At 43.6% G+C, this 64,052-nt stretch overlaps 2 protein-coding genes across 4 annotated transcripts in view; both read left to right on the forward strand.

The window, feature by feature from the left end:
* The window catches only part of myo15b (myosin XVB), a 42,857-nt gene extending 26,016 nt beyond the window's left edge, over nucleotides 1–16,841 (forward strand). Inside the window, exons 20-37 of the mRNA XM_046368547.1 lie at nucleotides 3,535–3,653; nucleotides 3,898–4,016; nucleotides 4,157–4,298; nucleotides 5,042–5,153; nucleotides 5,237–5,528; nucleotides 6,343–6,479; nucleotides 6,601–6,677; nucleotides 6,796–6,872; nucleotides 7,072–7,202; nucleotides 7,479–7,573; nucleotides 7,652–7,729; nucleotides 7,817–7,913; nucleotides 10,230–10,378; nucleotides 10,499–10,623; nucleotides 14,438–14,571; nucleotides 15,195–15,328; nucleotides 15,546–15,686; nucleotides 16,053–16,841. Coding sequence (XP_046224503.1) covers nucleotides 3,535–3,653; nucleotides 3,898–4,016; nucleotides 4,157–4,298; nucleotides 5,042–5,153; nucleotides 5,237–5,528; nucleotides 6,343–6,479; nucleotides 6,601–6,677; nucleotides 6,796–6,872; nucleotides 7,072–7,202; nucleotides 7,479–7,573; nucleotides 7,652–7,729; nucleotides 7,817–7,913; nucleotides 10,230–10,378; nucleotides 10,499–10,623; nucleotides 14,438–14,571; nucleotides 15,195–15,328; nucleotides 15,546–15,686; nucleotides 16,053–16,145 — 2,252 coding nt within the window. The 3' untranslated portion in view covers nucleotides 16,146–16,841. The remainder of the gene's footprint in view (nucleotides 1–3,534; nucleotides 3,654–3,897; nucleotides 4,017–4,156; nucleotides 4,299–5,041; nucleotides 5,154–5,236; nucleotides 5,529–6,342; nucleotides 6,480–6,600; nucleotides 6,678–6,795; nucleotides 6,873–7,071; nucleotides 7,203–7,478; nucleotides 7,574–7,651; nucleotides 7,730–7,816; nucleotides 7,914–10,229; nucleotides 10,379–10,498; nucleotides 10,624–14,437; nucleotides 14,572–15,194; nucleotides 15,329–15,545; nucleotides 15,687–16,052) is intronic.
* Nucleotides 16,842–29,135: 12,294 nt separating this feature from the next.
* LOC124048114 (transmembrane protein 94-like) lies at nucleotides 29,136–60,668 on the forward strand. Of its 3 annotated transcripts, none has more exons than XM_046368548.1 (31): nucleotides 29,136–29,244; nucleotides 29,662–29,723; nucleotides 30,059–30,344; nucleotides 42,620–42,745; nucleotides 42,852–42,979; nucleotides 43,413–43,549; nucleotides 43,729–43,943; nucleotides 44,110–44,261; nucleotides 44,637–44,739; nucleotides 44,825–44,911; nucleotides 45,038–45,154; nucleotides 45,238–45,294; nucleotides 47,634–47,738; nucleotides 47,815–47,970; nucleotides 50,356–50,535; nucleotides 50,651–50,960; nucleotides 51,051–51,224; nucleotides 51,414–51,516; nucleotides 52,410–52,618; nucleotides 52,753–52,931; nucleotides 53,021–53,233; nucleotides 53,313–53,412; nucleotides 53,665–53,773; nucleotides 53,961–54,150; nucleotides 55,374–55,451; nucleotides 55,554–55,639; nucleotides 55,738–55,819; nucleotides 57,181–57,439; nucleotides 57,614–57,707; nucleotides 57,824–57,994; nucleotides 58,171–60,668. In XM_046368548.1, the coding sequence occupies exons 3-31, from the start codon at nucleotides 30,321–30,323 to the stop codon at nucleotides 58,241–58,243; spliced, it is 4,017 nt and encodes a 1,338-aa protein (XP_046224504.1). In that variant the 5' UTR covers nucleotides 29,136–29,244; nucleotides 29,662–29,723; nucleotides 30,059–30,320; the 3' UTR covers nucleotides 58,244–60,668. The 3 variants fall into 3 exon arrangements, with proteins under 3 accessions (XP_046224504.1, XP_046224507.1, XP_046224506.1); XM_046368550.1 differs by having other exon boundaries at nucleotides 29,158–29,244; nucleotides 29,665–29,723; XM_046368551.1 differs by lacking the exon at nucleotides 45,238–45,294.
* The last annotated feature ends 3,384 nt before the right edge of the window (nucleotides 60,669–64,052 follow it).

The raw sequence follows: 64,052 nt of genomic DNA on the forward strand, positions 1-64,052 counted from the left end.
GGAGTCTCGTTGTTTATTTTACCAGTGGAGTCTTGTTGTTTATTTTATCAGGTGAGTCTCGTTGTTTATTTTACCAGTGGAGTCTCGTTGTTTATTTTACCAGTGGAGTCTCGTTGTTTATTTTACCAGTGGAGTCTCGTTATTTATTTTACCAGTGGAGTCTCGTTGTTTATTTTACCAGTGGAGTCTCGTTGTTTATTTTACCAGTGGAGTCTCGTTGTTTATTTTACCAGTGGAGTCTCGTTGTTTATTTTACCAGTGGAGTCTCGTTGTTTATTTTACCAGTGGAGTCTCGTTGTTTATTTTACCAGTGGAGTCTAGTTGTTTATTTTACCAGTGGAGTCTAGTTGTTTATTTTACCAGTGGAGTCTAGTTGTTTATTTTACCAGTGGAGGCTAGTTGTTTATTTTACCAGTGGAGTCTCGTTGTTTATTTTTGGAGTCAGTTGTTTATTTTACCTGTGGAGTCTAGTTGTTTATTTTACCAGTGGAGTCTCGTTGTTTATTTTACCAGTGGAGTCTAGTTGTTTATTTTACCAGTGGAGTCTCGTTGTTTATTTTACCAGTGGAGTCTCGTTGTTTATTTTACCAGTGGAGTCTCGTTGTTTATTTTACCAGTGGAGTCTAGTTGTTTATTTTACCAGTGGAGTCTCGTTGTTTATTTTACCAGTGGAGTCTAGTTGTTTATTTTACCAGTGGAGTCTAGTTGTTTATTTTACCAGTGGAGTCTCGTTGTTTATTTTACCAGTGGAGTCTAGTTGTTTATTTTACCAGTGGAGTCTCGTTGTTTATTTTACCAGTGGAGTCTCGTTGTTTATTTTACCAGTGGAGTCTCGTTGTTTATTTTACCAGTGGAGTCTAGTTGTTTATTTTACCAGTGGAGTCTAGTTGTTTATTTTACCAGGTGAGTCTCGTTGTTTATTTTACCAGTGGAGTCTCGTTGTTTATTTTACCAGTGGAGTCTCGTTGTTTATTTTACCAGTGGAGTCTCGTTGTTTATTTTACCAGTGGAGTCTCATTGTTTATTTTACCAGTGGAGTCTCGTTGTTTATTTTACCAGTGGAGTCTCGTTGTTTATTTTACCAGTGGAGTCTAGTTGTTTATTTTACCAGTGGAGTCTAGTTGTTTATTTTACCAGTGGAGTCTAGTTGTTTATTTTACCAGTGGAGTCTCGTTGTTTATTTTACCAGTGGAGTCTCGTTGTTTATTTTACCAGTGGAGTCTCGTTGTTTATTTTACCAGTGGAGTCTCGTTGTTTATTTTACCAGTGGAGTCTCGTTGTTTATTTTACCAGTGGAGTCTCGTTGTTTATTTTACCAGTGGAGTCTCGTTGTTTATTTTACCAGTGGAGTCTCGTTGTTTATTTTACCAGTGGAGTCTCGTTGTTTATTTTACCAGTGGAGTCTCGTTGTTTATTTTACCAGTGGAGTCTCGTTGTTTATTTTACCAGTGGAGTCTCGTTGTTTATTTTACCAGTGGAGTCTCGTTGTTTATTTTACCATTTTATTTTACCAGTGGAGTCTCGTTGTTTATTTTACCAGTGGAGTCTCGTTGTTTATTTTACCAGTGGAGTCTCGTTGTTTATTTTACCAGTGGAGTCTAGTTGTTTATTTTACCAGTGGAGTCTCGTTGTTTATTTTACCAGTGGAGTCTAGTTGTTTATTTTACCAGTGGAGTCTAGTTGTTTATTTTACCAGTGGAGTCTAGTTGTTTATTTTACCAGTGGAGTCTCGTTGTTTATTTTACCAGTGGAGTCTAGTTGTTTATTTTACCAGTGGAGTCTCGTTGTTTATTTTACCAGTGGAGTCTCGTTGTTTATTTTACCAGTTTATTTTGGAGTCTCAGTGGAGTCTCGTTGTTTATTTTACCAGTGGAGTCTCGTTGTTTATTTTACCAGTGGAGTCTCGTTGTTTATTTTACCAGTGGAGTCTAGTTGTTTATTTTACCAGTGGAGTCTAGTTGTTTATTTTACCAGTGGAGTCTCGTTGTTTATTTTACCAGTGGAGTCTCGTTGTTTATTTTACCAGTGGAGTGGAGTTGTTTATTTTACCAGTGGAGTCTCGTTGTTTATTTTACCAGTGGAGTCTAGTTGTTTATTTTACCAGTGGAGTCTAGTTGTTTATTTTACCAGTGGAGTCTAGTTGTTTATTTTACCAGTGGAGTCTCGTTGTTTATTTTACCAGTGGAGTCTCGTTGTTTATTTTACCAATGGAGTCTCATTGTTTATTTTACCAATGGAGTCTTGTTGTTTATTTTACCAGTGGAGTCTCGTTGTTTATTTTACCAGTGGAGTCTCGTTGTTTATTTTACCAATGGAGTCTCGTTGTTTTTTTTACCAATGGAGTCTTGTTGTTTATTTTACCAGTGGAGTCTCGTTGTTTATTTCAACAGTGGAGTCTAGTTGTTTATTTTACCAGTGGAGTCTAGTTGTTTATTTTACCAGTCGAGTCTCGTTGTTTATTTTACCTGTGGAGTCTAGTTGTTTATTTTACCAGTGGAGTCTCGTTGTTTATTTTACCAGTGGAGTCTAGTTGTTTATTTTACCAGTGGAGTCTAGTTGTTTATTTTACCAGTTTATTTTGGAGTCTCGTTGTTTATTTTACCAGTGGAGTCTAGTTGTTTATTTTACCAGTGGAGTCTAGTTGTTTATTTTACCAGTCGAGTCTCGTTGTTTATTTTACCTGTGGAGTCTAGTTGTTTATTTTACCAGTGGAGTCTCGTTGTTTATTTTACCAGTGGAGTCTAGTTGTTTATTTTACCAGTGGAGTCTCGTTGTTTATTTTACCAGTGGAGTCTCGTTGTTTATTTTACCAGTGGAGTCTCGTTGTTTATTTTACCAGTGGAGTCTAGTTGTTTATTTTACCAGTGGAGTCTAGTTGTTTATTTTACCAGTGGAGTCTAGTTGTTTATTTTACCAGTGGAGTCTCGTTGTTTATTTTACCAGTCTCGTTGTTTATTTTGGAGTCTCGTTGTTTATTTTACCAGTGGAGTCTCGTTGTTTATTTTACCAGTGGAGTCTCGTTGAGTCTCGTTGTTTATTTTACCAGTGGAGTCTCGTTGTTTATTTTACCAATGGAGTCTCGTTGTTTATTTTACCAATGGAGTCTCGTTGTTTATTTTACCAATGGAGTCTCGTTGTTTATTTTACCAATGGAGTCTCGTTGTTTATTTTACCAGTGGAGTCTCGTTGTTTATTTTACCAGTGGAGTCTCGTTGGTGTTTTTTTTTCTTCTCTCTTCTCTCTCTATTCTTCCTCCTTCTCTCTCTTTTCTTCCTCCTTCTCTCTCTATTCTCCCTCCTTCTCTCTCTTTTCTTCCTCCTTCTCTCTATTCTCCCTCCTTCTCTCTCTATCCTCCCTCCTTCTCTCTCTTTTCTTCCTCCTTCTCTCTCTATTCTCCTTCCTTCTCTCTCTATTCTTCCTCCTTCTCTCTCTATTCTCCCTCCTTCTCTCTCTATTCTCCCTCCTTCTCTCTCTATTCTCCCTCCTTCTCTCTCCATTCTTTGTCATTTTCTCTCTTTTCTCCCTCTATTCCAGCCAGTTTCAATGTGGGTACAAGTGTCCGTTTGCTCCAGGATGACACCATGAAGAAGAGGATAGTGATGGCTGCCAGAGACAACTGGGAAAACTACTTCACAAGACTGTTCCCTGTCAGAGTGAGTTAGTTCCCCCCCCACTCTCTCTCTCCTGTGTGTGAGAGACTGGAGTGTGTATAAACCTGTGTGTGTGTGTGTGTGTGTGTGTGTGTGTGTGTGTGTGTGTGTGTGTGTGTGTGTGTGTGTGTGTGTGTGTGTGTGTGTGTGTGTGTGTGTGTGTGTGTGTGTGTGTGTGTGTGTGTGTGTGTGTGTGTGTGTGTGTGTGTGTGTGTGTGTGTGCGTGCGTGCGTGCGTGCGTGTGTAGGGTGATACCAGCGGGGACACCCAGGTATTGGGTGTGTCTCATCGTGGGCTTCGTCTGCTGAAGGTGGCCAGAGCATCAGGCATCAACCCCAAACACCTGATCCTGCTACGCAGCTACAGGTACTCCCATCCTTCAATCACAACCAAATGGAAAAGACGTATGAACTATGAATGTATGTGAGAGTATACATCTACTATGTGATGTCGGTGTATGTTCTCCCTGTATGTGTACAGTAAGTGCTGTGGTTTTCTCTGTGTAGCTACGCGGAGCTGCTGTCGGTGAAGCTGCGGTCTGCAGACATGGTAGAATTCAGTCTGAAAGAAGAACAGCTGCAGCTGCAGAGCAACAGAGCTGCTCAGATCACTGCCGTGGTCAGGCTGTTCCACCAAGAACTCGTCGAGGTAACCACCCTCCTCTTCCACATCTCATATCATTCAAATAGTTGTTTATATACACGTTACATGGCCAAAAGGATGTGGACACCTGCTCATCGAACATCTCATTTAAAAAATCATGGACATTAATATGGAGTTGGTCCCCCCTTTGCTGCTATAACAGCCTCCAATCTTCTGGATGTTGGAACATTGCTGCAGGGACTTGCTTCCATTCAGCCACAAGAACATTAGTGAGGTCGGGCACTGATGTTGGGCGAATTGGCCTGGCTCGTAGTCGGCGTTCCAATGTAAATCAAAAGTGTTCGAAAAAAAGTGTTCGACAGACAATATTTATTGTTTCAGCCCTCGGCAGTCCTACTCTGTGAGCTTGTGTGGCCTACTACTCTGTGGCTGAGCTGTTGTTGCTCCTAGACGTTTCCACTTCACAATAACAGCCCTTACAGTTAACTGTGGCAGCTCTAGCAGAGCAGAGATTTGAAGAACTGACTTGTTGTTAAGGTGGCATGTTATGATGGTGGGACGTTGAAAGTCACTGAGCTCTTTAGTTCTACTGCCAATGTTTGTCTATGGCGATTGCATGTCTGTGTGTTCGATTTTATACACCTGTCAGCAACAGTTGTGGCTGAAATAGCCGAATCCACAAATTTGAAGGGGTGTCCACATACTTGTGTATATATAGTGTACATTTCCTGGTACATCTTACTGTATAGAATCTTTGTTGTGTGTAACCTCCTACCAAAACTTCTCAGGGCTCGGATCATGTGATCGCCCTGAAGAGCTTTGAGACGGTCGACAAGAGCCTGCTCAACTTCCGCAAGGGTGACATCATCAAACTGCTGCCCATAGATGGCCTCAAACCAGGTGAGGTCATCACAGTGACCTTTAACCTCTGTCTCTCTCTCTCTCTGTGATAGTCCTAACCCTGCTCTCTCCCTCTCTCTCAGGTTGGTGTTTCGGTTCCATTGGGGGGCGCTCGGGTCTCTTCCCCACGGACATCACTCAGCCGTCTGCCCCTCCTGACTACCACCATGTCCACCTTGACCGCCGCGACGAGAGGAGGAAGAGCATGAGAGCTCCAACCCCCAGACCCACCTCCCACAACGGCTCAGCACAGCCCAGCCGAGATGGTTCCGTCCTGGGGTCGGCTCGGTCGGTTCAGGGTAGTGAGATGAATGACGTACAGACGTTCCTGATGACAGAGTTTGCCATGAAATACTTCAGAGATGCTGACACGAGGTAAGAGGGGTCATTTAAATTGAACCTTTATTTAACTAGGTAAGTCAGTTAATAACCTATTCTTATTTACAATGACGGCCTACACCAGCCAAACCCAGACTACACTGGGCCAGTTGTGCGCTGCCCTATGGGACACACAATCACGGCCGGTTGTGATACTGCCTGAAATCGAACCAGGGTCTCTAGCACTGAGATGCAGTGCCTTAGACCGCTGCCCCACTCGGGAGCCCAATTACAACCCTGGTAATAGGGTTGTACAATGTACAGTGTGTAATCCTATGTTTAGTGTTACAACTGTCTGCACAATAACCTATTTTTTTCTCTCTTTAATCATCACCCCTCCTTCCTCTTTCTCCTCCTCTTCCTCCTCCTCTTTCTCTTCCTCTTTCTCCTCCTCTTCCTCCTCCTCTTTCTCCTCCTCTTTCTCTTCCTCTTTCTCCTCCTCTTTCTCATCCTCTTTCTCTTCCTCTTTCTCCTCCTCTTTCTCATCCTCTTTCTCTTCCTCTTTCACCTCCTCTTTCTCCTCCTCTTTCTCACCCTCTTTATCCTCCTCTTTCTCATCCTCTTTCTCCTCCTCTTTCTCATCCTCTTTCTCCTCCTCTTTCTCCTCCTCTTTCTCAACCTCTCTATCCTCCTCTTTCTCATCCTCTTTATCCTCCTCTTTCTCATCCTCTTTCTCCTCCTCTTTCTCCTCCTCTTTCTCTGCCTCTTTCTCCTCCTCTTTCTCTGCCTCTTTCTCCTCCTCTTACTCTTCCTCCTCCTTCCTCCTCTTTCTCTTCCTCTTAATCCTCCTCCCTTTGTCTCTCTATCACAGCATGGAGGGTAGAGGTCTTCTTGATGGAGGTCGAAACTTCTCAGAGATGGTTCAGTACACAGAGGTTCCCGTTCGGGAATCTCTCATCCTGTACTCTGATCCTGATCTTAATAACCTGGCTGTCCAGGCCTTCATGAGTGAGTCCACACACACGCACACATACACACACACACACATAAGCACACACACACACACACACACACACACCTGCACTACATTGCGTATCAATTTTCCGCGTTGATAATACTCTCTCTGAAGGTGTGATGCAGTTCATGGGAGACCAGCCTCTGGGGAATCACAGGTCTGAGGAAGACTGTGTCAGCCATGTCTTGATGGTGAGACATACATATAACTCACACACACATTATCGCTCACCATACACTCCTAATGAGGATACGACTGCTTGAATGAAAACATGGGAGTAATATCTGTCCATCTTGTTTGTGTGTTCAGCTGGGGAAGGAGAAGGAGTTCCTGAGAGATGAGATCTACTGCCAGGTCATCAAACAGACGACTAACAACACTCACAGGTGAGAGGCTGGCAGTCTGTGTTTAAAACTTTACCTGTGAATAGTGTACAGAGGGTCAATTCCTTACGTATGTGCGTGTGTGTGTGTGTGTGTGTGTGTGTGTGTGTGTGTGTGTGTGTGTGTGTGTGTGTGTGTGTGTGTGTGTGTGTGTGTGTGTGTGTGTGTGTGTGTGTGTGTGTTTTGTGTGTGTGGTATACAGGCAGAGCTGTACCCGAGGTTGGCGTTTATTGAACCTGGTAACAGGGTTCTTCCCCTGTTCTGGCACTCTCAATCCCTACGTCACACAACTCTTACAAAACATCAGCCAAGACCCCTCACACCCTTACCAAGGTACACACACACAGCCCTGCTCCCCCCTCACACACTGGCGATGCCCCCAAAGATATCCCTTTAAAAGTCTGCTACCCCAGCGTTCTTCTGTAGCCAATGCAGATGTGTGTGTGTGTGTGTGTGTGTGTGTGTGTGTGTGTGTGTGTGTGTGTGTGTGTGTGTGTGTGTGTGTGTGTGTGTGTGTGTGTGTGTGTGTGTGTGTGTGTGTATATATATATATATATATATATATATATGTGTGTGTGTGTGTGTGTGTGTGTTTCCTCTCCATCTCAGAGCTGTCTCAATACTGTAAGGAGAACCTGTTCCGGTCTCTGATCCACGGAGGTCGCAGACACGTCCCCTCTCAAGTAGAGATGGAAGCCATACTGGTGAGACATGAGTGTGGATATTATTTTATTTTGTGACGATCAGTTCCGTCATCGCTTGGTGTGTGTTGTTCTCTGTAGGCTGGCAGAAGCTCTCGCCGGTTCCCCATCAAGCTGCCGGGTGGAGTAGACTTCCCCTGTAAGATACGCAGCTTTAGCGTAAGTCAACACTCCTTCTCTCCTTTCCCCTGCCTCCCTTTCATTATCATCATGAAGAAAAATAAAGATTGACTCTGTTGTACCCAGGTGGCTCAGGAGGTGGTGGAAGAGCTGTGTACAGAGATGGGCATCCAGGACCTGTCAGAAGTCAACGAGTTCTCTATCCATGCCAGCCGGGACCAGGGTAGGAGGACAAACAGACATCATATAGCTAACATGCTATAGATTATATACTGTATGTCACGATCGTCTAATGAATTAACGGACCAAGAAATTGTAGAAATTGTAACGGCTTTCTTTAGGTGAAGTAGAGGCGGACCAAAATGCAGCATGGTGGTTATTCATGTTCTTTAATTTATAAAGAAACTACACATGAGATAACTAACAAAAACAACAAACGTGAGAAAACCTAAAACAGTCCCATCTGGTGCAAACACAAAGACAGGAACAATCACCCACCAACACACAGTGAAACCCAGGCTACCTAAGTATGATTCTCAATCAGAGACAACTAATGACACCTGTCTCTGATTGAGAACCATACTAGGCTGAAACATAGAAATACCCAAAACCTAGAAAAACAAACATAGACTGCCCACCCAACTCACGCCCTGACCATACTAACTACAGACAAAACACAGGAAATAAAGGTCAGAATGTGACAGAAATACAAAAACTAGAGTACCAACCCTAGTCACACCTTGACCTAACCAAATGAGAGAATAAAAGGCTCTCTAAGGTCAGGGCGTAACAATATAACCCAAATTACTCCCCCAAACTGTTCACCTGCAACTTGACTAAATATTGTTGAGACATTCATTTTGTGACCACAAAAGCCTTCCCTTACAGTAACAAAACCCCACATGATTCCAATGTGATCACATAACCTATCACATTCTAATTCATTGTGATTCTAATTGTCACATGATGCCCCCCCCCAAACAGAGATGAGTCCTTAGGATGTCACGAATTACATTGTGTGTTTATTTATGCAGTAATTATTATTCAACATGTCCTCACCTGGGATTTGAACCCACAACCTCTTGGTTCACAGCATTCCGATCTTCCTGTTACGCCTCCATGACTCTGTCAATAACTGATTTAACCTGTATTCTTACACTTTGAACTGCAAAGTAAATCTCAGCTTTGTTAAAAATAAAATAAAACAATAAAAATGATTATATTTATCATAGTGATTCAGTAGTAACATTAAAACAGAATAAATCCTCCAACATTAGTCAGATTAACAGCACTCAGATGGTATTATTTTGCTAAGTGCAGAGATGTTTTATAGATAATGAATGTGTAGGGATGTTTTATAGGTAATGACTGTGTAGAGATGTTTTATAGGTCATGACTGTGTAGAGATGTTTTATAGGTCATGACTGTGTAGAGATGTTTTATAGGTCATGACTGTGTAGAGATGTTTTATAGATAATGAATGTGTAGTGATGTTTTATAGGTCATGACTGTGTAGGGATGTTTTATAGGTCATGACTATGTAGAGATGTTTTATAGGTCATGACTGTGTAGAGATGTTTTATAGATAATGAATGTGTAGAGATGTTTTATAGGTAATGACTGTGTAGTGATGTTTTATAGGTCATGACTGTGTAGAGATGTTTTATAGGTCATGACTGTGTAGAGATGTTTTATAGGTAATGACTGTGTAGGGATGTTTTATAGGTAATGACTGTGTAGAGATTTTGTGGTGCAGCAGAAAGATATCTCTTCTTCTCTCTTCATCCTGCCTTATCACAACCTCCTTCCTGCCTCTCTTCTTCTCTCTTCATCCTGCCTTATCACAACCTCCTTCCTGTCTCTCTTCTTCTCTCTTCATCCTGCCTTATCACAACCTCCTTCCTGCCTCTCTTCTTCTCTCTTCATCCTGCCTTATCACAACCTCCTTCCTGCCTCTCTTCTTCTCTCTTCATCCTGCCTTATCACAACCTCCTTCCTGCCTCTCTTCTTCTCTCTTCATCCTGCCTTATCACAACCTCCTTCCTGCCTCTCTTCTTCTCTCTTCATCCTGCCTTATCACAACCTCCTTCCTGCCTCTCTTCTTCTCTCTTCATCCTGCCTTATCACAACCTCCTTCCTGCCTCTCTTCTTCTCTCATCCTGCCTTATCACAACCTCCTTCCTGCCTCTCTTCTTCTCTCTTCATCCTGCCTTATCACAACCTCCGTCCTGCCTCTCTTCTTCTCTCTTCATCCTGCCTTATCACAACCTCCTTCCTGCCTCTCTTCTTCTCTCTTCATCCTGCCTTATCACAACCTCCTTCCTGCCTCTCTTCTTCTCTCTTCATCCTGCCTTATCACAACCTCCTTCCTGTCTCTCTTCTTCTCTCTTCATCCTGCCTTATCACAACCTCCTTCCTGCTTCTCTTCTTCTCTCTTCATCCTGCCTTATCACAACCTCCTTCCTGCCTCTCTTCTTCCCTCTTCATCCTGCCTTATCACAACCTCCTTCCTGCCTCTCTTCTTCCCCTCCTCCGTCAGAGGGGATGACGCGGCCAATCCACCCTGATGAGTACCTGTTTGACTTCCTTTTGGATGACGGCTCCATTTTTCTGTCCTTCCACCGCGTCATGTGGACACACCCGCTTCACTTCGACAACGACCTGTACCTGGAGTTCCACTTCCAACAGGTACGACCCCGAGTTCTGTTATTACCATAGAAAACACCTCCAGTTATGTCCGGCCCTGGTGACAACCCTTCTGTCCCTGTAGTTCAATGAACTCCTTCTGTCCCTGTCTGTTACCTGCAGGTCCTGGGTGATTACCTGGATGGCAAACTGCTGCTGCCAAGCGGTGGTGCCCATGTTGTCCAGCAGACGGCAGAGCTGGCTGTCCTGCAGCATCTGGCACAGGGTCTTACTCAAGAGCCCTCTGTGTGAGTACTAGTCTTAACCTTTAGCCTTTAGCTCAGTGCTACTCACAATTTTTTGTAAGGGGGCCACTTTGGGTTGAGACAATCATTCAGAGAGCCGCACAGATCTTTAAGTTGTTATACTTTTTCTTCCAATATTATCAAATTATCCAATTTGAGAGCAAATTGAGAGCAATAGAGCACCTGTAATTGATTTGATGTACAGCACATCACAAATATATACATACACACATCACATAGGCTACATCACATGTATAAGACCCATATTAAGGGTTACCTCAGTCGTTGGATGAGAGAAAATGTCCCTGCTGCTCCTTGACTGAATTCATTCATAAATGTATTGTCTGTTGTTGCTGTCCTTGTGAGGCAATCCAGGTGGGCATTGGTCATCCAGTTTCTCTGTTTATGTTTCACAACATTCATTGTTGAAAATGTTGCTTCACATGAATAAATCCTGACAAGAAAAATGGATGTCACCTTTTGCACACACTGCTTCAGAAGTGGATACTCTGTGTCTGCCACAAGGCTCCAGAAATGGGTGACACCTGATCCTAGTTCACCTTACAATGTGTCATTTTCCCTGCAGCTCCACTATCTCTCTATTCCAGCACGGTCAGGACAGAGAGCTGTGATGACGGGGGTCAGAGATGACACTATCTCACTCTCTATTCCAGCACGGTCAGGACAGAGAGCTGTGATGACGGGGGTCAGAGATGACACTATCTCACTCTCTATTCCAGCACGGTCAGGACAGAGGGCTGTGATGACTGGGGTCAGAGATGACACTATCTCACTCTCTATTCCAGCACGGTCAGGACAGAGAGCTGTGATGACGGGGGTCAGAGATGACACTATCTCACTCTCTATTCCAGCACAGTCAGGACAGAGGGCTGTGATGACTGGGGTCAGAGATGACACTATCTCACTCTCTATTCCAGCACAGTCAGGACAGAGGGCTGTGATGACTAGGGTCAGAGATGACACTATCTCACTCTCTATTCCAGCACAGTCAGGACAGAGGGCTGTGATGACTGGGGTCAGAGATGACACTATCTCACTCTCTATTCCAGCACAGTCAGGACAGAGGGCTGTGATGACTAGGGTCAGAGATGACACTATCTCACTCTCTATTCCAGCACAGTCAGGACAGAGGGCTGTGATGACTGGGGTCCGAGATGACACTATCTCACTCTCTATTCCAGCACAGTCAGGACAGAGGGCTGTGATGACTGGGGTCAGAGATGACACTATCTCACTCTCTATTCCAGCACAGTCAGGACAGAGGGCTGTGATGACTGGGGTCAGAGATGACACTATCTCACTCTCTATTCCAGCACGGTCAGGACAGAGAGCTGTGATGACGGGGGTCAGAGATGACACTATCTCACTCTCTATTCCAGCACGGTCAGGACAGAGAGCTGTGATGACGGGGGTCAGAGATGACACTGGCACATGAAAGGGGCTCTCGATGAAGTTTAAAAACTCCTTGTACTCCAGGATATCCTAAACTCCAACTTCAACTCTTTCAACACACGCACAGTCTGTTTCTGTTATACTCTAGAGATAGCTCGGGTTGCTTGCGTCATTTCCTCCTTACTGGCCGGGCTCCTCACAGCTATCTGGGAGGCAGGGCTGATTGACATTCCAGAAGAGAATTCGGGTTTTTGACGTTCAGTTTTGGTGGGAAGGCTTGGGGCCCTGGCTTCCTTATGCCAAGCCATTGAGACGCTAGTGAGTGGAACACTGCCGTTTTCTGGAGGGACTCCAAGTGGAGATGAATTCTCTCCCCGGGAGGTTTCCTTCAGAGGATTGCTCTCGCATAGAACGACGGGTAGATCTTCGCCGGGCTCGTGGAAGAAGCTCGCTGTGTTTTCTCCTGCTCAGGTTGAGCCCATGCAGCTGGGAACGATCTCCCCTCACCAGCCCCTCTGGCGGAGTTGCTGGATTTGTTAACAGCCAGAGAGCTTCCAGGAGTCTCTCCATGCATCAAAGTTAACATGTTGCAGTATGTCTGGGTTGGACGTGGCTCTGAGTTTGGGGAAATGAACAATCTGTCTGTCAGGTATGAACAGTGTGGTGATTTTATTTTGAAATGCTGTGACCACATGCAGCATTTTGCTCAGAGTTGTAGCTTTCCCTTGGAGCTGGAGATTCACAGTGTTCAGGTGGTAGGTGATGTTAAAACAGCTTTAATATCCACTGTGGATCATCCAGCTCTGGCTCCTCTCTCCCCTTGCTTGCAACAAATTCATGGATTTGAGGGAGGAGAGAGAGCTGCTGTATTCTGTCTGGTATTCCTCCAGCAACTTACAGAACCGCAGGTGATTCAGTGCCCTCGCAATTATCATGTGCATCACGTGCATGACTTCCTGGATCAAATTCAGTCACCGTCTTTGAGTTTAACCACAAGTGCTTCCTGATGAATGATACAATGAAACTTAACACATTCGGGAATATCCTCTCTCTTTCTCATCAGGCCTGAGTCCCTTCTCCTTGCCTCACATGTTTGGGGCGCCGTCAGTGCACACAGACGCCACATTTGACCAGTCAATATTATTATCAGCAAAAAATGTAACAAAGGCTTTCAGAATATCAGCATACAATATTTTAGCTAATGCCAAAAAACATTCTTTGACAATCTCCGCGTCTGTGAAGGCCTTCTTGTTTCTCACGAGTATCCAAGCAATCTCATGCCGCCTCTGTCGTCTTCTCTGCAACAGTGCCAGATCTGTCCATCATTTGTTGTTGTCCTTTGAGCTGTCCTTTGGGTTGTATTATTCTGATGTTTCTGAGGTTGCTTTGTGACGGATGTGTTGTGTCAAAGTGGGCAATGTGTGACTTGAAATGTCGCTCTAAATTTTCTAGTTGAAAACAATTGACTGTCTTCTGGCAAATAAGACAAAAGTGAGCTAGTCCCATCATGCAGTATAAAATAAATACTTCTGTCCACTTCTCTTGGAACTTTTGGTGTTCTTCTTGACTCGTATCCTTCTCTTAGCCACCAGAGCCACGTTAGCCACGTTAGCCACGTTAGCCACGTTAGCTACATTAGCCACATTAGCTACATTAGCTACATTAGCTACATTAGCCACGTTAGCTACATTAGCCACATTAGCTACATTAGCTACATTAGCTACATTAGCTAGCTGCATTTCCCCGCTGCCATCTTCCTGATTTTCCTTGTTCTCCGGTGGTTATTCGTTCATAGCGGTCACATTGTTCTCCAGCTCTTCCCCCTCATTTTCTTTGTCAATAGATTTACTTTTCTTTTTTTACAATAAATCGATCCATGTCGAACAGACTGCGAAATTAGCTAGTAGCAAACCGATAGGTGTCAGTTGCTGTAGCTGAGCAGTTGCGTTCTATTTCGGCAAACGTTCTATTTCTGCCTTTCTGTTCAACAGCTGCGCTATACTGCCATCTGTCTGCCATCCAGGGAACAATTTTCCCCATCCAGGGAAATCAGAAAATCACAGCGAGCTCATTTTCTGTCAATAGATTTACTTTTCTTTTACAATAAATCGATCCACGAACAGACTGCGAAATTAGCTAGTAGCAAACCAAATGAGCAGTTGCGTTCTATTTCGGCAACGTTCTATTTCTGCCTTTCTGTTCAACTGCCATCTGTCTGCCATCAAGGAAATCAGAAAATCACAGCGAGCCTCGCAATGAGTAACACTGCCTTAGGCCATACACTCAGCAGCCCTCACTGTGAGCCATACGGTTGTTTTCAAACCTGACATAAGTGATCGTTCTCTCTGTCCTGTGTTAAGAGTGATAGAGTTACTGATAGTTCTCTCTCTTCTGTCCCTGTCAGGCCTGAACTGAAGGAGTACCTCCCACGACAGGAAGGGGGCAGCACCAACCTGGAGCAGATCCACTCTATTTCCCTCAGAGAGAGAACCACCATGCTGTCCCTCAGCCCCCACGACGCCAAAGCACGCTTACTCGGTGAGGCACCAACACACACACACACACACACACACACACACACACACACACACACACACAGCACACACACACACACACACAGCACACACACACACACACACACACACACACACACACACACACACACACACACACACACACACACACACACACACACACACACACACACACACACACACACACACACACACACACACACACACACACACACACACACACACACACACAGCACACACACACACACACACACACACACACACACACACACACACACACACACACACACACACACACACACACACACACACACACACACACACACACACACACACACACACACACACACACACAGCACACACACACACACACACACACACACACACACACACACACACACACACACACACACACACACACACACACACACACACACACACACACACACACACACACACACACACACACACACAGCACACACACACGTTTAAAACTTTTATTTTGGCCTTGTTGTGTAAAGCACTTTGTGATAAATGTATTTGCAAATATATTTAGATTCACTATATCTTCAGTATAATGCTGTATGAGTACAATTATATTGATTGATTTGCTGCCTCTATCCCCAGAGTGCCTGAGCTCCCTACCTCTGTTCGGCTCTAATATCTTCTTGGCTCAGAAGGTCAGCCATCGCAGCTGCCCCTCGCCCTGCCTGGTGGCTGTCAACCAAGAAGAAGTGTTGTTCTGCCATCCCAAAACACAGGTAATGAATTTACACCCCAGAAACACTGTTGTGTGTGGAGGGACACCCCACACGTACATAATGTAGGCATAGTGTTTCGGGAATTATGAGTGAACTGATTGATCACGATGGATTTTATGGATCTGTGGCTTTGAAAGATGTCTGCTATTATTAATGTTTTAATCATTTCTAGTTCGCATCTACAAATGCTTTCTCATAATTTTCCTGTGTTATTCAGGAGCGGGCGTTTGTGATCCCATTGGTGGAAGTGCAGTCACTGAGCTTGGTCAAATCCAAGCAGGACAAGAAGGTGCCAGGAGTGGAGATCAAATACGGCAACCCAGGACGCCCAAAAAGCATCACCGTCCACCTCAAGCAGGTGAAGTACAACTCAGTACACAGTAGGCTATGACAGTGCGGTGGTCACCAACGCCCAGTCCCGTGTAAAGATACATGGAGCTTTCCAGGACAACAGGTTGGTGACCACTGGTGTATGGGTTAGTTGTGTAAGCTGTGAGGTTAGACAGTAGAAGGGACAGCGCACGTTAGAGATGCAACCTGAACGCTACTCAATAGTGTGTGTGTGTGTGTGTGTGTGTGTGTGTGTGTGTGTGTGTGTGTGTGTGTGTGTGTGTGTGTGTGTGTGTGTGTGTGTGTGTGTGTGTGTGTGTGTGTGTGTGTGTGTGTGTGTGTGTGTGTGTGTGTGTGTGTGTGTGTGTGTGTGTGTATGTTCTCTGCCCTACAGGCCAAGGAGTTGTGCCACATCATTGCTGTCATTATGGAGAAGCTGGTACAACCACCCATCAACATCAATAGTTCTGTCTCTAGCCGCAACTAGTAAATACGCGCACACACACACACAGACACACACACACACACACACACACACACTCTTAGAGAGGGAGCCTGCTGATACCCTCAGCCTAGATGTCTTAGAATCAGCCTATTGATTAACGGGCCTGCACTGATGATTATCAATGCCTTCATATTTTTATCTACAACATTTAGTTATAAAAAATTTGACATATTACAGCTATGAGTACCAATGAATGTCCACATTTTTAAATTCCTTTGTACGTGTTTATATAACCAATGTATCAATGTGATGATTTATTTGCAATAAATGTTTGTGTAATTTAAGGCCAGGCACCACACCCTCACATGGTAATTTTTTCCCCTTAATCAATATAGCAATGAACTTTTACCAGTTGAATGCAGAAACAATTATAATATTTTTTTGTATTACAATTCTTCTGAAATATTTGGTTTAAATATGCAAATGACGCAATATCTAATTAAATGGCCACATATGTTCATATCATGCAAATCTAATTTTCTGGACACTGGATAAAGTCAGTCTAAATATTTTGGTTTAATTTTGTTAAGACACTCTATGACCGGACTTGTCCAGAGCAGATTGTGGATAAATACTTGTTATCTTTCTATCTGTGAAATACTAGACACGCACATAAAATGCATTTTTGGAGCATTTTTCCAATGAAAATGTTATCTAGAATAAAAAATGTTCAACATACAATATATGTACAAAAGTTTGCGGACACCCCTTCAAATGAGGGTATTCAGCTATTTCAGCCACACCCGTTGCTGACAGGTGTATAAAATCGAGCACACAGCCATGCAATCTCCATAGATTAACATTGTCAGTAGAATGGCTCAGTGACTTTCAATGTGGCACGGTCATAGGATGCCACCTTTCCAACAAGTCAGTTCGTAGAATGTCTGCACTGTTAGAGCTGCCCTGGTGAACTGTAAGTGCTTTTATTGTGAAGTGGAAACATCTAGGGGCAAAATTGTCTCATCCGCGAAGTGGTAGGCCACACAAGCCCACAGAATGGGACTGCCAAGTGCGGGAAAATGTAGTGATTCAAAATTGCCTGTCCTCATTTGCAACACTCACTACAGAGTTCCAAACTGGCTCTTGAAGCAACGTCAGCACAAGTACTGTTCGCCACAAGCTTCATGAAATGGGTTTCCATGGCCGAGCAGCTGCACACAAGCCTAAGATCACCATGTGCAATGCCAAGCGTCGGCTGGAGTGAGGTAAAGCTCAGCGCCATTGGACTCTGGAGCAGTGGAAACTAGTTCTCTGGAGTGATGAATCACACTCCACCATCTGGCAGTCCGACGGACGAATCTGGGTTTGGCGGATTCCAGGAGAATGCTACCTGCCTGAATGCATAGTGCCAACTGTAAAGTTTGATGGAGGAATAATGGTCTGGGGCTGTTTATCATGGTTCGGGCTACGCCCCTTAGTTCCAGTGAAGGAAAATCTTTTCAGGAAAACGCTACAGCATACAATGACATTCTAGACGATTCTGTGCCTCCAACTCTGTGGCAACAGTTTGGGGAAGGCCCTTTCCTGTTTCAGCATGACAATTCCCCCATGCACAAAGCGAGGTCCATACAGAAGTGGTTTGTTGAGATCGGTGTAAAAGATCATTTGGAATGCCGACTGCGAGCCAGGCCTAATCGCACAACGTCAGTGCCCGACCTCACTAATGCTTTTGTGGCTGAATGGAAGCAAGTCCCCGCAGCAACGTTCCAACATCTAGTGGAAAGACTTCAGAGAAGAGTGGAGGCTGTTGAAGGAGCAAAGGGGGGAGCAACTCCATATTAATGCCCATGATTTTGAAATGAGAAGTCGACAAGTCCACATACTTTTGGTCATGTAGTGATTCAACAATTCCTTCAGGGGAAGTCTGGAGAATATATTTAAGGATAACCACACAATATGTTGTAAATGCAGATGCTTCTGAAGCTGAGAAAAACTAGTTGTGGGAAGAGGAATTTTCAGGAAGTGTCAGTTTAAGAACACTGAATTTGGAGGCCAAATGCCTTTTTATACCCAATCACCATCTCTTCAAAGTAGGTTACTGAATAAAGTCCAGTTTGTAACACTATCTATGCAATGGTCTTTTAAATTATTGGTAAATTAATGTAGTGAGTTTTGAAAAGATTCATATATGTCCATTTTAAAGTGGCACTATAGTATGATAAACTAAAGAAAATATATTTTTTATCAAGTTTAAAAAAATGTTATGCTTCTTTTTTAGAAATTACTCATATTATAAAATACCAACAAATCTCAAAATATATAAGTAGAAGCAAACATTTAATTTCAGCCTGTTGTGCCTGGCCTTGAAAATATTTTGGGGATTGATGTTCTTGTTAACTTTGTGTATAACTATGAAAAAGCTTGATGAATAAGGTATTGTTGTTTAAATTCTATGTGAACATGTATTGCTAATAGAAAAGCTATGTTAGAAAGAGATACTGTTTTCCAGCTGTGTTTAGTTTGATAGGCCTATAAAACCACAAACTGACCTGTCCCATTCTTACATAACTACAGTATGGAAACAACTTATAGCCCAGAAGCCTACAGTAGGCCTGGCAATCCTGGAATCTTCGCAGGCTACTGGTAGGTTCTAATTTCTGGTACAATAATCCAGACCAGTGGAGGCTGCTGAGGGGAGGACGACTCATAAGAATGGCTGGAATGGAGTAAATTGAATGGCATCAAACCGGGGCGGCAGGGTAGCCTAGTGGTTAGTGGTTAGTAACCGGAAGGTTGCAAGTTCAAACCCTCGAGCTGACAAGGTACAAATCTGTCGTTCTGCCCTTGAACAGGCAGTTAACCCATTGTTCCTAGGCCGTCATTGTAAATAAAAATTTGTTCTTAACTGACTTGCCTAGTTAAATAAAGGTAAAATAAATGTGTTTGATGTATTTGATACTATTCTACTTATTCTGCTCTAGCCATTACAATGAGCCCGTCCTCCCAAATGAAGGTGCCACCAACCTCCTGTGTTCCAGACGGACTCAGAGAAAAATCAAGCTAGATTTATTCACCACACTGAGTGTTGCAGCTGCAAAAGACAATCTACAGGTCACACAAGCACATAGATGTATACCTTTCTGACTAAACCCCACTTCTGACTAGACCCCCCTACCGTATGTCTAGGATGAACAACCAGTCTCTGTTGCTGAGCAAAAACTGAGTCCGTTCCTCTTGGTGTTATCGTGTCCCAGAGTCCAGAGCCTTCTCACTCCTCCGGGCCTTTCCCAGGTCTTCTTATCGCTGCGCTTCCGAGTGGCGCAGCGGTCTAAGGCACTGCATCTCAATGCTAGAAGTGTCACTACAGGCACCCTGGTTTGAATCCAGGCTGTATCACAACCGGCCTTGATTGGGAGTCCGATAGGGCGGTGCTCAATTGGCCCAGCGTTGTTAGGGTCTGTCCGGGGTAGGCTGTCATTATTAATAAGAATTTGTTCTTAACTGACTTGTCTAATTAAATAAAGGGTACATAAAATCAATAAAAAATCAGTCAGTCAGGCTTTGAGTTATTGGTAGTACACATTCCTACAGTCTACTGCTGTCCACTAGATAATTACACTTCTCAAACACAAAGACCTTAAACCTAACACTACTTTCAATCTTTAAGAATGTATTTAAAAAAAATAAACTGCATATTCATTCTAAGAGTATAAAAAAACTGTAAAGTTATAAAACAGTGATTATGGTCTATCAGAGCAAACCCCAGACACATGGCTCTTATACAACCCTCACATGCTGACCACACAGCGTGAGCGCGACCATTGCAAAATACATTTACACATACAAGTTAGTCAATCATTGCTCCCACACTGCGCGCTAAAAATAGAACTTGGTTCTGTTTGTGATGCTTGATGCGCTGCAAGTCCCGCCTCTCCCATATCCTCATTGGCTTTTAGCAGCGTATACCCATGTGGGTGGTTAAAAGATGAACTGAGGTCCACAGTCCAGACCAGTTAGAGGTGGTAATGCACCTTGAAGTTGGTTGCCAACCGTCATATAAAGTCCAAAGAAGAAGAAGAAGAGCCTAAAGAGGGGAGATTACTAGAAACTAACTCGGTTTACCCTTTTATCTGTGGTTTAATAGTCGGAGTAGAGGACCTTGTGCATTTCAGGTGACTAAACAACCTAATGTTTATATCCCAGGACAAAATATCTAGCAACAGCAAGCTAGCTAGTTAAATTGACATACATGTTTAATGCTTTTTGACCTGTCCCCAAATTAATATAGTTGGTTCAGAGTTCGTTTTGACATTTCAACCTGTGTGTCCTGCTCGGGTCTAGTTTGGGTGGACAAAATCAACAGGCGCTCGAACGGTCTGATGTTATGTTATGGAATCATTTTTGCACTCAGAGATAGGCCCCCTTTATCTCAGCACAAACACAATGCACATAGATCATCCCATCTAACCCATAACATGATAATTACTTCTGCTAGGCTAATTATACAATAAACAGATTACAACAGGCTCAAGTCAATTGGTCTCAAAATAAACCAAAGGTCATTAGTCACATGCACAGGAAACAATGAAATGCTCTCCTCTAAGGTTTATTGGTCACATGCACAGGGTACAGTGTAAATGGTACAATGAAACGCTCTCCTCAACATTTACATTACATTTACATTTAAGTCATTTAGCAGACGCTCTTATCCAGAGCGACTGTACACTCTAACATTACATTTGAGTAATTTAGCAGATATCTCTTACATTTTTGTACTTTTTCCCAGTGGGAATAGAACCCATAACCTGGTGTTGCAAACACCATACCCTATCAACTGAGCCACACAGGATCCAGAAATCCTCACACACACAAAAAGTAAAAGTTTGTTTTGTTTGTTTTATTGACGGGCTCATTATTAGTGGGCTCATTATTAGTGGGCTCATTATTAGTGGGCTCATTATTAGTGGGCTCATTGTTAGTGGGCTCATTATTAGTGGGCTCATTATTAGTGGGCTCATTATTAGTGGGCTCATTATTAGTGGGCTCATTATTAGTGGGCTCATTATTAGTGGGCTCATTATTAGTGGGCTCATTGTTAGTGGGCTCATTATTAGTGGGCTCATTATTAGTGGGCTCATTATTAGTGGGCTCATTATTAGTGGGCTCATTATTAGTGGGCTCATTATTAGTGGGCTCATTATTAGTGGGCTCATTATTAGTGGGCTCATTATTAGTGGGCTCATTGTTAGTGGGCTCATTGTTAGTGGGCTCATTATTAGTGGGCTCATTATTAGTGGGCTCATTGTTAGTGGGCTCATTATTAGTGGGCTCATTATTAGTGGGCTCATTATTAGTGGGCTCATTATTAGTGGGCTCATTATTAGTGGGCTCATTATTAGTGGGCTCATTATTAGTGGGCTCATTATTAGTGGGCTCATTATTAGTGGGCTCATTATTAGTGGGCTCATTATTAGTGGGCTCATTATTAGTGGGCTCATTATTAGTGGGCTCATTATTAGTGGGCTCATTATTTAATGCCACAACAGGTCTGGTTTGTGGCAGAGAAGCTGTGTCTCTTCAAGATATCCAAAGTTCACACACATGGACAGTATTCACAATTTGCTACCTTAATATTAAATCTAAGGGTTTCAGTTTGATTCCACTCCCCCCACCCCCACCCCCCCCCCATAGATCTACTTGACATTTTAAAAGTGAAATAAAATTACAGAACATTTTCCAAATGAATAAAATACTAAGATGTCTTGATGTCGTCACACCTCAGAGTTAAACAACCTCTTAGATAAGCGGTTCTGGTTCTGACTGACATTGGTGTACAAAGCGCTCTGAACCCTGTAATGCCAAAAAGCCTAATCGGTCTGCTCAATTCAATTACATTCAAGGGGATTTATTAGCATTGGAAACATTTCCAAAGCAAGTGAAATGGATAAACAAAAGTGAAATAAACAATAAAAAGTGTACAGTAAATATTACACTCATACAAGTTCAAGTACAAAAGGGAAAATAAAAAAACATAAATATGGGTTGTATTTACAATGGTGTTTGTTCTTCACTGGTTGTCCTTTTCTTGTGGCAACAGGTCACAAATCTTGCTGCTGTGATGGCACACGGTGGTATTTCACCCAGTAAATATGGGAGTTTATCAAAATTGGATATGTTTTCAAATAATTTTGGGGTCTGTATAATCTGAGGGAAATATGTCTCTCTAATATGGTCATACATTTGACAGAAGGTTAGGAACTGCAGCTCAGTTTCCACCTCAGTTTGTGGACTGTCTGCACATAGCCTGTCTTCTCTTGAGAGCAAGGTCTGCCTTTGGCGGCCTCTCTCAATAGCAAGGCTGTGCTCACTGAGTCTGTACATAGCCAAAGCTTTCCTTACGTTTGTGTCAGTCACAGTGGTCAGGTATTCTGCCACTGTGTACTCTCTGTTTTGGGAATCACCTCAGAATTAGACTTTTTTTTGCACTTTTGTAGCTTGAAAATGACTATATTGCCATAATGAGTGAGATAAGTGATACAGTACCACTTGACATCCAGTTCTTATACATTTTAGTAATAACCTTTGTAGTAACCTTGTGATTACTACAATAGCAACATTGTTGTTACCTAGGACTTTGTAAACTCATTTATAATTCCCTAATAATGCAGTCTTTACAGAAGTGGAATAAGGAACAGTCACTATACCTCTTGTACAGTAGTTACAAAAACTCAGCTCATTGCTTTGCAATTAAAATACAATTACCAGAGTATGACTGTATGCAACGACATGCAAATAAAATGTTGATCCAAAAGTAATTACAGTTTTATTACACAGCCAAATCAAATCAAATCTTATTGGTCACATACACGTGTTTAACAGATGTTATTGGTCACATACACGTGTTTAACAGATGTTATTGGTCACATACACATGTTTAACAGATGTTATTGGTCACATACACATGTTTAACAGATGTTATTGGTCACATACACATGTTTAGCAGATGTTATTGGTCACATACATGTGTTTAATAGATGTTATTGGTCACATACACATGTTTAGCAGATGTTATTGCGGGCGTAGCAAAATGCTTGTGCTTCTAGTTCAGAAAGTGTAGTAATATCTAACAGGTAATATCTAACAGGTAATATCTAACAGGTAGTATCTAACAGGTAATATCTAACAGGTAATATCTAACAGGTACTATCTAACAGGTAATATCTAACAGGTAGTTGTAACGGCGTTCGTCTGTTGTAAGAAGAGAGTCGGACCGAAATGCAGCGTAGTGGTTACTCATGACTTTAATGAAGGAAAACGGAACGATACATGAAATAACTCATAAATACAAAAACAACAAAACGGAACGTGAAACCTATTACAGCCTATCTGGTGAACACTACACAGAGACAGGAACAAACACCCACAAAATACAAAGCGAAAGTCAGGCTGCCTAAATACGGTTCCCAATCAGAGACAACAACAAGCACCTGACTCTGATTGAGAATCGCCTCAGGCAGCCAAGCCTAACAACACCCCTAATCAGCCGCGATCCCAAATAATACAAACCCCAATACGAATACAACATATAAACCCATGTCACACCCTGGCCTACCCAAACATATAACAAAAACACAAAATACAATGACCAAGGCGTGACAGTAGTATCTAACAGGTAATATCTAACAGGTAGTATCTAACAGGTAATATCTAACAGGTAATATCTAACAGGTAATATCTAACAGGTAATATCTAACAGGTAATATCTAACAGGTAGTATCTAACAGGTAGTATCTAACAGGTAGTATCTAACAGGTAGTATCTAACAGGTAGTATCTAACAGGTAGTGTCTAACAGGTAGTATCTAACAGGTAATATCTAACAGGTAGTATCTAACAGGTAGTATCTAACAGGTAATATCTAACAAGTAATATCTAACAAGTAATATCTAACAATTTCACAACAAATACCTAATTACACACAAATCTAAGTAAAGGAATTAAGAATATATAAATATATGGACGAGCAATGTCAGAGCGGCAATGACCAGTAAATACATATGCGATGAGTAATGCAAGATATGTAAACATTATTAAAGTGGCATTATTTGAAGTGACTAGTGATCCATTTATTAAAGTGGCCAATGATTTGGATCTGTATGTGGGCAGCAGCCCCTCCGATGACTGTTTATCAGTCTGAGATAGAAGCTGTACCTGTACTGACCTCACCTTCTGGATGATAGCGGGGTGAACAGGCAGTGGCTCGCTCAGGTGGTTGTTGTCCTTGATAATCTTTTTGGCCTTCCCGTGACATCGGGTGCTGTAGGTGTCCTGGAGGGCAGGTAGTTTTCCCCTGTGATGCGCTGTGCAGACCGAACCACCCTCTGGAGAGCCCTGCGGTTGTGGGTGTGCAATTGCGTATCAGGTGGTGATACAGCCGGACAGGATGCACTCAATTGTGCATCTATAAAAGTTTGAGGGTTTTAGGTGACAAGCCAAATTTCTTCATCCTACTGAGGTTGAAGAGGTTCGGTTGCGCCTTCTTCACCACACTGTCTGTGTGGGTGGACCATTTCAATTTGTCAGTGATATGTACTCCGATGAACTTTAAAAAAATAAAAAACTTTCCACCTTCTCCAATGGTGTCCCATCGATGTGGATTGGAGGGTGCTCCCTCTGCTGTGTCTTGAACAGTTTAATTTTAGGTGTTACTGAGGCGGCAGGTAGCCTAGTGGTTAGAGCGTTAGACTTGTAACCGAAAGGTTGCAAGATTGAATCCCCGAGCTGACAAGGTAAAAATCTGTCATTCTGCCCCTGAACAAGGCAATAAACCCACTGTTTCTAGGCTGTCATTGAAAACAATTGTTCTTAACTGACTTGCCTAGTAAAATAAAACTGAGAATGCTTGCAGTCACAAAATATGGCTATTAAGTGTTGCAAAATATAAAAAACCTGCCTTCTTGAATAAACTACAGCCAAGGTAGGTTGAAAATCGTGTTAGTTTGTATTCTGAGTAAACTCCCCCTTTTAAGAGGGTGTAGTGTGTGGTTGAAACAAGGACTCTTACCCTCAGATTGACAAAGAGGTTTGAAGTTGTTTTTGCTCAGCATCCAACTTGCTGTTTGCAAAAGGCTTTGAATTACTCTACAGTATTTTGCAGGTATCATAAAAGGAATGGCCGCTTTCAACCTTTTCAGTGGCATGTTGAAAGAATCATACAGTATTTGAGAATTGCAACTTATTTATACTTATCTGTTCAGAATATAATTAGTTTGACTTGATTGTGTACACCTGGGGCAATGGACATATAGGACAATGGAATGTTCAGATAGAAATGTATTGTGTAGATCACATATGACTGTCAAATAGATTGAAATAGTATAGGAGATGGTGCGTGCTCTATCCCTTTCATTTCTACCTTCAACATGCAGTTCCAGATACATTCCTGACATTAGTTTAAAGCAGCCAATCCATTAGCTTCAGGAAAGAAGTCCCTTCCTGAGATCTGTAATCAAACATTTAAAAAAGTAGTTACATTTACATTTACATTTAAGTCATTTAGAAGACGCTCTTATCCAGAGCGACTTACAAATTGGTGCATTCACCTTATGACATCCAGTGGAACAGCCACTTTACAATAGTGCATCTAAATATTTTAAGGGGGGGGGGGGTGAGAAGGATTACTTTATCCTATCCTAAGTATTCCTTAAAGAGGTGGGGTTTCAGGTGTCTCCGGAAGGTGGTGATTGACTCCGCTGTCCTGGCGTCGTGAGGGAGTTTGTTCCACCATTGGGGAGCCAGAGCAGCGAACAGTTTTGACTGGGCTGAGCGGGAACTGTACTTCCTCAGTGGTAGGGAGGCGAGCAGGCCAGAGGTGGATGAACGCAGTGCCCTTATTTGGGTGTAGGGCCTGATCAGAGCCTGGAGGTACTGAGGTGCCGTTCCCCTCACAGCTCCGTAGGCAAGCACCATGGTCTTGTAGCGGATGCGAGCTTCAACTGGAAGCCAGTGGAGAGAGCGGAGGAGCGGGGTGACGTGAGAGAACTTGGGAAGGTTGAACACTAGACGGGCTGCGGCGTTCTGGATGAGTTGTAGGGGTTTAATGGCACAGGCAGGGAGCCCAGCCAACAGCGAGTTGCAGTAATCCAGACGGGAGATGACAAGTGCCTGGATTAGGACCTGCGCCGCTTCCTGTGTGAGGCAGGGTCGTACTCTGCGGATGTTGTAGAGCATGAACCTACAGGAACGGGCCACCGCCTTGATGTTAGTTGAGAACGACAGGGTGTTGTCCAGGATCACGCCAAGGTTCTTGGCGCTCTGGGAGGAGGACACAATGGAGTTGTCAACCGTGATGGCGAGATCATGGAACGGGCAGTCCTTCCCCGGGAGGAAGAGCAGCTCCGTCTTGCCGAAGTTCAGCTTGAGGTGGTGATCCGTCATCCACACTGATATGTCTGCCAGACATGCAGAGATGCGATTCACCACCTGGTCATCAGAAGGGGGAAAGGAGAAGATTAATTGTGTGTCGTCTGCATAGCAATGATAGGAGAGACCATGTGAGGTTATGACAGAGCCAAGTGACTTGGTGTATAGCGAGAATAGGAGAGGGCCTAGAACAGAGCCCTGGGGGACACCAGTGGTGAGAGCGCGTGGTGAGGAGACAGATTCTCGCCACGCCACCTAAAAAAAAAAAAAAGTAGTTACTTTCTGAGATCTGAATTGAAATAGTTTTTAAAAAGTAGTACTTTTTGGGATATGTATTCAAATATTTGTAGTCACTTCCAAAGTAACTATTCGTTCCCAGAGAAAATAGGTACTTTCCACAAAGCCTAGTTAAAACTATAGTTATCCCAGGTCTTCTATCCATACAAAGAATCAATTAACTCTTCCTCTGAGTGAGTGAGCCCAGCTTTAGAGATAACAAATGAAACAATGACAGTCCAGACATTGTGGTTTCATCAGCTGTGATAGTCTCAGCTGGATTTTGAGCTCTCAATATGGAAAAAAAATGCTACAGAATTGAAAGAAGAGGACTTTTCCATGGTCACAGACGGACAAAATCACTTTGTGCTTTATGCTGCTGTTGTAATCAGTCGGCACACATTTGAATGGTATCTGCGATGCTCTTTGGATGTTTTAGGAGAAAATCTCAGGATTCATAATTATTTTTTACCAAAAAGGTAAATTCCAGACCTTTCTTAAACAATGCCACAAAACCAGTTATTGTTTATAGCCATGTCATGAAAAATAATTACATTTGGGTATGTCTATTTAGGTGGAAATTAAAATGTTGCCCAACCATTGGTGGAAGCGCTTTTGGCAGCCATTACCGCTGTGAATCATTGTGAATAAGCAAAGTTTCACCAGCCATATCAGGAATATGCAAAATTATGCATTTTGCATCATCATGATGTGGCCGGTCTATGACAGCATGGGAAACACCATTGAGGTTCTCTACATTTTAAAGTAGTACAATGTATTCTTCTTCTTTGGTTGATTGCGCCCAACTCGTAGCAATCCCCACCCAGTTGAACACTTTAAAATGGTGGAAGCCCTCAATGGCAATGTCCATGCTAAAATGATGAGGTTTCTATCTCCATGACAACAGACACAACTCTGATATAAAGTTGTTGTTTTTTCAACGTGCATCCATTTTATATCAGTGCATTGGTAACAACCTAGCCATGAAGAAACTTCTATTCAATCAACAACAAAAAATTGCTTCATGTAGAAAATTAACAATTCAATGTTGACCAAATTCGACACGCTCTGATGGACCACCCTACAAAAGAATCCTTACTGCGTGGGCTTATTTTCATGGACTGCCTCTTCCTCTCTGGTAAAGCCAACTACGCAGTAACCTACTCACCTTTGAAAAAGATTACAGAGAGATTGAAAATCCTGAAAACAGCCGTTAAATTGTACAACCACCTAAAAGGAAGCGATTCCCAAACCTTCCATAACAAAGCCATCACCTACAGAGAGATGAACCTGGAGAAGAATCCCCTAAGCAAGCTGGTCCTGGTGCTCTGTCCACCAACACAAACAGACCCCACAGAGCCCCAGGACAGCAACACAAGTAGATCCAACCAAATCACGAGAAAAAAAAAAATCACTTGGCACATTGGAAAGAATTAACAAAAAAACAGAGCAAACTAGAATGCTATTTGGCCCTAAACAGAGAGTACACAGTGGCAAAATACCTGACCACCGTGACTGACCCAAACTTAAGGAAAGCTATGTACAGATACAGTGAGCATAGGCTTGCTATTGAGAAAGGCCCCCATTCTCTAGAAGACAGGCTATGTGCACACTGTCCACAAAGAATTTGAAGACAAACCCAATTTTGATACTCCCATATCTACTGGGTGAAATACCACAGTGTGCCATCACAGCAACAAGAATTGTGACCTGTTGCCACAAGAAAAGGGCAACCAGTGAAGAACAAACACCATTGTAAATACAACCCATGTTTATTTATTTCCCATTTTGTACTTGAACTTTTTGCACATCGTTACAACACTGTATATGGACATAATATGACATTTGTAATGTCTTTATTCTTTTGAAACTTCTGTGAGTGTAATGTTTCCTGTTAATTTTCATTGTTTATTTCACTTTTGTTAATTATCTATTTCACTTGCTTGTTAACATGTGTTTCCCATGCCAATAAAGCCCCTTGAATTGAAATTGAATTGAGGATAAGTAAAACTAAAACGGTCGATTCCTGTCTTGACCGTAAAAATAGGACTTCCACCAGCCGCCCCTCCTACACACGTCAGTTGGTAGAGCATGGCGCTTGTAACGCCAGGGAAATGGGTTCAATCCCCGGGACCTCCCATACGTAGAATGTATGCACACATGACTGTAAGTCGCTTTGGATAAAAGCGTCTGCTAAATGGCATATATTATTATTATTATTATTATTATCAATCAAAACCCTTATCAACAAACGAGAGAATATTCCACCTATTGGAAGCCCTCCAGGAATCCCAGCCTATCACAACCGTACTTCACCGCTTCCAACAAGAAATGCCACTCCTTCACGAACATGGCGTTTCACTAGTGGACTGTACACGGGCTTTTCGAGATCAAATTGAGGTTTAAACGGTGTGACGAGAGACAGACCTCGTTGCAACCTGAACGTGAGTATGACAGATATATTTGGCGCATTGACAGTGGTGTCATTCGCTCTGTAAATTGATTAGTGCCAGTTATCGCAGGCGTCTCTTGACATCGATAAGAAAACGAACCTTGACGTTGCAAATGGCAACGCTAGCTAGCTTAGCTCGCATTAGCTAGCTGGCGATGAATCGGAAACAGTGCTTTAGCTGGCAACATTAACACGTGTTTTTGTCACACAGCATTGATAGTGGGAAGTTTTAGCTAGGTGCATTGCATTCTTGTTTTTCCATGGCAGAATCTGCAGACACTACCATTGACTCCCAGTTATCTAGATGGCATGTGAAACCATAAGCTCCGTATGCACACTAAAACCGGAAGTCACTATAAAAGCATCATGACATGTGGGCTGTCGTTCATTGCCTCTCTCTCTCCCATAGAAGACACCGTAAGTACAGGTCAAATCAGTGCAAGGAAATCCAAGGATAAGCATACGCAGAAAGTGAGTACATTAAATCTATTGTACATCTGTCCGCAACGAATAGTTATGCTGCTGACGTAGGCTCTTGTTGTGAATGGGCTGGCTATATAAGTTCATGACGTCTTTGTGCACAGTAGTTTGCACCAGTTGCTTATTGGACCGCATTCTTACATCATGTATACATGTAGAGTAAATGGATCATACACGTTGGGTTTGGTTCCTGTACCTGTTCAGCTGAAACTGTCAGAAAGACATCCTTCTCTACCTCTTTCCCACGGACCTATAGCTAGGGTATGAAATCACTGCTATATACCAATCATTTATCTTTCCCTTTTACTGATCTCTTCCCCACACAGATCTACCCAGCCATTCGTGACGACAGTAACTAACCTCCTCAAAAACTAAATCTCCCAGCGTACCCTGCAGTGAGTCCATGTGGGCGTGCATGGTCATCCCCTCAGACTGGCAGAGCAGGCTGACATAGCGGGGCCAGTGGGTGACATTGTCCTCCAGCCGACGTTGGGGATCGAGGGGACATTCGGAGGGTGAAGGCGCTGCCTATGCTCGTCTGGTGTGTGTGTGAGACTCGGAGCATGGTGAGAGGCTGCGCTGGTTGCCATGGAGCTACAGGATAAGAAGCAGGTGAGTTTCCTAGCGCCCAGCGACGTCAGCTGGCTCCCTGAAGTGGGCTGTTTGTGAAACAGAGACTCCTTGGTGTGTGTGTGTGTGTGTGTGTGTGTGTGTGTGTGTGTGTGTTGACTGATCCCCGTAGACCGCTCTTCCAAGGTTTTTTTTTTATGTTGGCCAATAAATGTAGGCTATTCATAACAGACATTGAAACCGTCTTTGGTCTGGTGTCTCAAAAGAGGAACTGGACTGTCAGCTCGTTATCATGAGCCTGTACTTTTAAAGCAGTGAGCTGAAGTTTGACAAGTGTCAGCAACTACACTATCCGCTCTCCTTCTCAGCCTCCTCCCTTTCTGTCACCCCGCTTTGCTGTGGAGTATTTTTCTCCGCTCATACAGGAGTAATAAAGGCCTAGAGTATATCGGTTCAAATAATATGAATTGAATTGTGATTTGTCAGGGGGTTCTGCAGCACCCTCGGTACCATTACTTCCCACGACTAAGAATATACATGGGTTCTAACTTTTTACTTTACAATTGTAAAATTTATTTTCCCTGCATATGAAAACCGAACACAAGATGATTCACACGGTGAACCTACTGTACATGATGAGCTGATGCCCACTAAGCTGTGAGGATTTTCCTACGATATTCACAACATATTGAGCAATTATAGTCTGTAAAATGACTTTATCAAGCCAGCTGCAGATGAAACAAAGTAAATTCTCTCTTCCCTCTTTCCCTAGTTTTAGCTTGCGGCTAAAACTGTCTAGCTGGCTAGATTTAGGATATTTACTAGCCAATACCAGTGACAAACTTGGGTATGTTATCAACATATGGTAATACACAAACAATCTAGCTCACTTATTTTGCCAGCTAGAAAAAAAGGCCACAAATGAATTCCGAAACGGAGGAAGCTAACGTTAGCTGATGCCTCTTCAACGAGAAGCAGAGGAAGCTAACGTTAGCTGATGCCTCTTCAACGAGAAGCAGAGGAAGCTAACGTTAGCTGATGCCTCTTCAACGAGAAGCAGAGGAAGCTAACGTTAGCTGATGCCTCTTCAACGAGAAGCAGAGGAAGCTAACGTTAGCTGATGCCTCTTCAACAGTAGAGGTCGACCGATTAATCGGAATGGCTGATTAATTAGGGCCGATTTCAAGTTTCAATGACAATCGGAAATCTGTATTTTCTAGGCAAGTCAGTTAAGAACACATTCTTATTTTCAATGACGGCCTAGGAACGGTGGGTTAACTGCCTCATTCAGGGGCAGAACAACAGATTTTTACCTTGTCAGCTCAATGGATCAAATCTTGCAACGTTACAGTTAAATATCTCCAACGCAATAACGACCTGTCTCTCTCTCGTTGAATGCCTGTTACGCGAATGCAGTAAGCCAAGGTAAGTTGCTAGCTAGCTTTAAACTTATCTTATAAAAAAAATAATCAATCATAATCACTAGTTAGCTACACATGGTTGATATTACTAGATATTATCTAGCGTGTCCTGCGTTGCACATAATCTGACTAAGCATACAAGTATCAAAGTATCTGACTGAGCAGTGGTAGGCAGAAGCAGGCGCGTAAACATTCATTCAAACAGCACTTTTGTGTGTTTTGCCAGCAGCTCTTTGTTGTGCATCAAGCATTGCGCTGTTCAAGCCCATCAACTCCCGAGATGAGGCTGGTGTAACCGAAGTGAAATGGCTAGCTAGTGTCATGTCTTTACTATCATTAACTGAAGACTTATAGTTTTTATCAAAGATTCTCTGTAATTAGTTACTGCGTGATCAACTAATCACGTAACTAATTAACTAGGAAGTCGGGGCACCAAGGAAAAATATTCTGATTACAAAGTTATCATTTCCTAAAATAACTTTTCAGATATTTTATCTTCGAATTAATGAATTATTTACTGTACCTCACGTTAGTCTCATTTCAAATGTCGTAAATTGTTGGTTATCTGTACAAAGCCAGTCTTCACAATGAGTCATCCATACATCAATTGTCTTAAATCATTTATTTATTACTAACTAAGTAATTCACAGAAATGTATAAACAAACAAACATGGTAAATGTGGTTACATGAAATTATTTGAAATGCTAATCCTTACACATGAACGCTCACTCAGTCGGGAACAATTGCAATCAATATATATATTCACGCTCAGTGTGTTGTCTTGATCACTGGTGAAAAGTACATTTATTTTGTAGAATTGTCCGTCTCTCTCGGTTGTGGTTAGAGGGGATTGTTCAGAGTGACATTCGTTATAGAATGAATGTTTCAGTGGTTGTCGTTCTTTGCGTTCAATGATGCCGAATTCCTAGCTGCAGACTAGTAATCAATATCAAAGACTTGTTCTTATTTTGTCGGTATGACATACCCCCCCTGGTGGTTTGGATGTTGTTTGTCCTGCAAGTTACAAATCAAAATAAAATCATGAACACGTGACGTCCTGTTTGTAGATCATCGTTGCAGTCTCCTCTGGTGGTTGAACTTGATAGGCTTCTCTGAAAGCGGAGCCGTCCACCACAAGGATGGCAGTTGATGTCGGGTTGGTGATCGCCGTTGCGTTTCCTTCTAGTGATGTACCTTGGTAGGTTCCCTGGAAGCTGCAAAGTACCCCAGGGAGGGTCAGGCTGTCCTGGTTGGTGATTGCCTTGCTTCCCCCCCACTCTGGTGGTTTACCTTGGTAGGCTCCCTGACAGCGGGGCAGGCCGCCACAAGGATGGGCCGTGGGTGTCCGGATTTGGGGTCGCCGTTCCGGACCCGTCATCTGGTTGTCGTTCAGACTGGAAGATCTGGGCAGTAACTTAGGCACATGTTAACAACGCACACACAGTCATGAAATATATATAATTACATTCCCCAATGAGCGGCGTTGTGGCACTAAGTGATGGTTTTATGGGGACTTTGTTTATGGCTCTATCGCTTCCTAAGTGTCAAAGGAACTGAACCGAAAAGGAATGGAAGCATAAACAAAAGATATACAAAATATAGTTCTCACACAAAAATCTTCTAATTGGACTGTATTCTATATACGTCCAATGTTCTGGCAAAATGACTATCGTGACATTGTCTCTAATGCCATATCTAGGGTTTTCCTACTTGGTGTGTTGCTTAGCCTAAGTTGATAACTATATGATAAGTTTACAGCTGGAAGGCACTAGTTTTGGCAGTCTACAGGGATGACCTATGGACTTCTGGGAAGAAAGCTGGTGAGTGCTGTAGAGTCAAAGGCCTAGAAGTAAATGTTCAACTTTATTTACTAAGGCTGGTATTTTGCTTGGACCCTTAAGTGATCCTAGCATAAATCCTAATTGGATGTTCTGTTGTTCATGTGCGTTTATGCTTACACAAGCGCGCATGTTGAGGGAAGAAAACCAAGCATCCTGGCAGATTACTACTTGTTCAGAATGAGTCTGACGTAGTCAGGTAATTTTTAGGTCAATGCCTGGAGGTCAGTCAGAATTGGTGTCGAGGGAGTCTGTAGTAGTTTTTACTACAAGTCACTGTGTCTTCCACTATTGTAGTAGCGATAGGTATGAAGTCTCTTTCATAGCTATGTTATCCACATAGAAGCTAACCTCACGACGGAAGTATTCTTTAAGTATTAGACCAGTCGTACGTGGTGTGATCGTGGTTAATGATTCTAATAATTTTCCTCAATGGAGGATTCTATTTATTAGTGACGTGTGTGTTAACCATTGGAAGACTGCACTGGAGATTCCCTTCCCCGTGTTGCACTCTGAGTGACTCCTATGTTGCTATTGTCAAGGGTAATTTGATTGGTTAGGTCTCTAACCTTCTTACTGATTGTAGCTGGACTAACTGTCGCTGGTATTGGTACTGGTGCTCAAAGGGACCAGTTATCCTACTGATTTATTCTGAAATATTATACTACTGGAACACATGATTGGAGCATTTTACTAGTTGTATTGCAGTTGAACCTACACATGGCAAGGAATGATTATTGTTGCCATTTGTTTTGGAGGTGGACAAGTCCACTGGACTTCCTTTACGACCAGTGTGGTACACCTCAGTACTATCTTAGATGTGTTCTAAGATAATCCCCGTCTAGGGGCCTGTCTGCTCCTCACTGTTCTCATAGGGGAGTTTACAACTAGATTTGATGTATGCTCTGGCGGCCTCGTACGGTGTTGTCCTTAGTCTCGACCCGTCCACCGGCCTCGATGAGGCTCATCATGGGTTTGGCCTACTATCCCCCCCCCCCCCTTTGACTTGGGACCCCCCACCAGCGGGTGGTGTTGGTGTCCGAGGCGCAAACGAAAAGGTTGGACCCTATGTACGAGTTGTCAGCGGCCACGTTGTTATGAGAATGGCTGTAACCTTTCAACCAAATCTCCTGGTGTTTGTGCTTCAAAACGCTCAGTGGCTGTTGAGGCCTGTCAGTCTCCACCGCATCAGCGTGTGGCAACCTTTTCAGTACCTGCGAACTGAGACGAGGATATCGGTCTGTGATCTCGCAAAGTGTTTCACCAGTGGGAGTCATCGGGTCAATTGCTGGACTGACGCCATTAGTGACATTGTAAGGGGTGACAGTCCCCAACAAAGTGGCAGGTGTATCATCAGAATCAGAGTATACTCTGCGCATCAATGTTTTTCTTGCTGAGACACCGCAGTGCTTGCGGAAGTGTCCGAAGGGCAAGAGAAGTTCATCTCAACTACCGTATTGCACGACTGCAAGGAGGAGGGAAGTTGCGTATTCACAGAGACAGCTGGCTCAATCATGAAAAGAATGGTCAATCAGATTGGCTGATGGAATGTGTCGAGATATCGTAATATCACCTTGGATCCGATTCTGCACCAAGAGGTTTCTAAACATCTTCCCCAAGGGGTGCTTTCCACAGATACACCTCGTGAATGACTGTGTTGCAGCTAGCGTTAGGGAAAGACAGTGTGGTCGGTGGAGAAGGCACTGTAGCCTGTGACCAGACCTGGTTGGTTTTCCAATCCATCAATGGGAGTAACTGATCCATCAAGTCTGCTCCAAGTAGCAGGGGTACAGTTTCGAGGCTGGTAATATACACAGGGTGAACGAGCGATATGTCCTTGAAGTGTAGTTTCAGCATGATTCTCAATGTGAGGGGCGAGGTAGTCTGAGTGACCCCTCGAAGTGTAGTGTCTCATCGTTCCACTTTTAACCATTGTTTAGTTGACTTCAAAGCCCTTTTAAGATCATCAAACAATGTTTGAGAGATGAGTGATATTGTCGCACCCGAATCAATTAGCGCATGACAAGTTAAGCAGTCCTCCAGGACTGTTTCCAGGTATGGCCGTTTAGAGTTGTGGTTAGTGGACATATTCCCCACAAAGTGGAGTAGTCGTTCGCAACGACGTGATGTGCCATTTCTGTTCAAGGTGGAAGCAGATTGACTTTTCCGATTTGGAGTGGGCTTGGCTTTAACGAAGCGTTTGACTTTTTTCTTTGCAACCTTTGTATCAGAATCTATAGACAAAGCCCGGGGGCTTGTTTCTTGATCAAGCGGGCCCTGGATAGGGTCTCGAATGAGAGCGGGAGAAATTAAAACTTTAACGTCCTTGCTATGGGTGTTAATTCCTGCGGACCTGGTGTCCGGTAAATTCCCCGTCTAGTCCTTGTGACTTATCTTTTACCCTTTTCTCAAATGTTTCTCGCTTTAGTTCTTCACGTAGTGGAACTTCTGGAGAACATTGGTCTACATTTTGATCATCCTTCAACCCTTTGTTACCCTTGTGCTCTGACCCTTTGTGTGGGTTGGGTGCAGGAACGTAGTGAACAGGTCGATTGTAGCGGTAGTCATGTTGATGGCGATGTACTTCAGTTATTTTGACAGCTGAGGTTATTGGATTCATGGTAGAAACTGTTGTTGTGCGTCTTCTCTCAACGCTCCAATACCTGATAATGCTCCTCTGACTGGAGAGACTGCTCCTGGTCAAACTTCAAAACCGAGTGGTCAGGGCTCTTAGCGTTGTGAACTTTTGCCACTTTAAACAATGCTACCTAATATAATGTTTACATACCCTACATTATTCATCTCATATGTATATGTATATACTGTACTCTATATCATCTACTGCATCTTTATGTAATACATGTATCACTAGCCACTTTGAACTATGCCACTTTGTTTACATACTCATCTCATATGTATATACTGCACTCAATACCATCTACTGTATCTTGCCTGTGCCGTTCTGTACCATCACTCATTCATATCTTTATGTACATATTCTTTATCCCCTTACACTTGTGTCTATAAGGTAGTAGTTTTGGAATTGTTAGCTAGATGTTGGTTATTACTGCATTGTCGGAACTAGAAGCACAAGCATTTCGCTACACTCTCATTTAACATCTGCTAACCATGTGTATGTGACAAATAAAATTTGATTTGATTTTGATGCCTCAAGCTGTGCTTGCAAGCTCTCTGAGTTGTAAGATAGGCAAGCCAACGTGGGCGGCAGGGCCCAAGTAGGTAATGAAGGTAGGATACATGTTCGACAGGAACATTTTTTTAAAAAGGTAACAAGTCTTCCATGCCTGTTTCAGTGAGTAGGCCAATGTCAGCTGAACGAAGCCTATGATAGTAAGCCTGTGGGTGTTTGTTCTGAGCTTGTTTGACGGTGTTAGCCAGTGAGCTATTGTGTTTGCGAGTCACAGAACCACTGAATTCTAAATTCAGAGCTGTGGCAAGTTTAGCATAGTCATTTAGCACGTGTTGCTGTTGAAGACGAATGAACCTTGTCACGTGTCTATTCGATGTTCGCTTCAACAGGTAAACCCTGTCACAACCTGTAGCGTTCGGGTAGCCCTCCAACGCGTCCTCCATGTCAGCTAGAACGTCTCAGTATCGTTTGGCTGACCTGGAACGGGGTCTAAGGTGGGGAAGGTCTTGATGAGTTTGTCAAGGTGTTCCTCGCTAAGCGGGCGGAGAGGGTTGGCTTCATCCTGTGGAGAGATTGGGGCCGAAAGGCCAAGAGGAGAAGCCAAGCCTTGTTGTTGTTGGCCAAGAGGCGCCATATTACTCAGTGCCGAGAAGAGGAGGCCAAGAGGAGAAGACTGAGGGACACATGAGGAGGCAAAGTCTGAAATCTATGGTCTTTAGTCCTGTGAGTACAGGGCTCCGGTTGCTTGGATTGGTGGTCACGCTGGACTTCCTCCAGGTGGTACCTAAAGGTGGTATTCTGCTGCATTGCAGAGTCCACTTGAGCGCTTAGAGTTCTGATTTTGGACACGTGAGTGTCACACTTTCTCCTTTCGGTCTCAAACATGTTTTCGCTGCATTGATGGTCCCCAAGAACGCATTGGGCCTCCATTCTTAAATGGAAGAAATTTGGATCCACCCTAGACTCTTCCTACAGCTGGACGCCCAGCCAAACTGAGCAATCAAGGGAGAAGAGGATCTGAGCTTGAGAGGATCTGCAAAGAAGAATGGGAGAAACTCCCCAAATATAGGTGTTCCAAGCTTTGTAGTGTCATACCCAAGAAGATTCGAGGCTTGTAAGCGCTTTCAAAGGTGCTTCGACAAAGTACTGTGTGAAGGGTCTGAATACTTGTGTAAATGTGATATTTTTTTCCTCATATTTTTTCATAAATTTGCAAACATTTAAAAAAAAACCTGTTTGCTTTGACATTATGGGGTATTTTGGGTAGATTAATGAGGGGGAAAAAACCAAATCAATTTTAGAATAAGGCTGTAATGTAAAAAGTAAAGGTCTCTGACTCCTTCCCGACTGCACCGTACCTGATGAATCCCGGATCATAACCTGTCTCTGCAGCTGGCTGCTTGTGATGCGTTGTTGGTAGGGACAGCATCCACTTTGAAAAGCAAAGTTTTGCTGAAGCATCTCCTTCCGTTGTTGATAACCATGGAAGTTCTCACAGATGAAATGAGCCCGCAGATTGATGAGTGGATGGCCAATTCGTCCACCTCATTCTCACAAATGATTCCTACTTTTACGAAGTTTTCCATTTGCGTGACCAGAGTTATACTCACGTTTGCATAGCAAGTGCTGCTACTCCCTGCTACCACACAAAGGTTGGGTCCCTACCCCCCCTTGTTTTAAGGGTCTGGGGGTTGTTATGTAGAAGGACTAAGCTCAGTTCAGGTGACTTTTTAAAAGGACTTCCTACTCCAAAATGAAGGAAAAATATATACTTCCACCTCCCAGATATTGTTAAATGATTTGTTAAAATTATTTTCACATATAGCCTATGCATGGTCCATATTATTAGGTATACTATTAGCAATACGCATTATTACATGTTACCCAGCTAATGCAGCATAGTGGCTATAAATAAATAGTCTGAAGCATGGGTTGCCTCTGCATTTACCCTGTTGGGCTAATCATTAGCTAGATCCCAAATGTGATATTTTAACTAGTTAGCATTCTATTGATGAATTTTAAGTTCCCAAAAACTTGCATAGACACTGAATATAATGTAGGCCTGTCTTGTTTGGGTAACTTGGGGCCACTCTACCACCCGGGGTAACACGCCCCCTGTCTGTACTTCTCACAGAAACCACTTCATGGCCTTTTTTCCCCCAACACTTTCACTGGTGACCACTACTCTTGCTCAACTGAAAGTGTTTTGTGGTCGGGTGGCATTTTACCCCATGTTACCCTACAATTTACCCATGTTACATTTAACCCCACTTTCCCCTATGCACTCACAGGGAATAGCAGTGGTAACTTGCTTAACCATGCCACTGCTAAAAACTCTTGGTTTAAAATGTTGCAGTTTGCGCATATTTAGGAGTTAAAAGTAGGAATGGAAAGCTGGGGTCCTCTTTTTAACAAAGGCCATTCATTTCTGTTTTCCCTGCAATTGCGAGAATTGTTATGCATTGACTTCTTGTCAGAATTTCATGTTTCCCTCCCTATAGCACTCGTAACTTGTTCCACAAGGAATATTTATGTGGCATAAAACGCACAAGCCGACTAGGTAAACAGATCATTCTGACAACCATCAAGAGAAGAATAGTTTTTCTTTTCATTACTTGTTTTGTTTGCAGAGGAAAAGTGGACTGTAAATTTGTTGTGGCACACCACCAAACACCACTAAACAACTGCTACGGAAAAACACTGCAAAGCAAAACCCTCAATACAGTTTCTCTTCTCCTTTCCACCCATGCACTTTTTCATTCAGCTTTCATATGCTTCCACTCTTACACTCTCCTGTATCATCTAGCCAGACATTGCAGAGGCACATTCAGTCAGAGCTCGTCCAGCTGGCACTGGGCTGTGGCTGAGTTAGACCAAGATTCAGTGTAGGGCAGAGAGCGATGAGACCGGCTAGCCAAGCATTAGGATGCTGAAGCGGTGTCAACCAGGCTCTGACCCCCGGGTGTGTTTTGTGTGTGTCCATGTCTAGAGGATTTTTTTGCTTCTTGACTCTGGAGAATTGTCCGTTTTATTTATAGCTGTGTGGGATGTGGAGCTTGAAAACAAAGCTGAGCTGAAATTAGGTGTCTGTAGAGTGTGGGAAAAGATTGGGTTCCCACTGACATTAGGTATGACTGTTCCTCTGCAGCTGGCTTCCCTTCCATTGTAACCCTAACCCACTGACTTTAGGTATGACTGTTCCTCTGCAGCTGGCTTCCCTTCCATTGTAAGCTTAACCCATTGACTTTAGGTATGACTGTTCCTCTGCAGCTGGCTTCCCTTCCATTGTAAGCTTAACCCACTGACTTTAGGTATGACTGTTCCTCTGCAGCTGGCTTCCCTTCCATTGTAAGCTTAACCCACTGACTTTAGGTATGACTGTTCCTCTGCAGCTAGCTTCACTTCTGTTGTGCATAACTATACTGGAAAAAATATATAAACGCAACAATTTCAAAGATGTTAGTTACAGTACAAGGAAATCAGTCAATTTAAATGCATTCATTAGGCCCTAATCTATGGATTTCACATGACTGGTCAAACAGGTATGCATCTGTTGGTCACAGATACCTTAAAAAAAAGGAAAACCAGTCCATATCTGGTGTGACCACCATTTGCCTCATGCAGTGCGACACACTGTGTAGGAAATGTTGATTGTGGCCTGTGGAATGTTGTCCCACTCCTCTTCAATGGCTGTGCGAAGTTGCTGGATATTGGCGGTATTTGGAACATGCTGTTGTACCCATCGATCCAGAGCATCCCAAACATGCTTAGTGGGTGACATGTCTAAGTATGCAGGCCATGGAAGAACTGGGACATTTTCATATTTCAGGAATTGTGTACAGATCCTTGCGACATGGGTCTGTGCATTATCATGCTGAAACATGAGGTGATGGCGGTGGATGAATGGTATGACAATGGACCTCAGGATCTCGTCACGGTATCTCTATGCATTCAAATTGCCATCGATAATAATAATAATAATATATGCCATTTAGCAGACACTTTTATCCAAAGCGACTTACAGTCATGTGTGCATACATTCTACGTATGGGTGGTCCCGGGGATCGAACCCACTACCCTGGCGTTACAAGCGCCATGCTCTACCAACTGAGCTACAGAAGGACCCATAATTATCGATAAAATGTAATTGTGTTCGTTGTCTGTAGCTTATGCCTTCCCATTCCATAACCCCACTGCCACCATGGGACACTCAGTTTACAACGTTGACATCAGAAAACTGCTCACCCACACAACGCTGTACACGTGGTCTGCGGTTGTGAGGCCGGTTGGACATACTGCCAAATTCTCTAAAATGACGTTTGAGGATTATGGTAGAGAAATTCTTGCAACAGCTCTGGTGGGCATTCCTGCAGTCAACATGCTCCCTCAACTTGAGACATCTGTGGCGTTGTGTGATAAAACTGCACCTTTTAGAGTGACCTTTTGTCCCCAGCACAAGGTGCACCTTTGTAATTATCATTCTGTTTAATCAGCTTGTTGATATGCCACACTTGTCAGGTGGATGGATTTTTCTTGGCAAATGAGAAATGCTGACTAACAGGGATGTAAACACATTTTTGCACAAATTGAGAGGAATAAGCTTTTTGTGCGTATGGAGAATTTCTGGTATCTTTTATTTCAGCTCCTGAACATGGAACCAACATTTGTGTTTTTATATTTTTGTTCAGTGTAGAGGAATGATTACATTTATAGCATAACAATCTCTGCTAGAGGTCGACCGATTTATGATTTTTCAACGCCGATACCATTTATTGGAGGACCAAAAAAGCCGATACAGACTATCATATCAAATCGTAGACTTAATTATAATATAATAACACACAGAAATACGAGCCTTAGGTCATTAACATGATAATTTCGAAATCAAAACGTTTTCTTTCAGTGAAATACGGAACCGTTAAGTATGTTATGGAACGGGTGTCAACCCGAAATATTGCTGTTCCATTGCACAACCTTCAAAGTTATGTCATAATAAGGTAAAATTCTGTCAAATGAATTACGGTCTTTGATCGGGAAGAAATGGTCTTCACACAGTTCACAACGAGCCAGGCGGCCCAAACTGCTGCATATACCCTGACTCTGTTGCACAGAACACAAGAGAAGTGACACAGTATCCCTACTTAATATTGCCTGCTCACAGGAATTTATTTTAACTAACTATGCACGTTTAAAAAAAAATATATACTTGTGCATTGATTTTAAGAAAGGCATTGATGTTTATGTTTAGGTACATTGGTGAAACGATTGTGCTTTTTTTTGCAAATGCGCTTTTGTTAAATCATTAACCGTTTGGCGAAGTTGAAGTAGGCTATGATTCAACGCTAAATTAACAGGCACCGCATTGATTATATTTAGAACACAGGACAAGCTAGTTAACTACACATGGTTGATATTACTAGTTTAACTAGTGATTATGTTAAGTTTAATGCTAGCTAGCAACTTACCGTGGCTCTTTGCAGCCACAAGGCCCTTTTGATGCTGCACTCGCCTAACAGGTGGTCAGTATGCCACGCAGTCTCCTCGTGGATTGCAATGTAATCGGCGTCCAAAAATGCCGATTTACAGATTGTTATGAAAACTTCAAATTGCCGACCTCTAATCTCTGCTCATTTAAAACCATATCCTATTGGCTTCAGTTAGTTTAGAGTGACAATAATTCTACTGTACAGTTCAGTTTAGCTGTGCATAGGACCAAGGCAAAGCAGCTAGCAAGGTACTGCTCTGTTTCGGCGGTCAAGGGCAGCCAAGCTATGTGGACAAGGTGCTTTTTGTACCATAAATGTCCATGAATTTGTGACCTTTTGAAATATTTGAATCATTCTTGACTGTAATGTGATTTGTGCAATTCTAACTATATATTTTGTGTGTGTGTGTGTGTGTTTCAGGAGGATGGGGGAGCGGGGACCTTGGGCTTGTCCACTGGTCAGGCTCTGGGAATACTGAGGGACCAGCTCACCACCCTGCTTGACCAGCACCAGACCACAGGCCGTGGCAAACAACCCACTGCACAGGTAGATACCACCGCACACACTCACATACATACACACACACACACTGACGCACACACACTTTGTTGTAGAGCGTAATGAGCTGTTTTGTTTGTTGATGTTATTTTAGGAGCAGTGGGTGAAAAGCTTCCTTCACCATGGCAACCGCCACTCCTGTCTCCATTGGCCGGGAGCCGCCCTCACACTGCTGGTGGTGGTGGGACTTCTCTGTTGTTATGGCGACCAGCCGCACGGCAGGTGTGTTTGACTGTGGAGCTGGGACAATTGACAGAACATTATCGACACAGACCATACCGATATTGTTTGCTGATATTGTTCATTACGATAAGTAACCTATACTAGAGAAATGTGAGAAATCATTTGAATAAACGGTGGTGCACATTAATGTTATTGCCGTTCTATTTATTGTTATGGTATCAAATCAGGCAATTGGACCAACTTTTTTTGATTGTGGGTGTTATTTATACTGGGCCTCTGTAAATTGTGAGTTGTTTAGACCGGAACGTGTGGGTATGGTTTAGACTGGGACTTGTGTGGGTATTGTTTAGACTGGAGCTTCAACCCAAATGTTCCTATCAGAGCTACCTCACTGTAAAATAAGGTTGAAAAACAGCAAGCCCCAACAGTCTGTGAATACTATCATATTTCTCCTCCTCTCCTCTCTCTGTAGTTCTGGGATAGAGTTGGTGAACGCTGCAGCCCTCCTCATGCTCTTCACGCTGAGCTTCATGCTGATTGGTCGGCAGCAGAGGCTGAGGAGAACTGAGATGGTGCACCGGCTCAACAGCATCATCAATCAGCTCAACGGTGAGAGAAAGGGGGGGTGGAGGAGAGGAGATGGGGTGAGAGTTGACAGTTGGACATTTAAATGGAGGGAAAACGTTAAGAAATAAACACTTTTACTTGAGGTTGACAAGTTTCCACTATTCTCGTTTAGTGATCCTATCTTTTAATTTCCCCTTCCACCCTCTCTCTCCCGCCTCCAGGCTACCTGTCGGGCTGGGCAGATTTGGGTGAGGGGATGAGGTGGTCTCCTTCCCTTTACCCTGACCTGTACACCCCCTCCTCCCCCTCCTGGTCGCTCCACTGGACCTACCGCGACTCCAACCTGGTCAACCTGCCTGTGTCCCTACTGGTGGAGGGAGACGTCATAGCACTACGGCCAGGACAGGAGACATTCTCTTCTCTCAGAGGCATCAATGTACGGCGAGAGGGATGAAGAGTGAGAGGGAAAGAGGGGGGTAGAGAGGGAGGGAGGCGTAGATGGTGAAGGTGAGAGGGAAAGAGGGGGGGGTGTAGATGGTAAAGGCGAGAGAGGAGGTGGATACTGCTTATGTGGATGTCTCACCTGTATCTCCCTTCTCCAGGATGACGATCATATAGTTCTGGAGCCAGGGGACATGTTCCCACCTCGTTCCCCCCCTCCCTCTCCCCGGGGGGACCAGAAGAGGGGTCCCCAGAGCCCCCAGCAGCACCGCCTCTTCAGGGTGGTCCGCACGCCCATCCTCGACAGCGTCAGGTGGGCAATGCATCCTCTTGAGGCTAAACAGTCTGACCAACTTTGATTTTGAGGTGAACGGGTTTGAGGTAATAATTCACCTCGAGCTAGTTTGATATCCAACAATTCTTGGTCCAAGAATTCAACTCGAGGAGAAAGTTTGCGCAAATCATGAATGATCATCTAGAGTCAAAGGAAACCTGAAATTGTGACGTCTCAGTGTGACATTTTGAAGCAGTTTAAAGATGCAGGGCAGGTTTCCCAGACTCACATTAAGTCTAATACTGTTCTGAACTGCATGTTTGTTGTTGTTGTCCAGGATGAGGCTCAAACCGTCTCATGATGTAATCTAAAATGACTGACACCACTGGCTGAATCCACCTCTGTGCTTTACAGGAACAGTCTGGACCTGGCTCTGTCTCGACCAATCACAGCCCTGGATAACGAGAGGTTCACCGTTCAGTCCATCATGGCCAAGTTCGCCTGCCCTATTGTACTGGTGAGAAAAGCAGAGACAGAAACACAGTTTCTTAATTAAAGCTACTTGCCGTTGTCCCTCATGTTATCCCTCTCTCCTCCTATAGATGACGTTCTTGGTTGTGAATACAGTGCGTTATTTCTTTGACGCCCCTAGCCTCACTCCTGGACGCTTCAACTTCATCCAGCTGCAGGTATGGAGACTCCCTCTTCCTGGCTGTGCCCCTTCTCCCTATTTATAGCAGGGTGGGTGATCCTGTGGGGACAGAATCTCTTCAAACCTATAAAATATTCCTATTGTAATAAGTGTTGTGTTCCAGCTGATGGGAGTGCTGCCCATCCTTCCCCTGCTGTTTCCTGTCATGTGGGTGCTGGTCAACACCTATGGCGAGGCTAGCGTCCTGGCTGAGTCCAGCAGAGCTTCTCCTACTGGCTTGGTGAGAAACACATACACAAGCGCCATGCGAGACACAGAGAGATGCCTCCTGTGTGGTTTAACTAGCCTCTTCTCTCGCCCCAGCTTGCTAAGTTCTCCGAGGACACTTTAAGCAGCTACACTGAAGTGGTGTCCTCCCAGGTATAACTTCTCCAAGTCCTACCCCTCCCCCCCACTCCCTCTTTCCTGTCCTCACGCTGCCCGCCCTCGCCCCTTCACCCACCACTGTGAAACCCTGTAGCTCACACACACCCGCCTCACGCATCTTCTTTTGTTGTTTGAGTTTGGGACTCCAATCATCTATTTGGTTTTGCATTGTTTATCCCCAAAGTGATTGATTTTCTTCAGCTGGCATGATGAGATCTCTTGTCTCTTTGGCATTTCTATTGGTTCTCTCTGTCAACCAATCAGTCTTTCTCCGATCATCCGTAATGGAAGGGCAAATTTGACTCATCTAGTTTGGGCAATTTTTCATCATACCATTTCTTCAGCTAATCACGTAACCCTTTGACTCCGCCCACAAACCCCAGTACTCACCCCCCCCCCACCTCTACGATACTGACACGTTGGCCTGGTCCAGAACTAACCCCCTCCCTGCTATAGGGCTTGGTTCTGGATCGGCCTTTCCCATGAGCCTGCCACTTCTGTCCTCTAGCTTGCAATGCATGATGGGGAAACTCTGCCTCACTAGCTGTGTACTTCAACTCTCAAACGACTGCCTTTCCTTGTGTCCTTTACTCAAAACCCTTCCTTGATGAAAATGGATCTGGAAAGGGTCAGAAGGACCTGGGAGAAATCTAATTTCTTAAGAAAAGGACTTAAGGAAAGGAAGCATCTGAGAGTATTGGGTCATAGTCCCTGATTGCATCGCCTGGACTGTAGTCAGACTGTCTACAAATACTGTGTTTACTCACATTTAGGTTTCAACCATTTTGGGAAAGATGAAGGTGTTCTAGATGTTTTCTTTTCCACTTTGCCACTAATAATATACCGTGCCTTCAGTATTCAGACCCCTTGAATTATTCCACATTTTGTTGTGTTACAGCCTGAATTTAAAATGGATGAAATATATTTTGTTTACACACAACAGCCCATAGTGACAAAGTGAAAACGGGTTTTTAAAAGGTGTGCACATGTATTCACACCACTGAGTCAGTACATATTAGAATCAACTTTGGAAGAGATTACAGCTGTGAGTCTTTCTGGTTAAGTCTCTAAGAAGAGCTTTGCACCCCTGGACTGTATAATTGCACATGATTCTTTTTGAAATTCTTCAAGCTCTGTCAAGTTGGTTGTAGATCATTGCTAGACAGCCATTTCCAGGTTGATTTAAGTCAACACTGTAACTCGGCCACTCAGGAACATTGAACGTCGTCTTGGTAATAATATATAGTCTTGGTAAGCAACTCCAGTGTAGATTTGGCCTTGTGTTTTTAGGTTATTGTCCTGCTGAAAGATGAATTCATCTCCCAGTGTCTGGTGGAAAGCAGACTGAACCAGGTTTTCCTCTAGGATTTTGCCTGTCCTCTGTTTTTATTTTTATAACCAATCCTTAATGATTACAAGTATACCCATGACATGATGCAGCCACCACGATGTTTGGTAACATGGAGCGTTGTACTCAGTAATGTGTTGGATTAGTCCCAAGCATAATGCTTTGTATTAATTACTTTGCCATATTTCATGCAGTTTTACTTCAGTGTCTTGTTTGCAAACAGGATGCATGTTTTGGAATATTTTTCATTCTGTACAGGCTTCCTTCTTTTCACTCTGTCATTTAGGTTAGTATTGTGGAGTAACTACAATGTTGATCCATCCTCAGTGTTCTCCTATCACAGCCATTAAACTCAAACTGTTTTAAGGTCAACATTGGCCTTGTGTTGAAATCCCTGAGCGGCTTCCTTCCTCTCCGGCAACTGAGTTAGGAAGGACGCCTGTATCTTTGTAGTGACTGGGTGTATTGATACACCACCCAAAGTGTAATTAACTTCACCATGCTCAATGGGGTATTCATATCTACCAATTGGTGCTCTTCTTTGCGAGGCATTAGAGAACCTCCCCAGTCTTTGTAGTTGAATCTGTGTTTGAAATTCACTGCTCAACTGAAGGACTTTACACACACGTGTGGGTTACAGGGATGAGGTAGTCATTCAAAGATCATGTTCAACACTTATTGTACACACGAGTCATTTTTTAAATGAATTGGTAAACAATTCTTAAAACATGAATTCCATTTTGACATTATGGGGTATTGTGTGTAGGCCAGTGACACAATCTCAATTTAATCCATTTTGAATTCAGGCTGTAACACAACAAAATGTGGAATAAGTCAAGGGGTTTGAATACTTATTGAAGGCTCTTTAGCCCACTATACTGTATATTGCCTGCAAAATTGAGTCAACTATGTATCAACTTTATATATTTGTTTTAGTGGGTGAAAATGCGATGTAGCCTAAATGTTTGTGTGTGTGTGTGTGCAGGAGATGCTGCGGTGTGTGTGGAGACACCTGCTGGGCGTGCTGAAGGGAGAATCACAGACACTCTGTTATACTTCCAGCCTGCTACACACACTTGGCTCTGTCACTGTAAGTGTGTGTGCATTTGTGTTTTTGTGTGTGTGAGTGTGCATTTGTGTGTAACTCGCTCTCTTTCTCTCTCCAGGTGTTGTGTTGTGTGGATAAACGGGGTGTATTATCCTGGCCTAACCCCAGTCCAGAGACGGTGCTGTTCTTTAGTGGTCGCGTGGAGCCGCCTCACAACGACAGTCAAGAAGACCTGCGAGACGACCTCTCTGTCAACTCCGAGGACCGGGACGAGGTGGGTGTGTGGCTGGGTGGGTGTGTGGCTGGGTGGGTGTGTGGCTGGGTGGGTGTGTGGCTGGGTGGGCGGGTGGCTGGGTGGGTGGGTGGGTGTGTGGCTGGGTGGGTGGTATGTCGTATCTTCCTATATACCGGTATGGATGTATTTACTTCACTTTTTCTAACAGTATTTCAACGTTTGTTTAAATGTGATGGGCCACTCCACTGTGTGTAACGTTTGTTTAAATGTGATGGGCCACTCCACTGTGTGTAATGTTTGTTTAAATGTGATGGGCCACTCCACTGTGTGTAATGTTTGTTTAAATGTGATGGGCCACTCCGCTGTGTGTAATGTTTGTTTAAATGTTTAAATGTGATGGGCCACTCCGCTGTGTGTAATGTTTGTTTAAATGTGATGGGCCACTCCGCTGTGTGTAATGTTTGTTTAAATGTGATGGGCCACTCCGCTGTGTGTAATGTTTGTTTAAATGTTTAAATGTGATGGGCCACTCCACTGTGTGTAATGTTTGTTTAAATGTTTAAATGTGATGGGCCACTCCGCTATGTGTAATGTTTGTTTAAATGTGATGGGCCACTCCGCTGTGTGTAATGTTTGTTTAAATGTTTAAATGTGATGGGCCACTCCACTGTGTGTAATGTTTGTTTAAATGTTTAAATGTGATGGGCCACTCCGCTATGTGTAATGTTTGTTTAAATGTGATGGGCCACTCCGCTGTGTGTAACGTTTGTTTAAATGTTTAAATGTGATGGGCCACTCCGCTGTGTGTAATGTTTGTTTAAATGTTTAAATGTGATGGGCCACTCCGCTGTGTGTAACGTCCGTTTTAATGTTTAAATGTGATGGGCCACTCCGCTGTGTGTAACGTCCGTTTAAATGTTTGTTTAAATGTGATGGGCCACTCCGCTGTGTGTAACGTCCGTTTAAATGTTTGTTTAAATGTGATGGGCCACTCCGCTGTGTGTAACGTCCGTTTAAATGTTTGTTTAAATGTGATGGGCCACTCCGCTGTGTGTAACGTCCGTTTAAATGTTTGTTTAAATGTGATGGGCCACTCCGCTGTGTCTAAGGTCCGTTTAAATGTTTAAATGTGATGGGCCACTCCGCTGTGTGTAAGGTCCGTTTTAATGCAGCAGATGAAACAAGACGTTGACGACAACAATGCTGCTTTCAGCTGTTTCAGCCACACCCGTTGTATACAATCGAGCACACAGCCATGCAATCACCATTGGCAGTAGAATGGCCTAACTGAAGAGCTGTCACTTTCCAACTTTGCACCGTCATAGGATGCCACCTTTCCAACAAGTCAGTTTGTCACACACACACTGCCCTTCTAGAGTTGCTGTGTGCTCGATTTTTACACGTCTGTCAGGGTGTGACTGAAATAGCCGAAAACAGACATTTTAATGGGTGTCCACATACTTTTGTATATATAGTGTATGTTAGTATGTTTTATTTTATTTTTTTATTGGACTAATGTTAGAATTTTTCTTCCACTTTGACATTAGAATATTTTGTGTAAATTGTTGACAAAAATTACAAATCCATTTGAATCCCAATTTGTGAGACAGCAAAATTTGGACAAAGTCCAGGGGTGTGAATACTTTCTGAAGGCTCGGTGGTTCCCATTGTCTTCTGTCAGATGGCGCTATCTGCCGTGAGACGATGACCTTGTTCCTGTGAGACTCGTTTGATAGGTGATGGTGTCTTTTCAACAGTGGTGGTAAAAGGAACGATACCTTAATAGAAAATCACTCAGTAAAATATTTCTTGAGTAAAATTTTTTAAATATTTTTATTTATTTTATTTTTAAATAAATATACTTAAGTATCAAAAGTAAAATTATGAATAATTTCAAATTCCTATTAAGCAAACCAGACGGCACGATTTACGTTTTATTAAATTTTACGGATAGCCACGGGTACAATCCAACACATAATTTACAAAGTGTTTAGTGAGTCCACCAGATCAGAGGCAGTAGGGATGACCAGGGATGTTCTCTGTTTAGTGGGTCCTCCAGATCAGAGGCAGTAGGGATGACCAGGGATGTTCTCTGTTTAGTGGGTCCTCCAGATCAGAGGCAGTAGGGATGACCAGGGATACTCTCTGTTTAGTGAGTCCTCCAGATCAGAGGCAGTAGGGATGTCCAGGGATGTTCTCTTTATAAGTTTGTGAATTGGACCATTTCTGTCCTGCTAAACATTCAAAATGTAATAGTACTGATAAAAATAGTATGGAGAAAAAACATTTTCTTTAGGAATATAGTGACCTAAAAGTTATGAAAAATATACCCCCAAAAAATGACTTAATTATTTACTTTATTTTAACTTGAGTGCTTTTCAGTGATTGAAAGAGTAATGTCTGGCTGTTCATCCTGTCCATCAGACACTGGAGGGGGAGGCTCTGCTGTGTATGCCAATGATGGATGGGTATGAGCCCAGCGAGACGTCACATGACACTGGCTGTTCGCAAGCACGGGAGACACACACACGCACCAAACATCCCTCAGGATCTAATGTCAGCTTCAGCCACGACACTGATGGAGGGGATCAGGGCCCTGAACAGGTAAAACACACACACACATATCCTGAATATAATTATCTTGTCATCTTACTACACAGCATTTCTCTCCCCTCTCTCTCTCTCTCTCTCTCCTTTCTCTCACCACCCCTCTCTACAGGATATGTCGGGTTGCTATGACAACGAAGCGGAGGACTACGTGTGTGATTACCACCTGGAAATGTTGAGTCTGTCTCAGGACCAGCAGAACCCGGTGAGTATCCAGTTCGACGAGCAGGGCTGGCAGTGCCACCTGCCCAGCCTCAAGCCCCTGGGCCTCAACATCCTGCTCAACCTGTGCAATGCCAGCGTCACCCAGCAGCTCTGCCGCTTCTCCGACCACCTCAGTAACCTGGCGCTGCAGGAGAGCCACGGGGCCGTGCTGCCCGTCCACGTGCCCTGGGGACTGTGTGAGCTCTCCAGGCTTATAGGTGAGGAGAGGAAGAGAAAGTATACATTTACTGTGTGAACTCCAGACTCATACACTCTGACCCTTCTCTCTCTTCCTGGGGTTTTCTCAGGGTTCACTCCCGGGGCGAGGGAGCTGTTTAAACAGGAGAACCACCTAGCTCTGTACCAGCTGCCCTGTGGGGAGAAGGCCAAGGAGTCTGTCCCTCGACGCCAACATAACTTTACCAAGAGACAACCTCCCATCAGCCACCTCATCTCCCTCTTCATCAGAGACTCCTCTTCCAGTGAGAATAGCTCAATTTGTATTATATTTTTTTCTCTATAGCTCTTTTGTTCTTTGTATTTCTCCCCTCTCACTCATCTCTCTGATTGGCTACTCGCTCTCTCCATCTTTTGCCCTCTCCTTTAACCCTTGACCTCTTTCTTGAAATTGTTTTGTTGCACCTCTGTGACCCCTGACTTCTCACCTCTAGATAACGTCCAGATGTTGTCTCACGGCTCAGCTGACCTCATCCTGGAGGCCTGCACTGATGTCTGGGACGGAACCGACATCTACCCCCTCTCTGGCTCCGACAGGTCAGAACAGCCTTATGGCAGCCTTATGGCAGCCTTATGGCAGTCTCGTGATGCCTTATGAAGGCCTTATGACAGCCTTATAGCAGTCTCGTGATGCCTTATGACGGCCTTATGACAGCCTTATAGCAGTCTCGTGATGCCTTATGACGGCCTTATGACAGCCTTATGACGGCCTTATGGCATCCTTATGGCAGCCTTATGGCAGCCTTATGGCAGTCTCGAGATGCCTTATGACGGCCTTATGACAGCCTTATAGCAGTCTCGTGATGCCTTATGACGGCCTTATGACAGCCTTATGACGGCCTTATGACGGCCTTATGACGGCCTTATAGCAGCCTCGTGAAGTCTTATGACGGCCTTATGACGGCCTTATGACGGCCTTATGACGGCCTTATGACGGCCTTATAGCAGCCCAATGACTGCCTTATAGCAGCCTCGTGAAGTCTTATGACGGCCTTATGACAGCCTTATGACGACCTTATGACGGCCTTATAGCAGCCTCGTGAAGTCTTATGACAGCCTTATGACAGCCTTATGACGGCCTTATGCCAGCCTTGACGGCCTTATGACGGCCTTATGACGGCCTTATGACGGCCTTATGACGGCCTTATGACGGCCTTATGACGGCCTTATGACGGCCTTATAGCTGCCTTATAACGGCCTTATAGCAGCCTCGTGAAGTCTTATGACAGCCTTATGATGGCCTTATGCCAGCCTTATGACGGCCTTATGACGGCCTTATAGCAGCCTCGTGAAGTCTTATGACGGCCTTATGCCAGCCTTGACGGCCTTATGACGGCCTTATGGCGGCCTTATGGCGGCCTTATGGCGGCCTCGTGAAGTCTTATGACAACTATTATTAACCCTTAATATGTCTACCCCCCCCCCTACAGGAAGAAGGTTCTGGACTTCTACCAACGGGCCTGTCTGTCGGGATACTGCTCTGCTTTTGCCTACAAGCCCATGCAGGTGTCTCTGTCCAACCAGCTCAATGGGAAATGTGTGGAGCTAGCCCCCGGACCCAACCTCTTCTCTGGGGTAGAACTGCCCTCCACCACCCCTATCAAACATGTCTCCCGCAGGAACTCCTGGAGCTCTGATGGTGAGGGAGGGACTGAGGGAGGGACTGAGGGAGGGAAGACTGGAGGATGCAGGAAGGGAGATGCTGCTACACTCACAAGATGTTGTACCTTAGTGTAACTTTGTCTTGTCCCCCTCCTCTCTCTCTCTCCATAGAGGGTATAGGAGGTGTGGAGAAGGACGACTGTGTTCAGGCTCTGAGTGGTCAGATCTTTATGGGGATGGTGTCATCACAGTTCCAGGCTCGTCTGGACACCGTCAGGCTCATAGACGCTCTGGTCACCGCCTGCATACGCTTCGTCTACTTCTCTATGGAGGACGAACTACGCAGCAAGGTGGGTGTGTGTGTGTATGTGTTTGCTGAGATGTATGTGATGATGCTGGTGACGATGATGATTGTCTGTCTGTTTTGTGAATGTGGTAGGTGTTTGCAGAGAAGATGGGCCTGGAGACAGGATGGAACTGTCATATCTCTCTGACCCCAAACAGAGACAGTCCCTGTGACGGCGCCCCCAACAGCCCCGGCCAGTACTCCGTACACGATGAACATCAAGACCCCAGAGATGAGGCAGAGGGGCTGCTGTTACCAGAGGAGGAGACCACTGATGTCCCCAGCTTCCTGGAGGACTGCAACCGGGTACAGGAACAAACACTGTTGGTCTTCCCTCGTCTGTCCTTTCCCCCTGTCTCATGCTAATCCTTCTGTCTCCCTCCAGGCGAAGCTACCTCGTGGTATCCACCAGGTTCGTCCTCACCTGAAGAACATTGACAACGTGCCTCTGTTGGTGCCCCTCTTCACCGACTGTACCCCAGAGAGTGAGTCTGAACATCTCCACTTACATGAAACAAACTTTTCTGTTTTTCAAAAAAACGTAGTATTTGTTACTGAGACATTCCTATATTTTAATATACAAATCAATTGACCACGGTATAGAAGTGTATTTTATCACAAGATATGCACTGTACTTATGCTTGTTACAGCTACGCATGTGTGAGTGTTCTAAATCTCTCTCTCTCTCTCTGTGTGTGTGTGTGTGTGTGTGTGTGTGTGTGTGTGTGTGTGTGTAGCCATGTGTGAGATGATCAAGATCATGCAGGAGAACAGAGAAGTGACGTGCTGCCTGGGGAGCTCTGCTAACTTCCGCAACAGCTGCCTCTTTCTACAGAGTGACCTCAGGTACACACACACGTGATCACATGTCACAAACACAGCAGCTGCTGTGTTAATTTATAAATAGTCTTTGATGTGCGTCCATAAGTACACTTACAACCACGTAATACTGCTGGACTTAATGACAGAATGGAGAGGAATACAGATCACACACTATTTTTTCCTAACCCCGCCCCCCCCTCCCTCCCCCCAGCATCGCCCTGGACCCCCTGTACCCGTCGCGGTGTTCGTGGGAGACGTTTGGCTACGCTACAGGGGCAGGGCTGAACGGGGAAGTGGAGGGTCTGTCTCCTCTCAGTCTGTCTGGTCAACTCAACACCCTGGCCTGTTCTGTCACCTTCCACCAGGGGGAGTCGGTCAGCATGGTCAAACTCATAGAACAGGTGAGACACACACACACACCAGAGGATGTGAGTGGAACTGGAGCAGAGCAGTTGATTCATCTTCATGGAGAGTATAAAAGTGTTTTTTTAAATTGTCATCCTTCTCTCCTGCTCTGATTTCTGTTGTATTTATTTAGCCTACTCCATTACTAATGCACAGAGATGTGGATGAGTCAACCAAGAGCTAGGTCACACAGCCTGTATAATTGATGGAAAGAAGGTGAATGAACCCATGCTGCAACACCAGAGACGTTTTCATTTCTATACAGGCTATTTTTATTTTTGTAAAGTTTGGAACTATACTAAAGGTAGTTGTCGACTGTAAAATGTGAGCGCAACAGAACCAGTTCTAACTGAAGTATCTGATCATCAATAGATTAGAGAAATGGCTATTTGTTTTTTAACACGGTGGCCGCAGAGCCTACCATCAGGTAGATCCTTGTTTAATAGCCTACGGCATATTGAAGCACTTTTTTTGTGTTTTTTTTTTGCATAGTTTATTTATTTTATTTTACCTTTATTTAACCAGGCAAGTCAGTTAAGAACAAATTCTTATTTCCAATGACAGCCTAGGAACAGTGGGTTAACTGCCTGTTCAGGGGCAGAACGACAGATTTGTACCTTGTCAGCTCGGGGGTTTGAACTTGCAACCTTCCGTTTACTAGACCAACGCTTTAACCACTAGGCTATCCTGGGGGACGTTGGGTGACAAGTGGGATTTCCGACCACATTCTAGCACTCTCTTATTTGTATATATAGGAAAGAGAACTTGCACAATTGTTGGCTGACTAAATACTTTTTTGCCTCACTGTATGTATAGATGTATATAAATAAGATAAAAAATAAATACAAAATACATACATACATACACACATACAGTGGGGCAAAAAAGTATTTAGTCAGCCACCAATTGTGCAAGTTCTCCCACTTAAAAAGATGAGAGATGCCTGTAATTTTCATCATACACACACACACACAGTATATATATATATATATATATATATAAGACTAAAATTGCCATTCAAAATCTATTTTTTTCCTAACCTTTAACCCCAAACTTAACCCTTAAGACTAACAAATTCAGGACCTGAAAAAAGTACACTTTCCAAATGATTCTTGTTTTCCTACCTTGTCGGAACATTTTGGTTCCGATAAGGTTGGAAAACATGTACAGACACACAAAGATACAATATATTTATTTTACATGTCTGGTTCCTTTCCAGGCACGTCACACCACCTACAGCATCCGCAAGAGTTTCCTGTTCCTGTTGCAGTGTCAGCTGACCCTGGTCCTCATCCAGGTGAGAGAACACCTGTACAGCCAAATCATTTCAGCTATTATAAAAGAACCTGAGGATGCAACAGTTTCACCTGAATATTGGATTACATTATTGTTGGTGTAGTTTCTGGCCTGCCTTGCCCAGCTCCCTCCTCCCATGAACATCACTGACATCCTGTGGCTCTCCTGCTTCAGCTGTCCATTGCTCAGGTACCACCACTACTAACCATATCGATTTCACACTCGTGTTATCTAGTACAACGGTAGACTTACATGATACTAACCATGTCTCTGTGTGTTGTTGGCAGTGTGTCATTCTTAGGAAAGCCAGCAGACAGTTCTGTGATGAATGTAGCCACAGGGAAGAACCAAGATGCCATCCCCAGAAAGGTACTATACCTGCTCCGGCCCGGTTTCAGGCATTACACTATGCTAATGTTAAGGAGGATTGTCATGATTGGCCAACTCCAAATATGCTGAGTCAGATGCTTATTATTGATACACTACATGACCAATTGGATGGGGACACCTGTTGGTCGAACATCTCATTCCAAAATCATGGGAATTAATATGGAGTTGGTCCCCCCCCTTTGCTGCTATAACAGCCTCCACTCTTCTGGGAAGGCTTTCCACTAGATGTTGGAACATTGCTGCGGGGACTTGCTTCCATTCAGCCACAAGAGCATTAGTGAGGTTGGGCACTGATGTTGGGTGATTAGGCCTGGCTCGCAGTCGCAGTGTTTCAATTCATCCCAAAGGTGTTCTATGGGGTTGTGGTCAGGGCTCTGTGCAGGTCAGTCAAGTCACACCGATCTCAACAAACCATTTCTGTATGGACCTTGTTTTGTGCACGGGGGCATTGTTATGCTGAAACAGGAAAGGGCCTTCCCCCAAACTGTTGCCACAGAGTTGGAAGAATCGTCATTGTATGCTGTAGCGTTAAGATTTCCCTTCACTGGAACTAGAAAAAAACACATAATAAACAGCCCCAGATCATTATTCCTCCTCCACCAAACTTTACAGTTGGCATTATGCATTGAGGCAGGTAGTGTTCTCCTGGTATCCGCCGAACTCTGATTCGCCCGTCGTACTGCCAGATGGTGAAGCGTGATCCATCACATTTCCACTGCTCCTGAGTCGAATGGCGCTGAGCTTTACATCACTCCAGCCGACGCTTTGCATTGTGCATGGTGAGCTTAGGCTTGTGTGCGGCTGCACGGCCATGGAAACCCATTTCATGAATCGCCCGACGAACAGTTCTTGTGCTGATGTTGCTTCCCGATGCAGTTTGGAACTGGGTAGTGAGTGTTGCAACTGAGGACAGACCATTTTAATGCGCTACACACTTCAGCACTCTGCTGTCCCATTCTGTGCGCTTGTGTGGCTTACCACTTTGCGGCTGAGCCGTTCTTGCTCCTAGAGGTTTCCACTTCACAATAACAGTGCTTACAGTTGACGAGGCAGGTCTAGCAGGCCAGAAATATGAAGAACTGACTAGTTGGAAAAGTGGCATCGTATGACCATGCCACGTTGAAAGTCACTGAGCTCTTCAGTAAGGCCATTCCACTGCAAATTCTGTCTGTCGAGATTGCATGGCTGTGTGCTCCATTATTTTTTTTAGCTGAAATAATCCAAATCCACTCATTTGAAGTGGTGTCCACATACTTCTGTATATAAAGTGTATCTTAATCATGACGTGTACCATGGCATTCCTTTTAACATCTTGATTTTCCTACATGTACTTCCTGCAGACGCAGACCTACTTCCTGGGTTGTTTCCTGCTGAAGTTTGGCCTGACCGTGTGTGCCTACCTGCTAGGCTTTGGCTTCACGCTGCACGAGGTCTGCCTGAGGACCAACAACCTGACACTGGCCGATAACACCACCATCAACTGTACTGATATCCTCAGGGTCAGTTCGGCTCTGGACGCTCCCCATTGGTTCAGAGAGCTGTCCAACGGCCTGCTGCTCACTCAGAAGGTCATGGCTGGATTCCTGGCCCTGCACACTGGTAGGAGGAGCTCTCGGTGAACTCTCACCCCTGCATCTGTTAAGTCAGGATGCATCCTAAATGGCACCCTATTCCTTATATAGGGAGTAGGTTTCCATTTCAGACGCAGACTCTGACTTCTGTTCTGCCCCTGGAGAGTCCTGTGTTTAAGTGTCCTCACTTCCTCTTTTCCAGTGGTCATCTCGCTAAGTTACGTCCATCGCTCCCAGCCTCTGTGGAAGAAGAACCCTTTCAGCAACACCTGGTGGTGCCTCACTGTCCTTGTAGTGTAAGTGTGTGTGTGTGTAACCTAATTGTTTTAAACAACTGTGAAGCGGGCAGCTGCAGTAGATGTTTTTCTTGTTGGCATCATCTGATACTCTCACTCTTCCTCCCCACCTCCAGTCTGTTGGGTCAGATGGTACAGGCCACGGTGGACTACAAGCTGTGGCAGGACAGGTCGGCTTCTTTGACCTTTGGCCTGAAGGACATCCCCATGCTGGCCTGGCTGTTGGTCTCCCTGTCCTGCCTGGTGGTGGTGCTGCTCAACGAGGCCGTCAAACTACACGAGATACGGTAAGATGAAGGAATGGGTGAGAGGAGGAGGAGGAGTATTATGGGAGGAAGATTGCGGAAAAGACAGAAGGGTTGAAAGTAGAGGATTCTGTGAGGATTGTGGGATGGAGGATGATTTCATGAGGGGGGGGGAAATGGTTCTCATGTGTTGCCCTTTCCATTCCTTCTGTCTGCAGGGTGAGGGTTCGCTACCAGAAGAGACAGAAGCTACAGTTTGAGACCAAACTAGGGATGAACTCTCCCTTCTGATTGACAATTAACAGAAGGGCGTTTCAAAGCATGCTGTGAACCAATCAGCCCTCGGGGAAAGATGAGGGACCAGAATCTGGAGGAGGCCGAAGTTGGCCCTAACCACTGACACAGGGTCAGATGGTTCTCATCCCTCTGTTTGTTAGGATTGTAGAAAGGGTTACCTGACTTTAGATCTGTGGTTTAGGGGAACTTCTACCTTAAACCCAGAATCAATCAAACTCATTGAGTGCCCATTGACTTGATGCCAGGATCACTCAACCCACCTCACCGTGAAAGCACTTTGCCTAGCAGGTCCTCCAAACCGATACATGTGCTGGGTGGTCGAACACTGCGAAAATCCAATCTTTTTTTATTTTTTAGATTTAAATTATATTGTATCATTGTTATGTTTAAAAAAAAAAGAGGAAAATCCCAAAGAATGTTATTTTCTTTTTTTGCTTTTAAAAGAAAGACTGCTAAGAAATGTGAATAATTTATTATCTTGTGGAATGTTTTTCTTAAGGCATGGGGAAGGTTTTACTGTATCCCCTACTTGAGTTTAGGGAAGGGGTTATTTTCTCCTAGTTACTGGTCTGATACTGGCTCACATGGGGATTATCACACTTTCACACTTCAGCATGTCTCCCCCTTTCACATGAATCCCAATACCATAGTAGAGTACAATAGCCTTCACCTTGAATGTAGTGTGTCATTACAGCCACTTGCTGCTGTATATCTGAATGCCCAAGCAGTGCTGAAAGGATAGGAGAGATGTATCTAGTAACATGGCCCAGATTCTGGTCTGGGACAATGTCCTGGTCCTAAATCTGTCAAATAATTGGCATTGATAGACCTGAAAAGCCTGCCATCAAGGTGAAGTCTGGAGTCCACAATGTAGTGCTAACCCTGTGGATTCACTTGAAGCAGTTTCAGAAAGGTTCTGTTGACCATACTAAGGATTTCTTAACAAGGCTACTCTTTATAGCCCAGACTTCTAGCCATGAAATCAACGTGGCATGTTCTTAACCAGGATCCAAGAATATCCATTGCGATTTTCCTTCCTAACAAATGTTTCCTTTGTTTCAACCACACGATCCGACTCCCGAGCCGAGCCAAGGGCAATCCTGCTCTAATGCAATAAGTAATGAAGATTCATTTCATTTACTATAAACAAGTAAAAACGGAATTTGTATCTTTCTAGGTTAATTGTATTTTGAAGAATGTGCTAGCCTGCCACTTTGAAACTCATGTACTGTAAGAAAGGGATTTGTTTAATCATCAATGATCCTTGTGTACATACTGTTTTTCCCACCAGAGTTCTACTGACTGTGGTCTACTCAAGCTAATAAGGTTTCGTCCGTGGTGTTCTAGATTAGAATAGCCTCTAGAGATTTAGAGCATCCCAGGGTATTCTGAAGGTGCTTCATGTCATCCAGTTGTCTTTTTACTGGCCTGTGTGCTTGTTTCTGCATTTGACAACAACAATGTGCAAGCTGACTTAGTCCGCGATTCAATCCGATCACGCTTGTAAGACAATGCTCAATTGGAAATGGCCTATGTCAAGCGCTGAATGGTGCTTTCGGATTGAATCCTGGCCTAAAAGCAGAATTACTGAGACCTGCCAGGCTACCTGTCTGTGTTGGGTGATCATATCGGTAGACCCATTTCAACTCTACAAATGATGACTAGCTACAGATTGATCAGCCACAGCTGTTCTATTTTCATTGTTGTTGTATGTTATTTTTACAGCTTGACGTGTTGATCTTCTTATCCTTGTTTCCCAAATGGCACCCTATACACTTCGGTTTGGAGTTTTTCCCCCGGTTGTATCACGAGGTCAGAAAAAAACTCCTGTGCCCAAGTCAAACTATATACATTTAATAATGCGTGGTGCGCCCACACCTCTCGACTTCTCACCACGTGCTCTGGTATTGGTTACCCCTCTCTGTTTTGAATGTGGGCTACAGTGCTCATACGTTATATTGACATGGGGTCGAAGCAGGGCCCAAGATGGCATAAAAACATGGTGCCTACTTTTTTATTTTTTATTAACACCTCAGGATCGGGCCTCGCACACTTGTGGTCTTCACAGGCTCCCTTTGGTTGGTGCGTACTTACTTTAAGTGACACAGAAGAGTTGGTAGGTGCATGGTCTGCTAGATCTGTGTGTGGTAGATATCATGTAAAAGCACTGGACTACTTAGATCCTTGTTGAATGAACAACGATCTTAAAAGGGAAAACAGACTGAAGATGTTGGTTTTTGTACAATAGAATGCATCCACACACTGCACATAAGTACATTTCAATCCATCAAATGTATTTCCCATATATGACTGGACACATCTACTCATTCAAGGGGTTTCTTTATTTATACTATGTTCTACATTGTAGAATAGTGAACTTCAAACCTATTAAATAACACGCATGGAATCATGTAGTAACATATCAAAATATGTTTTATATTTGAGATTCTTCAAAGTAGCCAACCTTTGCCTTGACAGCTTTGCACACTCTTGGTGTTCTCTCAACCAGCTTCATGAGGAATGCTTTTCCAACAGTCTTCAATGAGTTCCTACATAATGAGCACTTGTTGGCTGCTTTTCCTTCACTCTGCAGTGCAACTAATTTCTAACCATCTCAATTGGGGTTGAGGTTGGGGGATTGTGGACTGTCAGATTCACGGTGGAAACCACACATGCAAAGGTCATCTGTTCACCTACTCTGCATCTCACAAAGACCAAATATTGCAACTTTGGACACGGACCAAAGGACAGATTTCCACCGGTGCATTGTTCGTGTTTGTTGGCCCAAGCAAGTCTTCTTATCGGTGTCCATTAGTAGTGGTTTCTTTACAGCATTTTGACCATGAAGGCGTGATTCACACAGTCTCTGAACAATTGATGTTGAGATGTCTGTTACTTGACCCCCGTGAAGCATTTATTTGGGCTGCAATCTGAGGTGCCGTTACCTCTAATGAACTTATCCTCTGCAGCAGAGGGTAACTCTGGGTCTTCCTTTCCTCTGGCCGTCCTCATGAGAGCCTGTTTCATCATGGCGCTTTATGGTTTTTGCGACTGCACTTGGAAGAAACGTTCAAAGTTCTTAATCTTCCATATTGACTGACCTTCATGTCTTTCAGTAATGATGGACTGTCATTTCTCTTTGCTTATTTGAGCTGTTCTTGCCATAATATGGACTTGATCTTTTACCAAATAAGGTTATCTTGATTGGCACAAACGCATTAAGATGGAAAGAAATTCCATAAATTAACAAGGCACACCTGTTAATTGAAATACATTCCAGCTGACTACCTCATGAAGCTGGTTGAGAGAATGCTAAGTGTGCAAAGCTGTCAAGACAAAGGGTGGCAACTTTGAAGGATCTAAAATCGAAAATATATTTTGATTGGTTTAACACTTTGGTTATAACTTGATCCCGTATTAGTTTGTCTTCACTATTTTACAATGTAAAAAAATAAAAATAAAGCCCTTGCTTGAGTGTCCAAACTTTTGACTAGTTTTGTGTGTGTGTATCTAATATATATATATATATATTTCTCATGTCATTACTTACATGTATGCATAAATAAGACCTTATAGATGTCAAGTCTTGGTCATGATATGGTTTCAGTTTGAGTATGCAATGTGAACTCAGTGGAGCTTGGCCTGCAGGTGTTTTTTTTCACTACACAGATCGACCTAGACACCTTCTTACCACTCTACGACCCAGCTCCAAATTGACCCCTAGATATGTGTAGATCTGAAAGGACTGGATCAGTGAAGGCAATACTGGCTGTAGGTGGATTGGGGTGGTGTTGAAGGTACAGTCTGTAGGTGGATTGGGGTGGTGTTGAAGGTAGGGGATGTAGGTGGATTGGGGTGGTGTTGGAAGGTACAGGATTGGGGTGGTGTTGAAGGTAGGGGATGTAGGTGGATTGGGGTGGTGTTGAAGGTACAGGATTGGGGTGGGTAAACAGCAGTTTTGGTGGAACAACCAAGGCTCTGGAACTTTGTCCATATTAAAATGCGTAAAGCTGAACCTTATGTCAATTGACTTGAAGTGTGAGACTTTGGTGAATTGATAAATGTATATATTTTTAAAGATGTATAATTGATTTTTTTTGTGCAAAAATATGTCATATGGTATTTTTAAATAAATATTTATTCCACCAAACTGTATGTATTCCACAAATGAAAAGCATCCAATGGCCTCTGAGGTACAAAAGGGATGTTCTGTGCAGAATTAAGGCAGGCTGCTTGAGGCTTAGAGAAGGACATGTTGAGAACGACTATAGAAAGCACTTATTAAAATGTCATTGAATAACAATATATGGGAGAGCAACTATTTAATTCAAAACTAGATAGACTAGTATTCTGACCCTATAAATCAGAGCTATGGCTTTTACAGTACCATAGTACAGTCCAAGATGTGCCTCTTCATCTCTGATATAGTACACAGATTAGACAGAACTTGGTTAACAGCGGGTCATTTACCAAAAGGTCACAGACTAGGTGAAGAATCTGTTGTGCCGTTGAGCATGGCACCTAACCTTAATTGCTTCTGTAAGTTGCTCTGCGTCTGCTAAATGACTAAAATGTAAACCTCAGTCATTCAGGGCAGGTGGGGCAGAGATTCCACATTTTTGCAAATACAATATTGGGCTTGCCTGTTTTTGAATGTTATTTTTTTTTGCATTAATACGTGTCACATCAATTTACAATGTATAAAAAAAAAATTGAGTTAATAAAGCCGCATACAAACATGATCTCATTTTTGTGTTCTTGAGTAGGGCAGCTGTAAAATGCAGGTGTTTCAGCCCAGCTCAGTGCTTTCTGTGGTGGTGGGGCAAGCTAGCAGAAAATACGGAGCGTTGTGCCTTGATTGGCTCAGTGTTCTCACTCATGGGGACACTACGTCACTGCTAAAGTCTAAAGGTAGAGTTCAAATTCAAGCCCCTTGGCCAAGGGGCTGCCATAGAGTTACATTAGAAGTGTCCATCCAAGAAGGCTAAAGGTCATTGGCCACAGATAAAATGATGTCATCATGTTATGTCTACAGTAGCTTTGATTGGACTGATCATTTCAAAATCATACCTTTAAAATCTTAGCTAGCAGTCATGAATTAAGTCGACAATCTACTGGCAAATACTTCTTAGTCCTTGTCACATGAAGAGAAATAATTTAAAAAATTGACATTTATTTAACTAGGCAAGTTGGTTTTAAGAACAAATTCTTACTTTCAGTGATGACCTAGGAACAGTGGGTTAACTGCCTTGTTCAGGAGCAGAACGACAGATTTGTACCTTGTCAGCTGGGGGATTTGAACTTGCAACCTTTTGGTTGCTAGTCCAAGACTCTAACCACTAGGCTACGCTGCCACTGGCAGATAAAACAAATCGGTGCTCATCGGCCATTGGACATAAAAATTACACAAGTTGGAAATCGCAAATTCAACAATGAGTAGTTTGGAAAGAATCAGCAGCTAACTGCAAGCATTGCAAAGCAATCATTAGCCTGCTATTCAGTGGAGTGGCTGTGTGGTCCCAAGTCTAAGATTAAGGGTCTCTTTTTCTAGTTTAAAATTATAAACATTGGCCATGCTGTCAATGAAGCATGATTTGTGCCAGGCTCAAAACAACTTAACATGGAACTGGAAAATCTGACTTTAGTGAGTTCAAGGCAACTGGGAACTGACATCATGATTCAACCTTGTTTTTTTTCTCGAGGTCCCATTTGAAAGCACAATAAATCCAGAGAATGCCAGACTTTGATGACCAAAGTATGTTGACAAAATTTTCCCATGAAGGACCGCCGTGCCACCTTCCTG

Source organism: Oncorhynchus gorbuscha, linkage group LG11 (assembly GCF_021184085.1).
Source record: "Oncorhynchus gorbuscha isolate QuinsamMale2020 ecotype Even-year linkage group LG11, OgorEven_v1.0, whole genome shotgun sequence".
Classification (NCBI taxonomy): domain Eukaryota; kingdom Metazoa; phylum Chordata; class Actinopteri; order Salmoniformes; family Salmonidae; genus Oncorhynchus; species Oncorhynchus gorbuscha.

Excerpts from the sequence above, each read along its gene's own strand:
- LOC124048114 (XM_046368548.1), top strand. The coding sequence starts at position 30,321 with ATGGAGCTACAGGATAAGAAGCAG. Across the intron at positions 42,746-42,851 it reads GCAAACAACCCACTGCACAG|GAGCAGTGGGTGAAAAGCTT; the intron begins GTAGATACCACC and ends ATGTTATTTTAG. Across the intron at positions 53,413-53,664 it reads CACCGACTGTACCCCAGAGA|CCATGTGTGAGATGATCAAG; the intron begins GTGAGTCTGAAC and ends GTGTGTGTGTAG.